At 39.8% G+C, this 72089-nt stretch overlaps 1 protein-coding gene and 1 pseudogene across 1 annotated transcript; both read right to left on the bottom strand.

Moving 5' to 3' along the window:
- Positions 1-27932: 27932 nt before the first annotated feature.
- LOC112858289 (small ribosomal subunit protein uS12 pseudogene) lies at positions 27933-28364 on the bottom strand (annotated as a pseudogene).
- Positions 28365-50592: 22228 nt separating this feature from the next.
- On the bottom strand, positions 50593-55511 carry DDIT4L (DNA damage inducible transcript 4 like). Its single transcript, XM_025922329.2, has 3 exons — positions 55150-55511; positions 54706-54845; positions 50593-52821 (listed from the first exon to the last, which is right to left on the bottom strand). The coding sequence occupies exons 2-3, from the start codon at positions 54794-54796 to the stop codon at positions 52331-52333; spliced, it is 582 nt and encodes a 193-aa protein (XP_025778114.1). The 5' UTR covers positions 54797-54845; positions 55150-55511; the 3' UTR covers positions 50593-52330.
- Positions 55512-72089: the final 16578 nt, after the last annotated feature.

Genomic DNA, 72089 nt, shown 5'->3' with positions numbered 1-72089 from the left:
ACGCTGAACCAACTGAGCCACCCGGGCGCCCCTACAATTATTTTAACAATACACCAAAATAACTTTCTTGTCCTACACACCTTACCCATGTATATTAACATGTAAACATGGCTCTTAAGCGATTTGTATAGAAAGTGATTATTTTAGCCACTCACTTTGGAAGGTGACAATTGGTTCACACAGAGTGTATTTCTAAAATAAAATTGTGAATTTGCTTTGCCTACAGGTGTGATAATGGTCTCTAAAGACAAAACAATCTTGCTTATTGGTCAATCAAAGACCATGTTTGCATCAAAGCTGGCATTACTCTGAAGAGAGAATCCACGTATATTCTTGGCCACGTCACCAAACCGTTTCATGTGCCAGGATGGTTACTAATCATATCTACTGAGAGCCAATGCTTGATTATATAGCAATGAGTTCCATTGTCTAGAGCTTATCCAGCTACTCTGTTGATTATCCTCTTCTCACCCCAAGGCCCATCTCCCTTCCCAATTTCATTGTTTGTTAACTTCCTCACCTCTGGAATTAGCCACTTTCCACAATGGAACACTATTTGACTTCTGATAGCAAGATCTGAGGGAGAAATTTGAACCTGTAATTTCGAACAAGGTTTCAAAATATGTGAATTTTATTTATTTGAGATTGTTGCCCTTAAAAGAAGCACAGTATTTTATTTTATTTTATTTTAATTTTAAATGTTTATTTATTTTTGAGAGAGAGAGAGATAGAGAGCATGTGAGGGCAGGGAAGGGGCAGAGAGAGAGGGAGACAGAATTTGAAGCAGGCTTCAGGCTCTGAGCTGTCGACACAGAACTAGATGTGGGGCTCGAACTCACAAACTGTGAGATCATGACCTGAGCTGAAGTCAGGCCCCTAACCAACTGAGCCACCCAGGCATCCCTATATTTTTAATTTTAAAACATATCCAGCTCTGCATGGCGTATGGAAAAAGAGACAAAAAAGAAAAAGTTTAGCAAATGCTAGGTTGTCAAATAGAAATGACCAGTCACGAAGAAGGAGCTGTTGGTTCAGAGGAAAGCTGACTTACACAGGAAGAGCATTCACTGCTTTGGTTCCAGGAGGACTGGGCAATTAATACACAGGCTTATACAGATTCAGGTCTTCAAGAAGTTTCAACTGCCTCCTGCTAGGTATGCAAGTGTGAGCAAGTCCCTTTTAATATCTTTGAATCTCACCGTGGCTAATTCTGAAGTGTGGTACAAATATAAACTCCATTATGTTTGTATAAATTCTTCTAATGTGAAGATATTGAGAAAATGCAGGGGTTGAAGTTCAGAACAGCGCCGTAAGTGAGCATAGTAAATTTCTTCTTTGCTTGGAGAAATTAAACATAGAGTCTGCTGGACTAGAGAAGATTTTGAGTGAAGGGGACAAAGCAGCATAACATAATGGATGAGAGCATGAGCCCTGGAGCCAGACTTCCTGGATTTGAATCCCAATTCTGCCACTTACCTGGTGTGTCACCTTAAATGGCTTATTTACCTTTCTGTTCCTCAGGTTCCTCACCTCTAAAACAGGGATGGTAATGATAGTATTTACCTTACAGTGCTGTTACAAGGATTAAATAAATTACTATGTATAAAATTGCTTAGCATCTAGCATATAATACATGCTATGGAAATACTTATTAAAATTTTTTGATGAGAGAGAAATCCATTCTTTTGATTTTTTATATTTATTTTATTATTATTTTTTTAATTTTTAGATTTATTTTTGAGACAGAGAGAGACAGAGCATGAGCAGGGGAGGGGCAGAGAGAGAGACACACACAGAATCCGAAGCAAGCTCCAGTCTCTGAGCTGTCATTACAGAGACCAACGCCGGGTTCGAGCTCACGGACTGTGAGATCATGACCTGAGCTGAAGTCAGAGGCTCAACTGATTGAGCCATCCAGGCGCCCCGAGAGAGAGAGTGTGTGTAAGCAGGGGAGAGGGGCAGAGGGAGAGAGAGAGAGAGAGAGAGAAAGAGAAAGAGAAAGAGAGAGAGAATCCCAAGCAGACTCCACACTTAGTGCAGAGCCCAACACGGGGCTCAATCCCAAGACCCTGGGATCATGATCTGAGCTGAAATCAAGAGTTGGACACTCAACTGACTGAGCCACTCAGGTGCCTCAAGAAAAATCAATTTATTTTTACATTTATTTATTTTTTTTTGGGGGGGGGAGAGAGAGAGAGCATGGGAGGGACAGAGAGAGAGAGAGAGAGAGAGAGAGAGAGAGAGAGAGAATCCCAAGCAGGCTCTGTATTGTCAGTACAGAGTCCGACATGGGCTTCCAACTCATGAACTGGGAGATTGTGACCCAAGCCAAAACCAAAAGTCAGAGGCTTAACCAAGTGAGCCACCCAGGCACCCCAGAAAAATCAAGCCTTAAACAAATGGTCTCAGTGACAGTTTTGTGTTAAGGGCTTACACTGTACACATGAGTGCTTATTATGTGAAGGTTTATTACTCTAACTGGGATATCATGTGGTTTGAAGAGGAAATTAAAATTAATGAAAATCTATGTTTCAAGTTGCATACAGAATTTTTATTTATTTATTTTTAAAAATTTTTTTAAACATTTATTTATTTTTGAGACAGAGAGAGAGCATGAACAGGGGAGGGGCAGAGAGAGAGGGAGACACAGAATCTGAAGCAGGCTCCAGGCTCTGAGCTGTCAGCACAGAGCCCGACACGGGGCTCGAACTCACGGACCGTGAGATCATGACCTGAGCTGAAGTCGGACGCTTAACCAACCGAGCCACCCAGGCGCCCCCAGAATTTTTTAAAAAATGAAATGGATTATACAGGATTGAATGTGGTACATCATTGGGTCTTGCCACTGTTGAAGTTTTGTAGCAGTCGTAGGAGATCCAGGTTGTCACAGAAATACATCTGCATTCGAATAGCACAGGCTTCCCTAACATCCCTAAGAAGGCCAATGAGAAGGATATTTGAAAGAAGAAAACCAGGTTCCCCATAGTAGGACCAAAGCACTCACAAAGCATTATAAATAGCTGCACACAATTCCCCAAGAGGAAGCTCTGGGGCAGTGTCATACCTAGCTTTTGCTGTTACAGTGTGGACAAGTGGGTAGGGAGTAGATGGGAGATTTCATTTTGCCACATGGTATCATAACAGGTGGGAAGATTCCCGCTTGTTTGCTCTTGGTCCCATGCTTTGGCCAACAAGACGCGAGGGGATACGACAGTTGTCTCATTCCATAGAAGGTTAAAGGCAATTGGGTGCTGCCCTTGACCATGAGAATAGCAGGTCTCAGACAGTGGCATCTGGGTTAGGGAATGAAAAGACATGAGGCCTCCTGAGCCCAGCTGAGTTCACAGTCTTCAAGTAACACGAGAAATAAGTAGGTGCTTGTTGGAAGCCACTGAACCCTTGGGGCTGTTTGTTCCCGTGACAAAAGCTGACACAGCACTGCTTGGTATAGTTTCCTCATCTTACCTTTCTGAGAACATGACCTAGTGGCCTAGGGACATTTGTAGGGCCCCAAAAGCACTTTGGTACATTTGTCAAAGTTAAACGTCCTTATTGCCATACTCACAATACCCGTATATTGTCAAGACAGTAAATCTAAGAGTTCATAAATAGATATTCTGAATATTTGGGGCCCTTTTTGTCTATATGCGTGAAGGATTAGTCATAGGTTTGAGGGATGAGGGTCTGTTGTCTTTCTCTACTGCTGTTCCAAGTACCACATGTATGGGTAGCAACCACTTGAGTTATAATAATTTATCTAGAGTAGGTGGAATGATAATAACAGTCTGATTTACATGTCCACAGCTTCTTTTGTCTAAAGCATTCAAAGACCTCTTGAAACACTGTCTCACTGATTCTTACACTTCTTGCCCAAGTTGTGAACTAGCTCTAATTATTCCACAAGGTTTGCAAGGTAGAAACAGGCAAAAGCAAGTGAAATGATGGCTCCGGGCAATAAAATCTCTGGGTATTTCAGGTTATGTAGGTGAACTATCAACGGCCAGCTCAATTTAAAATACTTTCTGCTGCAATTTATTATATGCAGCATACTATTTTGGGAGTCTAAATATTTTGGCTCTTTGGTGGAACAGAGCAGGGGACAAATTAAGTATATGAAATAATAAATTAAGATGCAGCCTCTGTTTTCACCCCTACTGTATATATTCTGACAAATTTCCTTATCTTTTTTTTTTTAAACTTTTTTAATGTTTATTTATTTTTGAGAGAGAGACAGAGCGTGAACAGGGGAGGGGCAGAGAGAGAGGGAGACCCAGAATCCGAAGCAGGCTCCAGGCTCTGAGCCGTCAGCACAGAGCCCGATGTGGGGCTCAAACTCACAGACCATGAGATCATGACCTGAAATGAAGTCAGATGCTCAACTGACTGAGCCACCAGGTGCCCCAATTTCCTCATCTTTTTAATAATTTCCTTACAACTATATAAAAGCATTATAATTTTAATTTTTTTCTCCTTTCATTCATTGGAATTTTTTGAAGGATTTCTTTGTGGTTAAGTACATAATTCAGTTATAAAAATTTAATAAATATAAGAGAATAATGTGTATTCTTGGCTAACATGGTACCCAGTTCTAGGTATTTCTATTAAAGTAAGTTTATTCATTGTGAATTACATTTCTTCAGAGCCTTAATTATGTTTTCTGTGCTTGATTTACCAAGTTCTGAAAGAGATATATTAAAATCTTTCACTGGGCTCATGACAGCTATGATCAAGATTACTTATCAATATTCTGTTCATTCCTTTTCATTCATTGAAGATTTTAACATTATTCACCATGACTTTTGTCTTTTCTCTTGATGATTTCAGCATTCATATAGATGAATCATTCAAAACTCTTTTCTCTTATTATTTTATTTTATCTTATTTATTGATTTAAATTTATTTTAAATCCAAGTTAGTTAACATATAGTGTAATAATGGTTTCAGGAGCAGAATTTAGTGATTCATCACTTACATGTAACACCCAGTGCTCATCCCCACAAGTGCCCTCCTTAATGCCCATCACCCATTTAGCCCACCCCCACCCACACCTCCAGCAACCCTCAGTTTGTTCTCTGTATTTAAGAGTCTCTTATGATTTGCCTACCTCTCTCTGTTTCTATCTTATTTTTCCTTCCCTTCCCCTATGTTCATCTGTTTTGTTTCTTAAATTCCACATGTGAGTGAAGTCATATGATATTTATCTTTCTCTGAATAACTTATTTCACTTAACATAATATACTCTAGTTCCATCCACATTGTTGCAAATGGCAAGATTTCATTCTTTTTGATCACCAAGTAATAATCCATTAGGTATATATATATATATACATATATATGTATATATATATATACATACCACATCTTCTTTATCCATTCATCAGTCAATAAACCCTTTTCTCTTATTATCCATTATTTTTTTTCTACCTTTCATCAGCCACTCTCTTCCATACCTATATCTTATTATTACCAATAATGAAAAAAATTTCCATTACAAATAACTAAAATGGTTTTAAGCCTTTGACATTCTGTCCACCATATTTTCCTAGCTTTCTAGCTCATTTTCCACAGTAAATGTCCTTTATTTTTTTTATTTTAAATCTTTTCTAAGAAATTTATTAATTTTTTAAAATTCACAGCCAAGTGAGTTAACATGTAGTGCAATGACTTCAGGAGTAGAACCCAGTGATTCATCACCTACATATAACAGTGCTCATCCCAACAAGTGTCCTCCTTAATGCTCCTTGCCCATTTAGCCCATCCCCCTACTCAAAACCCCTCCAGCAGCCCTCAGTTTGTTCTCCATATTTAAGAGTCTCTTAAGGTTTGTCCCCCTCCCTGTTTTTATATTATTTTTGCTTCCCTGTAATCATTCTTTAACTACCATATCCAGTCTATGGATCCCGCTGCTTTTATTAGCCACCATCCTCTCATATTTGATTTTTTCTACTTTTCAGCCTCCATTCTCTGCTGCTTTAAAACTCCAACTCTGGTTCCGTGTGACTTTCTACCTACCCCATGCGTATGAGTGAACCTTGATTGAAATGCTGCTGGAGAAAACTACAAATCAGGTTGACTGGTTTCACTTCTTATTTATGAACACAGAAAGGACACTATGTGTCACGTCGACTACATCCCCCACTCATTTAGGAAACCATGTTACGGTCTCTGTTTTGCAGGTTCCACTTTGTACAAACTTGATCTTTCTTCCCATTTCCTCGATCTCAGCTAATAGCATCACTCTTATTTCACTGAGAAAACAGGCTCCCAGAAGATAACTCCCAGCTCTTCTCACCAGCAGGCTTAGCTCCTCACAGTTATGTCTATACTCTTACCCGCCTTCTCTCATGATGATGGGTCTCTGCTGCTTCCCGGGACCAATTTTTTTTTTTTTTTTCTTATATTCAGTCTTTTAGCTGTTTCTCTACTCATGGATTGGTTTGCTCTATTCCACCAAGTATTCTTTCTCTTTCCTTCCCTCCTGCATCATAATCTTTCCCTCTCTAATAATCTAGGGGATCATTCCCATGGGCATATAAACATAATGTAAAACGCCCATTAAAAACACCAACCTTTCTCACATCTTACACTCACTCCCCAGATACGACACCATTTCTCTGTTTTCTTGAAATACTCATTGTTTCCAATTTTCGCCTTATATTCTTGCTTGAATGTACTCCGCTCGGGCTTTGTCCTTCCAGTGCACCAAAGCTATTCTTTGCAAAATTATGGATGACCTCCAAGTTGCCAAATCCTGTCATCAGTTCTCAGTCTTCATCTTCAGTTACTTATCATAGTTAATTGCTTCTTCCTTGAAATGCCTCTTTTAGTATCTGGGATACCTCGCTCTCCTGGTTTCCCTTTTACCTCCCTGCCTGCCTCTGTTCTGTCTCCTTTATAGCTAGCTCCTCTCCGCCTTCTTGTGTCTAAATGCTGGAAAGCCCCCAGGGCTTGGGACTATGCCTCATTCTCTTCTCCACATACAAGATTTTCCTGATTTTTCTCAACCAAGGCTTCTTAATGCTTTTATGTTGACAACTCTTAACTTAGCTTCTCCTGTCTTGACTTCTCCCCTGAGCTATGGGCTTGTAGACCCAACTTTCTATCTGATATCACCTCCTAGATGTCTAATAGGCATTTTGAACAGAACTCTTGATTTTTCTGTTCTCTTTGTCTTTCCCATCTTTATGACACCGTGATTCAGTTAATTGTTTATGCCCCAAATCTAGGAGATATTTTTGATTCCACTCTTTTCCTTTTACCTCACATCAATATATGATCTTTAAAATACAGCTCAGATTCATTCATTTCACAACACTTACACTGCTATCACCGTCATCCAAGCCACCATATCCCTCTTGGGTTTCTCCAAGCCTCTTCGCCCCATCCCCTGGCTTTCTTTGTGCCTCCTTTCAGTTTTTAGAACAGCAGTCAGTAATGGTGTACAAAGCAAAACTGCTTACAATCTTTTAATGATCCCAATCTACTTAAAAAATAAAAATTCCCTGCAATGGCTTGCAAGTTCAACATGAACTGGCCCTGACAACCCCTCTGACTGTATCTCCCGCTCTGCCTGGTTCCATTAGCTCCAGCCATACCAACTTGCTCACTAGTCTTTGAACACTCTAAACTTGTTCCTGCCTTAGGGTCTGTATGCTTGCCCCTCATGTCTCCTGGGATGTGCTTCCTCCATAACTCCAGATTGCTTTCTAGCTGCATTAAGTTCTTTGCTCAAATAGCACATTTTAAGAGAGACCCTCCTTGAAAATCTGCTCCTAATTAGTCTTTAATATTCTCCTATATTTCCTGATTCTGCTTTATTATATTATATATTTCTTTGTTTATTGGCTATTATCCTTCATGCTAAAAGATTGTGAGAAATGTGTCTATCATGTGAGAATCAACCTATTCACTGATATACCTCTAGTGAATAACCCTTAGCAGGCTGTAGGTGCTCAATATATGTTTGTTGAATGGCTATATGCTTGAATTATTTTTGATATTTGCTATGTCAGCATTGTTATATCCTTTTTGTGGATTGTAAGTTTTATAATTTAAAAATATTCTTTGTTCCAATTAATGTTCTGGTCTTAGACTCTAGCTTATCTGATATCAATATTGTGCTGACCATTTTCTTTTGTTTACATTAGGCTACTACATCTGCGTGTGTCTCTTTTTATTTATTAACTTTTATTCATAGTGGTGTCTCCTGTTTCATTTTGATTTGTCAACTCCAGATTGAATTGTTCCTTGGGAGTAGTGACTTTAGCAGAGGCTAACCCACATAGAAACATCAACAGTTGGAATTCTTTTTTTTTTTTAGGTTTTTTTGAAATATTTATTTCTGAAGGAGAGAGAGACAGAGCGTGAGCAGGGGAGAGGTAGAGAGAGAGGGAGACACAGAATCCGAAGCAAGCTCCAGGATCTGGGCTGTCAGCACAGAGCTCGACACGGGGCTCGAACTCACAAACTGTGAGATCATGACCTGAGCTGAAGTCAGACGCTCAACTGACTGAACCACCCAGGCGCCCCAATAGTTGGGATTCCTTAGATCAGGTAGGTTTCTTGGAGTTAATCCCTTGAATAAGAGCCTTCTCCTGGGGCGTCGCCAGCTGAAGGGTGAAGGAAAAGACTGGAATCTCTGGGCTCTCCTCATTTGCTTTTGTTGAGTTTGAATATCATTTGTGTACAAGAAGCCCGGATGGGAAGAAGCTGGGATGTCAGGTTGTTAGTAGGTGAGGATATGACACGTGCTGTGGCATGTCTGAGTGGCATGTTTTCCACCAAGTTCATTTCTGAATAGATCCTAGTGTTGAATGACACAGTACATGGTAGAAATCTGCAGGAAATTTACCTGTTCACTGTAAACCACATTACAGTTAAACTTTTCTCTGAACACCATTTTCACAACAGTTATTCTAACCTGGGACCAAGACTGTCATTTATCCCTCATTTTAATCCTTACTATTGCTGTTCCAGGCCCATCTGCCCTCACAGCTGGATGAGGAAGATAGGCAGCCGTGAACACTAAAAAGACTGAAGCGCATTTATGCTCTCTTGGTGACGCGCACAATGTGACGATCTTCTAAAACTCTGCCTCATGTGCGAAAAATCACGGAATGTCTTCTCTTGCACCAACTCTAAGCCAGTTGCTAATTCTGTAAAACTATTTCCTCCTTGTTCAAAACAAGTGTGTCACTCACCTTAATATCCTTTTTGACAGAAGCAGCTAGATAGCTAATAATCCCTGGTCATGTGAATAGAGTAGTAAAAGCAACAAAAATTGGAAGAGGCCATCTGGGGATTTTTATCCCATTTAAATGTTATTATGAACTTACTACCTTGAGAAAACTCTGTAATACACCAACAGGTAGAGGTCCAAGTGTGACCATCAGATCCAATGATGAGAGTAAGTTCTAACACATAATTACCAGTAGCACTGATTTAGCCAAGAAGTTCATGTGCACTCGTCTCCTGGACATCAAAGCTTGCTTAACTGAGATTCACAAAAATCAATACGACTTTCTTGAACTTTTATATTTCAGGGAACTTGCAGAGTGATTAGTAAGTCTCCTCTTTATTGTGAGGCTAATGAAAGCAAAGAAACAAAACCTCAAGTTAAATTGAAGACCTGGGGAGGATTTCCTGCTCCTGCTTTGACAAGTAGGTTCTCTTCCTTGTCAATTTGTCAACTTTTTTGAGAATTTCCTAAATATTTACTCATTCATTTGTCCACTTACTCATTCGTTGATCATTTACTGAGTCATTTCCATGTGTTAAGAATTGTTTTCAGATTGGGGCGCCTGGGTGGCGCAGTCGGTTAAGCGTCCGACTTCAGCCAGGTCACGATCTCGCGGTCCGTGAGTTCGAGCCCCGCGTCAGGCTCTGGGCTGATGGCTCAGAGCCTGGAGCCTGTTTCCGATTCTGTGTCTCCCTCTCTCTCTGCCCCTCCCCCGTTCATGCTCTGTCTCTCTCTGTCCCAAAAATAAAATAAAAAACGTTGAAAAAAAAAAATTAAAAAAAAAAAAAAAAAAAGAATTGTTTTCAGATCGATCAGTGAATAACAGAGACAAATTCTTGTCCTTGTGGACTGTTCATTTTATTCAGCGAAAAATAATGTGGAAATAAGTGAATAGACACACAAAATGATAGTTGGTGAAAAGGGCTGTAGGGAAAAATAAACTTGAGAACCCAGAGGGTAGTCAAACTCATTATTAAAGAATGGCAATATTTTACTCTCCAGTATATGATTATTAGATATCTTATTTAAAAGGTATTCCAGCTATCGTGTTGTTAAATTTCAAGACTTGGTTTTATTTAAGATAATTGTTCTACGAGACAGTACCCAGAATGGCTGCATTGGTATTTCCTGGAGCTCCTTATTGAAAATGCAAATTCCTGGGTCCCATCCAAGATGCAGTACACCATAATCTTCCAGGCGGGGGGTGGTGGGTAAGGCCTTAGCTTGTATGCCCTTGAGTGCATACGCTGGATATACTGGCAGGCTAGGAATCGCTGCATCTAGGTTAAGGGACATAAAGGTATTAAGCACAATCATTCTCTCAGTTATTAACAGATGGAGAAATCTGTTAGAAGCAACGTGAGACAGTCTGTGGTTTTTGTTGACCTTTCCTCATCCTAAGTCTCTCTAGGCCAGAAAAGGTCAGAACAAGCTTCATGACCTCAATATACAGCCTCAGTTACTGAGGCTCCTGTGGTACCTCAGGATCACTTTGAGGTCAGATTGGGCAGGTGTTTTGGTAGATCGGGTAAGAATTTATAGTTGGGCACGACTGTGACGTCTAACTCTTTGAACTGAATATACAGTGATTTGAGATGAGCTGTGTGCGAGCCTCGTGCAATAGAGAATTAGAGATGATCACTCACATATGGGGTATGGCTTTATTGTCGCAACCTTAGGTGACTTAATAGGCAAGAAATGGTCCAACTCTTCAAAAAGGACGAGAGATAACAACTTTTGACCGATGTTCAATTTTTAACAGGACTTTGGACAATTATCCTGCACAAAGTCACTCAGTTAACTACCTGGAACACTATTTGTAATTAGTAAGCCTCAGAAGATCTATCAGGATGTTATTGAGGTTAAAGTTTCTGTGGGGGATTTAATGACTGTGGTTATGCTCTGTGGCAGCCTTTTGCGTATCTACCTTTATATTGATAGATCACCTGAGGAGCTTAAAACAAAACCCTGCCCCCACCTCCAGATATTCTGAATTCTTTGGTCTGAGGTGGAGTCTAGGCATCTGATTATTATTATTATTATTATTTTTAATAACATTGTGTGGCCTGAGGAGAGGTTTACTGTTCTGTGGCTTACAAATTTGCACAGGAACAGACTTCATGTGCTCTTATCAGGCCCCATCTCTTCTCCCAATTTTTCTGTTTAACCAGAAACATAGAACACATTAGCCACACCCAGGTACCTGCCAGGGAATGGGGTCTTGAACTACTCAGTAGCCATCAGAAGTGAACTCAGAAAAACATTACTGAACATCTTGCCATAAAACCTTATTGAGTTTTATTTAGATACAGAAAAACAAAAGCAAAAACCAAAAACCAAACCCAAGTATTACTTACTATAAAGTGAATAATCATTAGTTCCTGCTGTTTTGAAAGTTTTTAAAATTATTTATTTATTTATTTATTTATTTATTTATTTATTTTTGAGAGAGAGAGAGAGAGAGAGACAGACAGACAGACAGACAGACAGAACAAGAGCTGGGAAGGGTCAGAGAGAGAGGGAGACACAGAATCCGAAGCAGGCTCCAGGCTCTGAGCTGTCAGCACAGAGCCTGATATGGGGTTCAAACTCACAAAGCACGAGATCATGACCCGAGCTGAAGTCAGAAGCTTAACCGACTGAGCCACCCAAGTGCCCCTGGATGACAAGCTTTTAAAAGAAAGGACTTTGTCTATTATGTTCTAATCTTTTACCTCTTTTATGTCTCCTCAGAATAAAAATGTTGTCAGGAATCTGGTAGGTGTTTGATAAATAAGTTAAAAAGGATGAATAAATTAGTGAATGAACAATTGATCCTTGTATCTCAGGTGACAGAATATTAATTGTATCTTCTTAGAATTGTAAATATCGTGGAAGATTTATTGAGAATTTTAAGTCCAACAATAAAAACAAGTATCCTAAGTTCTATTAAGAAAACCAGATAAATTCCGATAGTGACATCCTTTCTTAGGTATATTCAGGCCTTTGTCTTCTTCCTGCTGAGTATTCTGCATTCCATACTTTTAGCAAGTCCACAGCTGAGTGAGAACCTGTATGCACGCTTAGCAGGAGAGGCGATGGATGGCAATTTATCAGTTTCCTTCTATATCAGGGCCTAAAACTTATGGCTCTCAGCACTTCCTAGTTGCCGGTGATTGATGGGTTTGTTTACTAATTCTCCTTTTGGTCTGGAGGGAGATACTGAATGGGGTTTCTGCCAGCACTCTGGAAGGTTTGGCTGAGTCCCAGAGCCAAGAGCTCTGCAGCCCAAGCTGTGTTTACGCCACAGAAGCCCTTGGGTTTTGGGGGATTTTAATCACTTTCCAAACAGATGCATTGCTGTTAGGATGGACAAGGTATTGAAACTTGCACTCTGCTCAGTAGAACCTAAATTGTTTTTGGTCATCGAAGTGTTCATTTTTTGCTTCCAACAAAGAAATTAAGTGGAACATAATTGTGTCTTTCAACTCCATTCCCATTTGCATGGTTACGTTTCTGACCAAAATGAAAGACGCTACTAAATTCTAACCTCAGATTATGAGTAACACCTTTTTGGTTGAATAAGAGAGTTAAATGGAAGCATATATGTGAGATACCAGCACACTCTCTGTGCAAGCTTACACAAAGTAGTATGCTCTTTGCATCTTTGAGAAAGAAAACTATATGTGAGTGTGCATGAAGAATTATGTTTTACACATAATTACACAGGCAACATGTATTTACTTTTCATTATCTGACAAGGTCCATAGTGTGTTACCTAATTGCAAACATTGGCTTTCACACAAAAATAAAAGTTACTTTTAACTTCATAGAACTGTCCTATGAAGAGGGACAGCTCAATTCTCACCAGAATTTAAGCCAAAACTAATAAAATATTTTTTGGTGCCTTCTTGCGGCCAAGAAAACATCATATACACAATCTGATAATTGACTCGCATCGCTTTGTATGCAAGCCTCTCTCTTTCTCCCTTTTATCCTTCCTGTGCTATGTGTTGCCTTCTCTGCAAAGCCCGTAGAAACCAAATCTGGTATTTTTACTGTGTTGAAAGGATCCTGGTAAAAACAGGTTCTAAATAAACACGACAGGTGTCGAGAAAAGCAGCTGGATCTGGTTTAGAGGTCTAACAGATGGGAAAACATTAAACTGGAAATGGAGAGAACAAACCTTTGGTTCTCTCATACAGACACCATTGTGGTTGTGGGTCTGTGACCATTTCCAAGAGCCGCTAGCCACCAGCCTTCATCAAACTGTGACATTGAGTTCGAAGCGAAAACTGTCAAGAGAATGAAATTGGAGACAGATGTCCCTTAGAGGGATAGGAAGAGACAGCAGGAGGCTGTATCTATTGATTCAAAATTTTGGTTAGATTAATACACTGCTTTTCGGAATAAATCTTTGGTGAATAAAGACTCTTCATAAAAAATATTGCCGGCGCTATAGTAAGTAACAAATAGACATTTGATAACTTGTGTAAAACAATGCTGCTAGGTTTTCTACCTTTGTAACCTCTGATTCTTTAGACCATGTGAGTCAGGATCTAAACACTGAATACTGCCAACAATAACTAATTATTTCACTAGCTCTAGTCTTTGTAGACTCTCCCCTTACCCTAGTGTTTCTGGAAACATCCAAGGCATGTTTTTTTGTTTGTTTGTTTTGTTTTTTCTAAACTCACCAATGCACCCCTTTTAGCTATAACAGATCAACTGCCATTTCTTCTTCTGCTCTTAACTTCCTGAGGGGCCTGGTGCTGAGAACCTCAATTCTCAGCAAGTCCTGTCAGAGCTTTTCAATTGCTTCCACCATTTGCAGCGTATGTGTGAGTCCCTGTGTTGGGACTCTTTTGGCTGCAAGTGACAGGAGCCCAGGTTAATTGTACCTTGATTGGCTGATGAAATCCAGTGACAGGATTGCAGTGATCTCAGCGGGGGGGAATTGGGGAAGGCCTCATCTCCTCTTTTTGCCTCTGTTTTATTCTTATCTTTAGCTTCCTCTTCTCCAAGCCACATGTAGATAGTATCTAATCCTTGCGTTTCCTAATCCAGGCTCCCAAAAGTGAAGGTGAACTCTAGACTTTCTAGAATTTCCAGGCAGGGGCCTTGTTGGCTCAAGGTGGGTCCTGTGCTCTCCCCTGGATCCATCTGCTGTGGGGAAATACTATGATTGGCTGAGCTAGAGACAGCGTCCCACTCCTGAACCAATCAGTGGTGGTCAGCCAGCAAGCTGGCGTGGCTACATGGCTGCTAAGTGAAATGTGGTCAGCAGTCACATCTGTCTTCGTCACCACTGAATAGACCTTCTCATAAGCAGGCATTTCAAAAATTGCCGAAAGAATGGAGTGTGTGTGTGTGTGTGTGTGTGTGTGTGTGTGGTGTGGAGGGTTGGGGTGTAGAGAAAAAGGGTTTCTTACACATTTGTGTCACCGTCTTTTGTCGCCGATGCCTAGAGTGACAACACGGAACCAGATGGAAGGTATTCCACAGTGCTAACTTGGTGCTGATTTCTAACTGCAAAATCTCAGGGAATCTCTTCTACGCTCTATGCTTCAGTGAGGTAAAGAGAATTCCTTTCCCATGGCTGCCGTGCTGCAGTCTGCTCACATCTGCTGAGGTCAGGCCGTGCTGGAGCTGGCCTTCGGTGTCAGTCACCGGCACCTGGGGAGTAATGGTAAATGGCAGATGCCTTGCAGGCCACCCGGGATCGTCTCCTGACACGGGGAGAGCCTTCTCCTGCTCACGGGCCAAAGTCTCTACAGCAGTGTGGGGGGTCTTATGTATTCCTTCAGCATCATCGGTGGGTTCCTCTCCGTGGGATTCAATTGTGAGTTCATTGCTGGAGGGCGATCTTCGACCCCATATCGTATTCTGCTGCTGAAAGTCCCCCTTTTCTTCTGAGATTATGGCATCTGGACTGTGTGAAGTTTGTGTTCCTGAGTAACCCTTCCTTTGGGATCAGTTATTTCCCACATGTTCCTGTGGGCTTCATCCAAGTAAATGCTGCGGTGAGTCTGCTCTGTCCTCTAGAGATGCTAGACATGCTTCCATCTTTACAATGGAGTTTATCTTTATTTTTTAATGTTTATTTCTGAGAGAGAGAGAGAGAGAGAAAAAGAGAGAGCACATGCGAAGGAGGGGCAGAGAGAGAGGGGGAGACACAGAATCTGAAGAAAGCTCCAGGGTCTGAGCTGTCAGCACAGAGCTCCACACGGGTCTCGAACTCACAAACTGTGAGATCATGACCTGAGCCAAAGTCGGATGCCTAACCGACTGAGCCACCCAGGCGGCCCTAGACGTGCTTGAATCTTAAAGTGAACATAATTTAGGCTTGAGCTGGACCCCTGTGTAGGTGTCGCTGAATAGAGTTAGTCAGAATGCCGCAGCACACGACTTCCATTTGTCCATTTCAGACATCCCACACAGGAGAGTGAACAGGACCAACTTTAGGTGGAATTGGGAAAGCTGAAAAATGTGTCTTTCCAAGCTCCACCTTTCCTTTCTTGTGTTCATTTATTTCCCTTCTGGATGATGATTGCTCTTTGCCTCAGAGGCACTGATCCACCTAGGTATTCATGTTTTTAACATTTTAAATGTTCGATACCACACTGTAGTATAAATTGTTTGCTGATATAATTGTGGGGGGCGGGGGGGGGAGTTTCATTTAAGTGGCTCCAGCCAGTGGAGAGGGAGATGTTCTTTGGTGCATGGTTGAGCTGGTGGAGGCAGGTAGGACTGAAGTCAGCCCTAGCTGCTGTCCCTTTTCCTTTCCAAATGTTCCTTGTGTCCTTGGAGGGAATGAGTCAGGAGTAAGCCACACAGAGAACCCTAGAGGCTTGTTTTCAGAAGCTTCAAGGATGGAGGGGTAAGTGGTCATTGTCACCTGCTTCTTTGGGAGCTGGAGCTCACCCCAGAGATGCTGTCACCTGGGCCACCAGCCAGCGTGCTTACAGCTTCCCCTTCCTTTCTTCCCTGTATGGCAAAAATTTGGAAAACAAAAGATGAAAAAGTACAAACGTTTACCATTCTAATGAAAAAAAAAAGTCAACATCTTTTGTATATAATAATTCGTTTGTTTCTTTTCCCAGCATAGTTTTATTTTTTAATTTATTTTTATTTTTATTTTATTTTTTGACTTTTTTTATTTATTTTTGAGACAGGGAGAGACAGAGCATGAACAGGGGAGGGTCAGAGAGAGGGAGACACAGAATCTGAAACAGGCTCCAGGCTCTGAGCTGTCAGCACAGAGCCCGACACGGGCCTCGAACTCACGGACCGTGAGACCATGACCTGAGCCGAAGTCGGATGCTTAATGGACTGAGCCACCCAGGCGCCTCTATTTTTTAATGTTTTTTAACGTTTATTTATTTTTGAGACAGACAGAGACAGAATGTGAGTGGGTTAGGGGCTGAGAATCCAAAGCAGGCTCCAGGATCTGATCTGTCAGCACAGAGCCAGACGTGGGGCTCGAACCCACAAGCTGTGAGATCATGACCTGAGCCGAAGTCGGACACTCAACCGACTGAGCCACCCAGGCGCCCCTTTTCTCAGCATAGTTTTAAAAATATATACACAAATATGAAATAGTTTGATCGCTCAGAAGCAAACTTTTCTATCCCAGTTGTTTTACTTATCCTTTGATTTGCCTTTTATACATTTTTGCATGGTCTTCATAACCAGTTGGAATGTTTTTAACATAAATTAAGTTTAGTATTTAATTATATTTTCACCCCCTGATACAGAATGCTTCCTTATTTGATTTTACCTTCTGGTAATAAAGCTTCTAACAATGGAATCTGTTTTTGGAAAAATCGTCTTTAATAATAGATGCAATGCCGCAGTTTGGAGCTTAGAGCTTCCTTGATAACGGAATTGGATCATAAGACTGAACCGTTTTGCTGTTTGAGATAACCCCAAACGCCCATCCATCATAAAGTTCAGTTGGGTAGTTATGTAACCCAATGTAAGGGAAAGGGAGAGGAAACATGTTGTATTTCATTTACCATATATGGCCTTAATGATTTATAAATATAGAGAAAGGGAATTTGCTGCTTCTCAGGCTGGCCCAGGGGGCATTTTGAGGCTTCTTTTCATCTCTCACTCTGTTTTGTTTCTATCTCCTCCAAAAATCTCAAAAAAAAACTTCAGATAATTTCTTTTTCCTTGATGATCTGGGTAAAAATGACAGCGTCTTACTCTTTCAGCACGCAGAAAGTAAATTCGAGAATTAAGCCACTTTCCCGAATTTTCAAGTTATCTTCCAATCCTGGCTCCCCAAACAAACAAAACCCCAGGCCACTTCCCTACTGGCTTAATTGTCTGACTATTCAGGTCAATGTGGATTATTTTGGCGCAGATTGTTTTGAAATCGCACTTCCGGTATGTACCTCTATTTACCTAAGAGAGGAAAGTTTATGTATCATTGCAAATGTCTCAGTGATTACTTTAGAATTCTGCCTGCAGCAAAAGCTGGTTTTTCAAGTTTTCTGTTTGGAAAGAATGCCAGAAAACACCCCTGAATAATTACTGGAGTAATTCTGGAGCTCTGCTTGCTGTGGCTTTAGGTGTCACATTCATTAGCTCTGCCACACAAATGTCCATCCTCCAAAACTGGGATGAGCTGTAGGGATCAACCACCTCTGAGGGTAGTCAGTGTCCTCAGAGAGCAAGGGACAGGCTATGGAGGGGAGGTGCCATTTGCTTCCTTTCTCTTTCAATGTGGACAAAACCCCCAGTGTATCGATTGCAAGTTTATTACATGTTATTTGTATCCATAAATAATTTTAAGGAGAATTTGTGCGAAGCAAGCTAATTTGAGAGACCAAGGATTTTGGCCCTGTGGCTTTGCATTTCTCTTCTTTGTCTTCATTCTACCTCCCAGATTTATTTCTAATTCTAATTTTGCCTTGTAGAGAAGGTTGAGTTGACGCGCGTGTTTTGAAGGACCTTTATAGTCCTAATGTTTTTTTTTTTTTAATTTTTTAAAATCTTTATTATTTTTGAGAGACAGAGAGAGACATGGCATGAGTGAAGGTGGGGGCAGAGAGAGAGGGAGACATAGAATCTGAAGCAGGCTTCAGGCTCCAAACTGTCAGCACAGAGCCTGACGTGGGGCTCGAACCCATGAACCTTGAGATCGTGACCTGAGCTGAAGTTGGGTGCTTAACCAACTGAGTCACCCAGAGGCTCCCATAAGAGACTCTTAAATACAAATTGAGGGCTGCTGGAGGGGTTGTGGGTGGGGGGATGCCTAATGGGCCAGGGGCATTAAGAAGGACACTTGCTGGGATGACACTGGGTGTTATACGTAGGGGATGAATCACTGAATTTTATTCCTGAAATCATTATTACACCATATGCTAACTTGGATGTAAATTTAAAAAAAGAGAGAAAGAGAGAGATAAGGTCAAGGGACGTTTGGATTTCAAAATGGGCCCACTTGATGTATCTGGAGTGAACATTTCATTTTGTTGTATTCAAGTATTGAAATATGTAATACTGAGGTGGGTCAGTAGTCTCAGACTTTTTGGTCTCAGGGATGCTTTACACATTTAAATATCTGTGAGTCTTCCCAAAGGGTTTTCTTGATTTTTTAAAATTTGATGTTTGTTTATTTTGAGAGAGAGAGACACAGAGTGTGAGCAGGGGAGGGGCAGAGAGAGAGAGAGAGGGAGACACAGGATCCAAAGCAGGCTCCAGGCTCTGAGCTGTCTGCACAGAGCCTCACACAGGGCTCGAACTCATAAGCTGTGAGATCATGACCTGAGTCGAACTCAGATGCTCATCCGACTAAGCCACCCAGGTGCCCCATCAAAGAATTTTCACTTATATGGTTTATATTTATTAATATTTACCATTTTAGAAATAGAAACTGAGAAATTAGAAAAATATTAATTAAAAATTTTAAAATAATAAACCAAGTGCCTGTTAATGTAAATAACATTTTTAGTGAAAATACTAATCTTTTCTAAGGTAAAAAATTAATGAGAAGAATGACATTGTTTTACATTTGTGAAATTCTTATACTTAGTACAAGATAGCTGAATTTTCATATCTGCTTCTGAATTCAATCTGTTGCATTATGTTATTTTGGTTGAAATATTTACAGATATATAATTTGAAAAGGGTAATTTAGTAGCCATAAAAAGGTCATTATGAGTAATCTTTTAAAAAATTATTTATTTATTTATTTTTTAATTCACATCCATGTTAGTATATAGTGCAACAGTGATTTCAGGGGTAGATTCTTTAATATCCTTTACCCATGTAGCCCATGCCCCCTCCCACAACCCCTCCAGTAACCCTCAGTTTGTTCTCCATATTTATGAGTCTCTTCTGTTTTGTCCCCCTCCCTGTTTTGATATTATTTTTGTTTCCCTTCCCTTATATTCATCTGTTTTGTCTCTTAAAGTCCTCATATGAGTGAAGTCATATGATATTTGTCTTTCTCTGACTAATTTCGCTTAGCATAATACCCTCCAGTTCCATCCACGTAGTTGCAAATGGCAAGATTTCATTCTTTTTGATTGCCGAGTGATACTCCATTGTATATATATATATACCACTTCTTCTTTATCCATTCGTCTATCAGTGGACATTTGGGCTCTTTCCATACTTTGGCTATTGTCGATAGTGCTGCTATAAACATGGGGGTGCATGTGCCCCTTCGAAACAGCACACCTGTATCCCTTGGATAAATGCCTAGTAGTGCAATTGCTGGGTCATAGGGTAGTTCTATTTTTTAATTTTTTGAAGAACCTCCATACTGTTTTCCAGAGTGGCTGTACCAGTTTGCATTCCCACCAGCAGTGCAAAAGAGATCCTCTCTCTCCGCATCCTCGCCAACATCTGTTGTTGCCTGAATTGTTAATGTTAGCCATTCTGATGGTTGTGAGGTGGTATCTCATTGTGGTTTTGATTTGTATTTCCTTGATGATGAGTGATGTTGAACATTTTTTCATGTGTCAGTTGGCCATCTGGATGTCTTCTTTGGAGAAGTGTCTATTCATGTCTTTTGCCTATTTCTTCACTGGGTTATTTGTGGTTTTGGGTGTTGAGTTTGATAAGTTCTTTATAGATTTTGGATACTAACCCTTTATCTGATATGGCGTTTGCAAATGTCTTCTCCCATTCTGTCAGTTGCCTTTCAGTTTTGCTGATTGTTTCCTTCACTGTGCAGAAGCTTTTTATCTTGATGAGGTCCCAATAGTTCATTTTTGCTTTTGTTTCCCTTGCCTCTGGAGATGTGTTGAGTAAGAAGTTGCTGTGGCCCAGGTCAAAGAGGTCGTTACCTGTTTTCTCCTCTAGGATTTTGATGGCTTCCTGTCTTACATTGAGGTCTTTCATCCATTTTGAGTTTATTTTTGGGTATGGTGTAAGAAAGTGGTCCAGGTTCATTTTTCTGCATGTCGCTGTCCAGTTTTCCCAGCACCACTTGCTGAAGAGACTGCCTTTATTCCATTGGATATTCTTTCCTGCTTTGTCAAAAGTTAGTTGGCCATACATTTGTGGGTCTATTTCTGGGTTCTCTATTCTGGTCCATTGATCTGAGTGTCTGTTTTTGTGCCAATACCATACTGTCTCTATGATTACAGCTTTGTAATACAGCTTGACGTCCAGGATTGTGATGTCTCCAGCTTCAGTTTTCTTTTTCAAGATTGTTTTGGCTATTTGGGGTCTTTTCTGGTTCCATACAAATTTTAGGATTGTTTTTTCTTCTAGCTCTGTGAAGAATGCTGGTGTTATTTTGATAAGGATTCATTGAATTGTAGATTGCTTTGGGTAGTATTGACATTTTAACAATGTTAGTTCTTCTTATCCAGGAGCATGGAATCTTTTTCCATTTTTTGTGTCTTCTTCAATTTCTTTCATAAGCTTTCTATAGTTTTTTAGTGTATAGATTTTTCACCTCTTTGGTTAGGTTTATTCCTAGGTATTTTATGGTTTTTGGTGCAATTGTAAATGGGATCAATTCCTTGATTTCCCTTTCTGTTTCTTCATTATTGGTGTGTAGAAATGCAACCAATTTCTGTGCATTGATTTTATATCCTTCAACTTTGCTGAATTCATGGATCGGTTCTAGCAGTTTTTTTGGTGCAACCTTTTGGGTTTTCCATATAGAGTATCTTGTTATCTTTGAAGAGTGAAAGTTTTAATTCCTCCTGGATGATTTGGAATGAGTAATCTTTTTTGATATTACCTCCAAACTAGGGAAGGGTTAGTTTTTTAAAGGTGCAATGTGAAATCTGAAGCCATATCTTCGAGCTATCTGTGTACTGTTACATTCAAATCTTTTTGTGACTTAGTTTTGTAACATCATGCATTGGAAATTTGGAAAATACTGGTTTACTGAGTTATGCATAGTTTCTAAACGTTAACACATTTTGTTATACAATATGATGAAACCACATTCATTTATATCACCACAGATCCTGTCAGAAAAGCCTGTATTACAAAGTTGTCAACCTCAATGTTGGGTATGAGGTTTTCAAACTTGTAATTTTTGTTGAAAGCTCAAATTTGGTCATTGGCCACAAACACTACCTGTTGTTTTCCTTAAAGTAACAGGCTTTCGTTGTTCATTTTGGAGAAAATATCTGCCAAATAAGCAAGTTGAATAACCCTAATCAAGACTGTCGGTGGAATCTTTCAGACAAAATGATGTTCCATGAAAAGAACAATTTTCACAACTCAAATGGTATGGTACATGTGTTTTTCCTCAAGACCAACATTATACTTTGATATGCACCAAAAGAGCTTTAAAAGTTGCTGAAAGAATAGATGTTAAAAGTTCTCATCGTGAGAAAAAAAATTGAAATCGTTGTGTGTTGATGATGTCAAGACTCATTGTGATCATCTCACTATTTATGCAAAGTATTCATGTTGTGCACCTGAAAGTATTATAATGTTTTATGTCAATTATATCTTAATAAAAATTAAAAAAAAAAAACTTTAAATGAAGAAGTGGTATGTGTGTATGTACCGTTTTTTTTTTTTCACACAATTAAAAACACATGTACTTATGGCCTACATTTTAATATAATGAACATTTCTACTGCTTTGTAAAGAACATCAGTAAGTGAAACTGCTATTCAGGGAGCACCTGGGTGGCTAAGTCAGTTAAGCGCTGACTCTTGATTTTGGCTCAGGTCATGATCTCACAGTTCGTGGGTTCAAGCGTCACGTCAGGCTCTAAGCTGGCAGTGTGGATGGAGCCTGCTTGGGATTCTCTCTCCCTCCCTCTCTGTCCCTCCCCCTGCTTGTGCTCTCTTTCTTTCTCTTTCAAAAATAAATAAAGTAAGAAACGCTTGCTCTTCAAATGTTCATCATTAGTATTATTTTATTGTCTTTTTTGAAGTACAGTTGACTAACAATGTTACGTTAGTTTCAGGTGTCCAACATAGTGATTCAGCTTCTTTATACATTATGCTATCTATGTTCATCACAAGTGTAGCTGCCATCTGTCACCATATAACACTATTCCAATACCATTGACCATATTCCCTATGCAGTACCTTTTATTCCTGTGATTTATTCATTCCATAACTGGAGGCCTGTATCTTTCTCTCTCCTTCAGCCATTTTGCTCATCCCTCCAACCCCCTTTCCTCTGGCAACCACCGTTTGTTCTATGTATTTATAGGTCCGATTGTGCTATTTGTTTGTTTTGTTTTGATTCTACATATGAGTGAAATTATATGGTATTTGTTTTTCTCTAACTTATTTCACTTACCGTTATACCCTGTATGTCTATCCATGTTGTTGCAAATGGCAAGATCTCACTCTTTTATGGCTGAATGATACATATCACATATCTTTTATCCATTCATTTATTGATGGACACTTGGGTTGCTTCCATAGCTTGGCTATGGTAAATAATGCTGCAGCAAGCGTGAGGGTGCACATATCTTTTTGAATTAATCTTTATTCATCTTTACTGTTTTTATTGAACATGCACTATAAGCACATTGGGTACCATTGCCTTGAGTTGTGCTTACGCACTAGCCATTTCTCCCACTATTGCTTTGTAATATCAGTGCAAATGCCAACACTCTGCAAAAGTCCCTAACATCATAGCATTGTTACGTAGATGGTTCTGACTTTCTGACTTCATAGACTTCCTGAAAGTTGCTCATGGATCACCAGGGGTCCGTGTACTACTCTTTTAGAACCACTGATCTAGATCCTCAACTGGTCCTTTCTTTTTTTTTTTTTGGTCTACATTTTTGGCATTTTTATAGAAGCAGACCCAGTGAAAAAATTCTAGGACATGAAATTTTAATGCTTTTATAGATTACAGGTTTTAGCCTAAAAGAAACAGTGATGTTTCCCCCTGTACAAAAAGAATTTCCAGAGGCCAAAAGCACACAGTTCTCAAATTTATCTTAGAATATGGGGATGAAAAACGATTCAAGCCTTCTAGTATTTACTCATCCAACAAATATCTTTAAATGTTTACCATTATAAAGTTACATAGAAATGAGAAATAGAAAATTTATAAGTTGTAGATATATATTCATATACTTTTATTAAAATGTTTTTAAAAATTAATTTAAAATCATTTTTTTTCTGTGTATGCTCCATACAGTAAATTTCATTTATTTATTTAAGTGAATATCTACTTCGGTTAGAAGAATCCTGGTATCAAATCAATTCTGTAACTAATGCCAGTCACTACAAAGTAAAAATGACACCTGAAATTTAGAGTCTTTGCTATGCAAAGTTCTCTTTCCTGTTTTTCCTCTTCCTTGCCTGCACCATCCCTCTGCCCCCCCCTTTTCCTTCTTTCCTTCCTTCCTTCCTTCCTCCCTCCCCCTCTCTCTCTTTCCCTTTATTTTTTTCTTGCCTTCCATTAGTGGAGAAAACTTTGGTTTTAAAAAATTACCCCTAGTGAACTACTTTCAATCTGATAAAGGTTTTTTTTTTTTGTCTGTTGTTTTTATTTTTATTTTTGTTTTTTAATTAAAAAAAATCGTAATCTTTCCTTTTAAAGGTTTATTTATTTTCGGGAAAGTACAAGGGGGGGAGGGGCAAAGAGAGGAGGACAGAGGATCTGAAGCTGCACTGACAAGGTGACAACAGTGAGCCGGGTGTGGGGGCTCGAACTCACAAACTGAACCGTGAGTCGTGACCTGAGCTGAAGTCGAACGCTCAACTGACTGAGCCACCCAGGTACCCCTTATTCTTTTTATTTTTTAAAGAAAGAGTCTATTTTTGCTAAAATGTATCCCTTGGAATGGATCTGAAATAATTTTTACATATCACTTCTATCTTCCTTTTTATTTTTATTTTCCATCTGCAAGTACCTCTGTGAATTCCTTTCCACATTCATGAGGTTATCCTTAGAGTTCTTCTATGTAACAGTTCTAGCACCAATATGCAGGTCAGAGGCTGGGTTCTGATAGTCTAAGGGCTGTGTAGCAGTTAAGAGCTCTGGAGTCAAGGGGTCTTATATTCTAATTGTGTATCTAATGACCTTGGTGAAGTTACTTAACCTCAAAAGCATTGGTTTCTTTATCTATAAAAAGGGACTATTATTAGTACCTACTATTATTAGAGGTTTAATGAAGATAATATAATGCAGTGACTGGCATATAGTTAACATTTAATGTATGTTATTATTACTTCTGAGTCTCAGTGTTCTCAGAATTCATGTTAGATGGTATATAAATTAATTCCTTTCGGTATGGTTGACTTTTGTGCTAATAAAATTTCTGGAAACTATCGGCTACTGTTCAAAAAGAAAATCTATTAGTATAAGGCGGATCACAAATCGACATATACCCTGTACACAGATGTCAAAAGAAAATGAAGTTTATGTTCTCTCTGACTTATTTAATCTTTCTTGTAAGTACCTAATCTATACTGAGTAGGAAAGTGGAACAATTTATTCTTATCCAATAATTTTAGTTTAATCCATTAGTTTAAGTCTTTACGCAACCTGGAATTTTTTTTGGTCTAAATTTTGGTATTTTGGTTTCCTTCTTTTCAACCTGCTTTTCTCCCACATGGTGTCTGGGACTATTGGAGAGGGGTATCCTGTGGTGAAGGGAAAGAGACAGTCTTTAAGATTTATTTCCAAGGCTATATACTGACTTCCAGTCCCTGTTGTTTATCTATGACCACTCTCGCCCTGTTATCCTTAGAGATTGAGGTTGCTGCCTACTCTACAAATCAACATGAGGGCCAAGTAGCTCTTTGGTTATTGGCCATAAGCTCTCCGTGACCTCCATTCAATCCTGGAACAATTGGCCATGGCCATGCTGATTCCCAAGGGACCCAAAGGAGCTGACTTTTGTGCGCCACTTTGTCATCAGGTGGGAACATCTAAGGACAACTCAGCTAAGATCCTTTTACTGCATGATCTCACTGTGCTACAACTTTTACTCCGAAGCCATTCCTTCCCTCCTGTGAGGTAGGGCTCAAGTCTTTGTGATTTAGGCATTCTCTTAAATCAAATATGCTTCCCCTGTCTGGAGCTTTGCTTCTGAGATAGGAGAGCAGGACACACACGTCTCACCTACTTTTGCTTGCTTTTCCTCACCCAGGGTAGAAGGATGGGCTTTCTACCTCCTTTACGTCATTTCCCTGGATTTTGTGATCAGGGACACCTGCCCCACCTCTCCATATGCTTCAAGTGGTGCTTTGTGATTTAGACATCTTTCCTGACAGTCTGCTTTTCAAGTCCAGTCTTTCCCTTCTAGAGGTCAAGAAAGTCAGCTCTGAGATTCAAAGCTGATCAATAGTGTCTTTGTTTGAGGCTCTTTCCTCTCCTAGAGCAATAACTCAAGGCTCAAATTGGTGAAAAAAAGCTGAAAGCACTTAAAGGGGACATGAAGAACATTGTTTCAATATTTACAAAATAATGTCCATTGTTATGGTAATTTACCAAATGTTCCTCCAACTACAAGACCCATACTTTTTCCCCTGCTTGGCAGTGGACAAACTTGTGGTCTTTCAGGGCAAGACAAAAGAAAATCAGAAATGAGAGGATTAAAGGGATTTGAAGTAGCTGGAATTTAGACACAAGGAGTGAGGAAGGAGAGAGACGTACTTAAGATTCTCTGAGCTCACTGGTGTCAAGCGTTACTGCTTGTAGAAATGGAAGTATTCCGGAACATTTTCTGATATTGCTTCAAGACTTAAATATCTCCATTTTAAAGGATTATTAGTGAAATGACAACTCGCAGTCCAACACATATAAGTCTCACCCAGTGGTATATCCAGAATAATTAGGGTATAATTGAAAATATTGCCAGGGAGAATTTCTTCAAAGTTTCAGCATTTGCCTTGAGACCACCCTAAATGAATTAGGATGCTGGAGTCAGCCTGTCTGGAGATCAGTCCCAGACCACACTCAAGTGGCACATGAAAAGTTCTGTTTTCCGAACTATAAAATGAGGATTATAATAGCATTTGTGGAGTGTTTTTGTATGCTGGATACATGCACGTTAACTCAGGTAATCAGGAAATAACCTCAGGATGCATTATTTAGAATCTCTGTTTACAGATGACAAAGCTGAGTCTCTGAGAGATTAAATTACTTGTTCACCATCATATAGTTAGCTAGAGGTGAAGGTGGGGTTAGAGTCCAGGCAGTGTGACTCACGACCTGAATAGTGACAGCTAACACTTTTGGACATACTCTGTGCCAGGCGCTAATCTAAGAACTCCTTATCCTATGAGATAGGAGCTGTTTTTATCCCATTTTACCGATTAGAAAACTGAGCACAGACAGGTTAAGTATTTTGCGCAAGCTGACATACTGATTAAGTATGGATTCAGATCCACCCAGTCTGGCTTCAGCTTGTGCTATCAATCTTCATGCAACACAGGAAGATGTCAAAGGGTTTTTGTGGGCAATAACTGAGAAAATCCGCGTGAAATACTTAGCACAGCACCTGGCATAGAGGAAATGCTCAGTAAAAATGAACTAATTATTATTAACCAGGAGTTCCTATAAATTGGCAAGGGTGATTGAGATCATTGAAGCACGGAGTGTTCTGTGCAGGTAAACCTTTTGTTGTGCGTGCTATTCTCGTAATTGTCCTCATGATTTGGGTTTATATAATTTCATTCATTAATTCATGAGTTCATTCAATCAGCCAATCTTGCCTCATATGTCACTTTTAGTATGCCAACGCTGTGCCAAGTGCTTGGTAAGTGACGTGGAGAGACCTTTTTGGGAAAAGGCTCATGGATTCATTTCTCAGGCTAAGTTTTTGCCCTGGTCTTGTAACAGTTTCCCACTCCTGAGATGTTTTATCTCTTAATCTGGAAACTGTGTGCTAAAACTTTATAGCTTTTCACCTAATGTCTGCCTCACTTTTATTTCCTTGAGTATTTTTATTTTTAAATTTAATTTGGGAGGGAGGCAAACCATAAGAGACTCTTAAATACAGAGAACAAGCTGAGGGTTGATGCAGGGGGTGGGGGAGAGGGGGAAATGGAGGCTGGGCATTGAGGAGGGCACTTGTTGGGATGAGCACCGCGTGTTGTGTGTGAGTGATGAACTACGGGAATCTACCGCAAAAACCAAGAGCACTCTTTACACACTGTATGTTAGCCAATTTGCCAATAAATTATGTTTTTAAAAAAGAGCTAACAAACATATTATTTACTTTTAAAAAAAGCAAAAACAATGTATTTTTTATTTTTTTAGCATTTGAAAATTTATTATTGTCATTTTTCACCATCAAAACTTATGATCTTGGTCTTTCCTTCTTGCCCTTGTATAAAGTCACAAGAGAGACCCTGGCTGTTCTGACAATGTTAGAGCCAAATCCAGGAATGTCACTGATCGCATGACCTTTGTGACCAAATCCACCAACAGGAACATCATCATTTTCCTCCGTAAAATTCAAACAACTATCATTGGGCACAAAGGCTGTGATTTTTTGGCCATTCTCAACCAGCTGGACCCTGTCACACTTCCTGATGGCAGAATTTGGCTGTTTGGCTTCAGCCCCTATTTTTTCCAGCACAATTTCCTTTGCGTGGGAAGCACCTCCAAAAGCATTGGCCTTCAGGGCTGTGCCCAGATGGGCTTCCCTGTACTGTTTACCATGCCGCTTCTGATCTCCTAGGTGGCTACGGCACTTCCTGGCAGTATGGAGACCGAGATACTTGCCCATCTGGCGGGTTCCAGGGGCCTGAGCCAAAGAGAGAAACAGCGCAGGAAGGAGCCACCTATTTCCTTAAACGTTTTGAAAACAGGGCTTTTGTTCTGAATGCCATTTTGCTTCTGCTAAGGGGAAGGAGGGAATATGCATAACCTGAAAAGCACTGGTCTCAGAATCAGAACACAAGTTCAAAGCCAGTTCTCTTGGCTCTTTGACCACTAGCAAGTTGCTTAACTGCGTTAAACCTCAGTTCCCTCCTTTGAAGGGAGATAGCAATTTCTACCCCATAAGACTGCTGGGTGATTGAACGAAGCAGCCAAAGGCAAAAGCTCCAAAACGGCACTTGCTCCTGTAAGGCACCCTGCTTGCCTTATGTATTTCTTTTCTTTTCTTTCTTCCTTCCTTTCTTTCTTTATTTTCATATATATATATATATATATATATTCTATATAAATTCTCTTATGGTTTGTTTCCCTCTCTGTTTTTTTATATTATTTTTGCTCCCCTTCCCCTATGTTTGTCTGTTTTCTTTCTTTCTTTCTTTCTTTCTTTCTTTCTTTCTTTCTTTTTTTTTATGCTTATTTTTGAGACAGAGAGAAACAGAGCATGAACAGCAAGAGGGGCAGAGAGCGAGGGAGGCACAGAATCTGAAGCAGGCTCCAGGATCTGAGCTGTCAGCAAGGAGCCCATTGTGGGGCTTGAACTCATGGACCATGACATCATGACCTAAGCTGAAGTCGGACGCTCAACCGACTGAGCCACCCAGGCGCTCCAATCTGTTTTATTTCTTAAATTCCACATATGAGTGAAATCATATGATATTTGTCTTTCTCTGACTGACCATGTATATGTCTTTTTTGGAAAAGAGTCTGTTCATGTCTATTGCCCATTTCTTCACTGGATTATATGTTGCCTATTTTCTCCTTTAGGATTTTGATGGCTTCCTGTCTTATGTTTAGGTCTTTCATCTGTTTTGAGCTTATTTTGTATGTTGTGTAAGAAAGCTATCCAGGTTCATTCTTCTGCATGTCGCTGTCCAGTTTTCCCAACACCATTTGCTGAAGAGATGGTCTTTTCTCCATTGGCTACTTTTTCCTGCTTTGTCAAAGATCAGGTGGTCATATGTTTGTGGGTCCATTTCTGGGTCCTCGATTCTGATCCATTGATCTGAGTGTCTGTTTTTGTGCCAGTACCAAACTGTTTTGATGATTACAGCTTTGTAAAATATTTTGAAGTTTGAGACTGTGATGCCTCCAGTTTTGGTTTTCTTTTTCAGGATTGGCTTTGGCCATTTGGGATCTTTTCTGGTTCCACACAAATTTTAGGATTATTTTTTCTAACTCTGTGAAGAACGCTGGTGCTATTTTGATAGGGATTTCTTAGAGTTTGAGAGGATCTTAAAAGCCAAAGGGAGTCCAGTGCCTGCTACAGGCATTCCATTCACAGCCTCTATGCTAAGCAGTACCCCAGCCTGTCCTCCTAGAGAGAAAAGGCTCATGTGTTTGAAAAGCATTCTCAGGCAGATCCAGTGGCTACATGGTGCTCTGTTGGTCCAAAGGAGATGTCCTTTCATAAAATCTACCATTCTCAGAAAGATCACGTAATTGTTCTTATTTTTTGTATGAAAGTCCTTCAAATATTCAAAGATAGTCCTTTCTTCAAATTAAACAACTTTTCTCTTAATCTCTAGGGGTTGCCAATGTTTCCCTCAGAATGCAGAGCACAGAACAGACATGATTACCAAGTACTTTTTCCGGCAAATTTTTGTTAAGTCAGATCAGTCCCCTACTGCCATGAGGAATTTTTTTTTTAACCTAAAAGAAGATTTTATTTTTATTTTATTATTTTTTTTAACGTTTATTTATTTTTTTTGGGACAGAGAGAGACAGAGCATGAACGGGGGAGGGGCAGAGAGAGAGGGAGACACAGAATCAGAAACAGGCTCCAGGCTCTGAGCCATCAGCCCAGAGCCCGACGCGGGGCTCAAACTCACGGACCGCGAGATCGTGACCTGGCTGAAGTCGGATGCTTAACTGACTGCGCCACCCAGGAGCCCCAAAAGAAGATTTTATTAATACCTGAATCAGGATTTAAACTGAGACCTGTATGGTTTCAAAGATATGCTTTTCCTAGCACTGTATTATTCAGTTATAACCTACATTCCAGGCACAAAAACTCTGATTTTCTCCAAATACCCAGTGTCCATCATAATTCTCCACAAACTGTCACTTCTGCCTGCAACACGTTTATTCATTTTTGTCCTGGTAAATTTTAACTCAGTTGTCTATATGCAAGACTCTACCTTTTGCTCCCTAGGCCCTACCCTGTCACCCAACAGACAGTTCTTACTTCATGAGCCCATATGATAGACCTCACACACATCTATAGAGGAGAAAGTGGAGACAACGGTCCAGGTTGTTGTCATTTTTAAGTTTGCTCAATTTTCCTTAAAATAGTTAAAAAGAATTTTTTTAATGTTTATTTATTTTTGACAGAGAGAGAGAGAGAGAGAGAGCATGAGCAGGGGAGGGGCAGAGAGAGAGGGAGGCACAGAATCCAAAGCAGGCTCCAGGCTCTGAGCTGTCAGTATAGAGCCTGATGTGGGGCTCAAACTCACAGAGTGTGAGATCATGACCTGAGCCGAAGTCAGACGCTCAACCTACTGAGCCACCCAGGAGCCCCTCAATTTTACTTAAAATAGTTTAAACTCACAGAGGACTAACCATGTCAGCAATGCCTTTGAATCAAAGATAGTTGGATAAAATATTTTTGCAGAATTTATCCATTTGAAATGGAGTTGGATAGGGCACATGGGAGGCTCAGACGGTTATAAGCACCTGACTTTGGCTCAGGTAATGATCTTATAGTCATGGGTTTGAGCCCTGCTTCCGGCTCTATGCTGACAGCTCAGAGCCTGGAGCCTGCTTCGGATTCTGTGTCTCCCTCTTTCTCTACCCCTCCCCCACTCATGCTCTGTCTCTCTCTTTCTCTCTCTCAAAACTAAATAAACATAAAAAAAAAAAATAAATGGAGTTGGGGGGCACCTGAGTGGCTCAGTCAATTAAATGTTCAACTCTCGATTTCGGCTCAGGTGGATGATCTCACAGTTTGTGAGATCAAACCTTGCGTCAGGCTCTGCACTGACAGTGTGGAGCCAGTTTGGGATTCTCTCTCTTCCTCTCTCTCTGCCCCTCCCCTGCTCATGTGTGCTCTCTGTGTCTCTCTCAAAAATAAATCAATGAACAAAATAAAGAGAAATTTAAAAAAATGGAGTTGGAAATATTTCAGGAACAGGTAGTCAGAGGTCTTTAAGTATTCTTTTTCCTACTCAGGAAATCCTATAAATCTCCCCAAATATTCCATTTTCTAAAGGTTTTCAGTAGTATTCAAGTTTATTTTTTAAATAATAGAAACAAAAATACGTTACCTTTGGTGTTAGATGCTTCTGGACATTTTTAAGCAAGAAAACATTTTAGAAGTTTTTTCGTTTTTAAAAACATTAGGTACTTGCTTTCCATTAAGGCATATTTTATTATATACATTCTTATTGTATATTAATCACAGAAATGAGTATTTTACTTAATGTTATCAGACACACTAACATTTCTGCTGACAATTTCCCTGAGGATTTTCTCATTTCTGAGTTTTGAGGACGGTAAGACTGCATGATACCTAATGACCAAGAGGATTAATTTATATTATATTTAGAAACATAACTGCCCACATGTTACTACAACCAAGTGCTAGCCAACAGTTTTAGCTTTTGCAAAACCAGCTTTATTTTCTTTATGTAATGTCCGGAAACACTATTAAGGTTGCTTTTTTTGGTTTTGTTTTTGGTTATTCTCATTATTTTTAAAATCAACACTTAATTTTGAGCAGTGCTACCCGGATTCTATTTTTTTCTCATTTATGATAATAGCAGACTGCCTTAACGCATTAACTGAACTCTGTTCTTTTCATGATTTTTATCTTCTCAGGAATATAAATCAATAAAATTTGCAAAGCACAAGGAACATGTCTTGATGTAGTCTGAATATCAGAAAACTCAATATATTTACTCAGAGCCTGTACTGAAGTAATGTGACACAGGTCACATAAAAATAGACAGTTGTAGCAATTTACCCTTCAGCATGCATTTATCAGTCACAGGAGAGCATCCAAAAGTTCTGTGAATTACTTGAATTTCCTGTCCTTTTTCTTTAGTTGCTTTGAAATTTGAGAAAGAACAGCCTTGCAGCTGCTGGCCAAAGAGCTACCAAGTAAGACGTATGTTTAAAGCAAAGAATGGTGTTAGATTCTTATTGAAAAGGACACACAGGGCCTGTTAACCTCATAAACAGCTAAGAACAACAAAGCATGGAGATTGTTGGGTGACTTTTAGACTCAGGATATCAGAGAATCAGAGAAATGGGACCTCTTTCTGCATTTATTAAGAACATTTAAGATCGTAACTGAAATGCCCTCCAGGCAGGTGATAGGGTCAGGTGAAACCAGTGACGGGTCAGGTGGGGACAGTGGCCCACTGTGATGCATATACTCATCTGCAGGAAGAAGCTTCCTTGCAGCAACGGTATGTTATTATTACTCTAAGGGAATGCAGTCCTTGCGGCACGTTGTGGGATTTCTCGGAAAGACGGAAACCTGGATTTTAATGGGAAAGTTTCGGGGCTACTTTGCACAACTTCACAAATGGTGAAAATACAGCATACACAGCAGCACATACTATGCCTATATGCGAACCAAACAAAAGATTGCACAAGCGTTAAATTTGACCCGTTGGTGGGCAGTCTGCTGTTTCTGGTTTACACTGTTAGAAAGTTTTTTGTTGTTATTGAAACAAGGCCCGTTTTCCAGTAGCTTTAATTCCTTGGATCTTAGGGTCGTGTCAAACAAATGGAATTTTTACGCACACACATATGCACACACGCGAACAGTGTGTCAAATATTTGAAGTCAGTTATCATATTTCTTTATTTAAATTTAGGCTCTGGGGAGTCAGTCGTGGAAATACATTGTTAGTGTGTTACGACTGAACAGTAATGAATGTAGGCTAGTCCTATCGTGCACGCTTTTTCCCCATCTGAATGATAACAGTTACTTTAATAATGCATTCTAGAATCTTGCCTTAAATCAAGGTCAAGACAACTGGTCTGTTGCTTGGAGAATCTGCCAATCTGTGGTCTACTCAGTAGAGAGCTCTAAAGGTCTGCCACCTGTGGGCTTCTTCCTGCCAAGTCCTTGAACCCTTGAGAGTATGGCTGGCGGGGTACTTGGTGAGTGGGATCCTAAAATAGTCTGTTGTGTTTGCACCTGGTGGTGAGGGAACTTGGAGGGAATTTAGCCCCTTGGTGACTCTATGAACTTTAGACTCTCTCACGAATTCCCTCTGTATGTGTGGCCCATATCAGACTGCAAGGACACGCTTAAAAGCAAGTAGTAAAGATTGCTAAATTTGTGCTGTGCACAGTTCCAAGTTCTCTCTCTCTCTCTTTCTATTTTAAGTCATTAAATCCTCATGATAGCCCTATGAGGTGTTAGTGTTACATTTACTGACCAGGAGACTATTCACAAGAAACCCATCCAAGGCCACGCAGTTGATCAGTGATAAAGCGTGGATTTAGACCAGGTTCCAGGATGTGTACATCTTCCTTCCCATAGTTCTGCCTATGTCCCTGGGTCTTCAATATCAATTCAAATCCTTTCACAGACTGGAACTGGGCTATATAAAATACCTACTTTGGGAGAACTGGGATCTACTCGCTGCCCTGTGTCTGGCTCTCAGCCAGCCTGACCTCCCATGTGCCCCACACCACCTCTGTACCAGCCCACACACCGTGGCAAACCTCCAGGGTGTCCATGCATGGCCATGGAAGTCTTGTGGCTTGTTGCTGACCTGCCTTGACGCTTCCGTCTTCATCCAATATTGAACTCCAGGCTCTGCAGTCACTGTGTTCCCTGACTGCAGAACCTGGGGTTTGTCATTGGTCCCCTCTATGTTTGAACCTTGGTCTAACTGGACTTTCTAGTGTTTAATGGCTGTTGCTGTCCTGTCCCTGCTGAACCCCAAACTGACATGGGTTTGCATTTGGGTTCGACAACTTAATGGCTGTGAGACCTTGAACAAGTTAAATATCTTTTCAAGGTTTACCCGTTAGCAAAAGGGAGCAATTATTTTTTGGATTGAGAAGTAACAAGTAACATACATAATATGGTCTAGTACAGCATCTAACACAAAAGTGTTCAAATGATACTTCTTACTATATGATAAGTTTTACTGGAAGTAGGAATGGAGTAACTCCCAACCAGACCTTGAAAATCTCAGCTTTTACCTTAAGCCTGACATGGCTGCCCAGGAAAAGACAAAAGCACTTGTAATCTTTGAATAGTCAACAACTCCCAGTTTAAAAAACTGGGCCCTAATAAGCCCTTACCCATGAGAACAATTGATTAGATGTGAGTTTATCAGGAATGATCAATCAGAACGATCATTTACAGTATACACGCAATGAAAGAAACATAAAAATTTTGTTATGTATTAATTTATTTAAGCTACCATTTTATAAAGAAATTCTGATAGGATGGATTATGCTTATGTTTACTTGATTCTTCTTCTTCTTTTTTTTTTTAAAGCTGTGTGTTACAATCCATTCTCTGTTGGTGGGTTCAAATGAACTTCACTTTAGAAAACACACACTTACTGGAATATTTGGAAAACGTAGAAAAATATAAAAAAGAAAGAAAAAATTACCTATAATTGCATAAATCAGAGATAAATGCAGATAACATTTTGGTGTGTATCCTTCTAATCTTTTTTCTTTGTAATTATAAAGTAAATAAGGATATAATAATAGGAAATACAGATAAGAATTTCCCAAATCATTAAATTGTTTATGAAAAATAAATTTTAAATGATGATATAGGGTAATCATCAAGACAGAATGGTATTGGCACAAAAAACAGACACATAGACCAATGGAATAGAGTAGAGACTCCAGAATTAGACCCACAAAAGTATGGCCAGCTAATCTTTGACAAAGCAGGAAAGAAGATCCAATGGAAAAAAGACAGTCTCTTTAACAAATGGTGCTGGGAGAACTGGACAGCAACATGCAGAAGAATGAAACTAGACCACTTTCTTACACCATTCACAAAAATAAACTCAAAATGTATAAAGGACCTGAATGTGAGACGGGAGACCATCAAAACCCTAGGGGAGAAAGCAGGAAAAAAACCTCTCTGACCTCAGCTGCAGCAATTTCTTACTTGACACATCTCCAAAGGCAAGGGAATTAAAAGCAAAAATGAACTTTTGGGACCTCATGAAGATAAAAAACTTCTGCACTACAAAGGAAACAATCAACAAAACTAAAAAGCAACCAACAAAATGGGAAAAGATATTTGCAAATGACATATCAGACAAAAAGCTAGTATCCAAAATCTATAAAGAACTCACCAAACTCCACACCCGAAAAACAAATAATTCAGTGAAGAAATGGGCAGAAGACATGAATAGACAGTTCTCTAAAGAAGACATAGATGGCCAACAGGCACATGAAAAGATGCTCAACATCACTCCTCATCAGGGAAATACAAATGAAAGCCACACCGAGATACCACCTCACGCCAGTCAGAGTGGCTAAAATGAACAAATCAGGAGACTATAGATGCTGGAGAGGATGTGGAGAAATGGGAACCCTCTTGCACTGTTGGTGGGAATGCAAACTGGTGCAGCCACTCTGGAAAACAATGTGGAGGTTCCTCAAAAAACTTAAAAATAGATCTAGCCTATGACCCAGCAGTAGCACTGCTAGGAATTTACCCAAGGAATACAGGAGTGCTGATGCATAGGGGTACTTGTACTCCAATGTTTATAGCAGCACTTTCAACAATAGCCAAATTATGGAAAGAGCCTAAATGTCCATTAACTGATGAATGGATAAAGAAATTGTGGTTTATATACACAATGGAGTACTAGGCAATGAGAAAGAATGAAATATAGCCTTTTGTAGCAACGTGGATGGAACTGGAGAGTGTTATGCTAAGTGAAATAAGTCATACAGAGAAAGACAGATACCATATGTTTTCATTCTTATGTGGATCCTGAGAAACTTAACAGAAGACCGTGGGGGAGGGGAAGAAAAAAAAAAAAAAAGAGAGAGGGAGAGAGCCAAAGCATAAGAGACTCTTAAAAACTGAGAACAAACTGAGGGTTGATGGGGGGTGGGAGGGTGGGGAGGGTGGCTGATGGGTATTGAGGAGGGCACCTTTTGGGATGAGCACTGGGTGTTGTATGCAAACCAATTTGACAATAAATTTCATATTAAAAAGTAAAGTTCTGAAAAAAACAAACAAAAAAAATGATGTAGGAATCCCATCCTGTGAGTATATGGCCATATCATATTTAATTAACAAGTTACTTGATAGCATTCCAATTTTTACTTCTATAAAATGAATATCTTAAAAAAAATTTTTTTTAATGTTTATTTATTTTTGAGACAGAGAGAGACAGAGCATGAACGGGGTAGGGTCAGAGAGAGGGAGACACAGAATCCGAAACAGGCTCCAGGCTCTGAGCTGTCAGCACAGAGCCCGACGCGGGACTCGAACTCACAGACCCCTGAGATCATGACCTGAGCGGAAGTCGGCCGCTTAACCGACTGAGCCACCCAGGCGCCCCTAAAATGAATATCTTTAAAGATATGGCTTCTTCTTTTTTCTTCAGCTCTTTAATCCCTTTTCTGTGGCTAAGGCCGCCCCCCCCCCCCCCCCGAAGCCAAAAGATACGCCAGATATTTGATTTCCCGGCCTCCTTTGCAGCTAGCCTGGGGTCTCTTAGAACTTGAATGGAAGGATAGCACACTGAAGAAGCAGGGCTGTGCAAAATTTATGTGCTGAGAAGGGTGGCAGCCCGTTCCCTTCATGGACAGTGGCAGTGCTGTCCTTGGGGATGGCACGGAGTTAGAAAATGTGAATATTTCAAATCTCTTTATCCTTATTTAAATATGCCTTCGGAAAGGCTAATTTAACTTACATTCCCGTAGCCCTGAGCACACCCCATCTAATCCCTTTACTTGTAAAACATGTGTTTCCATAAGACACAGCGCTTCAAAAGCTATTGTTAAATAGGGGGAAGATGTCAGTACAATGTGGAATTTGTTCTGGGCATGAGCAATTTCACCACAGTGGTCAACAAATAACAAAAACGGAGGGCAGGTTCGTTACATGAGCACATGAGAGGCAGCAAGCCATAGAAGAATACAGTACTATGTATGGGGCCCATTCACCTCCTCGGCTCCCTCTGGCATCAGTTTGGCCACACGCTCTGTCTTAGAAGTACATACGAATTTATTTTCCCATGTTGTTTTGTGATTTTTCTCCTGTGACCGGACAGTCTAATCCTTCCTCACACACCCTTGCGTTAAGCTAGCTTTCACTTTTTTGAAGGTAGAATCATGTATTTACTGTAGTATTTTTGTTTTATTTCTTTTATTTTTTTTTGCTTTTGCAGCTTTTTGTTTATTTGTTTAATTAGAATTGTTACTGGCGTTGTGAGTGCTGTGCTTACATCACACATGTTTTGCATGCCCTCCTCTAATCCTGTTTTTTTCTACGAACTCTTGTTATTTTTGGAGTACAGTTCAGCAGGAAAGATGGTTTCTGATAAATGCTACACTGGGCTGCAGGAGAAACATGGGTAGTGTCCTCACTTGCCCAGTCACATCAAATCCCAGAGAGACTTGTTAACCCCAGATTTCAGAACCTACTCCGATCTGATTAGGAATCTCCGGGGATGGTTCTGGCCCTCTGTTAACATGCTACCAGGCGATTCTTATGTTATACCAGATAGGGAAGCTGCCCTACTCTGCCAGGGAATAGTAAGAATGGTTTCTTGTTTTTGTTTTTCACATGAACATGGTATTACCCTCGGTTAAAGACCCCCTGTTAAAAGTAGTTAATTACAACTCTACTACCTTTGTGATTAAAGTCGTCCAGGTCCATAGGGTCCTCCAGGCTGTCTGATTTTATTTGCAGTCTTCCTTTTAAGGCAAATATTCTCAGACTTCATTTCATTCCCTCGCACCAATGATGAACCCAAGCAGTCTGCATAAGGGGCCTGCTCATATCTTCATTGTATAATATATTAGTTATCAACTATGACACAATAAAAGCTTTCTCTTTAAATGATACACACAGGATAAGTGAATTTTAAGCTGCTTTATAAATAGTAAGTGCAAATCTTGTGAAGATGGGGTTCTGAGATGAAGGGTAGGATAAACAAAGGTCCTGGCAGTGGGGCGGGGGGGATGTCTTGTCAATAGAAGCTTTAAATGCGATTAAATAGACATCTTATGTTTAGAGGTCATTTCTGCTCATTTGTTTCTTTGTTTTAATACTTTTTGTTTGCTTGCTCGGCCTAGTTCTGAATTTTTAAAAGAGGGAACTTGATTTTGTTTATTTTCCCTGCTTGAGCTAAAGTATAGAAAAGACACATTGTAAGTCTGTCATAAAAGGTTTATTATAAACTGTGTAATTTGTTGTAACACTCAGTAAACTCAGCATAATAAATATAAACCGACTCATAATGGCAATCTTTGAATTCCAGAAACGCTTTTCTTCCAAAACGACCTTGTTCATTGCTCTTCTATTTACACCTCTGAGGCTGGAAATCCCTAGTTTATATCAACATTCACCTGGATTTACTGTCACTTTCTCTACTTGTTAAAGGGAAACACAACATATACCAGTCTGGGAGCAATGAGAATTAGTTGTTTTAAACTACAACACACTCTAGTCTTTCCAATGATTCAAATGTTGATAGATGGAATCATTTGCATGCCCAGCAGTTTGGGTTGATCGTCATGAAGAAGTAAAGCAATACTTCTCAGAGCTCTAAATCAAGAGCAGCCTTGAAATTGAGCTCCTAGGGGCGCCTGGGTGGCGCAGTCGGTTAAGCGTCCACCTTCAGCCGGGTCACGATCTCGCGGTCCGTGAGTTAGAGCCCCGCTCAGGCTCTGGGCTGATGGCTCAGAGCCTGGAACCTGTTTCCGACTCTGTGTCTCGCTCTCTCTCTGCCCCTCCCCCGTTCATGCTCTGTCTCTCTCTGTCCCAAAAATAAATAAATGTTGAAAAAAAAATTAAAAAAAAAAAAAAAAGAAAGAAAGAAATTGAGCTCCTATAGTTCACACTAGTATTTCTGTAACTCCAGAGGCAAAGCACTCTTCGCCCCCATAGGAACCGGAAGAGGCCATCTGGTTTGGTTCTGTACACAATAGCATGTTATTCTGGTCCTTGTCTTCAACTGGGCCCTTTCACATTTGGAGAAAGGATTATAAAAAAAGAGTTTTCTCATGGTCTGGTTGTTTTTCATCATACCCAGGATCACATGTGAAGAAGTCTAGGGCACGCAAAAGTTTAGAGAGCTGCTCCTGCCATTTGGGGAGTTATTCTTATGCCAATTTCAAGTGAGTCAGGTCAGAATTTTCCAGCTGTGCTCTCCACCTACAGCAAATACATGAGACCCTAGCAAAAACCCTTCGCTGGTACACACCTCCTTTGCTTAATTATGGATACATGATATATTAGTTAGATTTGTGGCTGTATCCGAGTTATTCCACATGAGCCTAAGGACACTATATTGTAGGTTACCCTTTGAGACTGAGGCACAGTTGAGGCCAACAGGGATTCTGATCATTTAGAATTTAAAGCATTCTTAGATTTTTCTCTTTTTCAGCATTTCAATAAACCTTTTTTCTCAGTTCTGTCTTCCCATATTCCCCTGAAGAGTACTGGTTGTTATAAAGGATACCATACCTCGGTGCACCATCCAGGTCTGGGGCGCTCATTCCCCAGCGGCTGGCAGTGTTGGTGTCGACAGCTGTCAACCGACCCCCTTCTCCAGGCATTGCTTGCACCCAAGCCCATGGTTCTTGGTGGCAGAACTCCAGTAAAAAGTCACATTCCTCCACTCAATTTTCAGAACTAAGCCAATGTCTAACCTAGAACCCATTTACTGAAGGAGAGATCGAAACCCGCGGAGATAAAACTCCAGCAATCCCATGACAAACACGTACAAGAAGGATACCCCCGGTTCTTTCCCAGAGTGACTTACAACCATCTACTTGGATAGCTGGACCACAGAAAGTGAGAGACACATAATTTCAAGATGTGTCAGACATGGGGTCTGAGTGAACACTGAGGATCTAGCACCTGAGTGTCATTGCGACCTCCAAATAATAGACGGAGCCCTGGCCCAGGTCCTCCTCAGAGCACAGCCACTGGGCTCACGTTTGCACCTGCTGGTCACTTCCTCAGTCCCCAAAGGTATAATTCCAATGGACATATCTGGTAGTTGGTACAAGATATTGGTGCTTTGGCCTATGGAGTAGGAACTACTATTGTGGGAACGGCCGGAAGTAAGTGGACAAGTGTGGCAACCATGGCCTAGCGATGTGGTGACCAGGTGCTCAGACCTCTCAGCAGTGAGGGTCTGGGTCACTCCACTAGGAAGTCACCTGACGAGGAGAGGTGATCACAGAGGAAGCGGGGAATCTAGAATGGTAGTAAGGAAGGAATAATGCTCAGGTGTGGCTGTGACACCACCCACACTAGCATGGTTGGAGTTTGTCCCATCAACTTTCCTCTGTCAGTCTCCCCAGGAAAAGAGATCAATCAGAATCCTGTAAGGGCTGGACCCAGAATCTATGACATGACACAGGGGACCCGAGCGGCACACGCACAAGGGGCTGGGGTGGATACTGCGATGTGTTCACTCAGATTCCTCTTCATGTCTGAGGCTGGCATCACCCAAGCTGTTGGAGATGTTGGTGGCTGACTGCTCACAGCTGAGGCAACACCCCAGGAATCACCTTCAGCTAAAGGGTGCAGCCTTGACCAGAGTCACACACCCCTGTCCTAGGCATCCCACCTTGAATGCCTGCTCAGTAGGCGAGAGGATAAAGGTCAAACCCTATTCCTTCAGAGAGCACAATTCTGAAGGACATCCAAACTCTGGAGCTTCCTGAGGGACCAGGTAAGGCCTCTGGTCTTTTGAGAATGTACTTTTGAGAAAGCACTTTTGAGAATGTACTTGAGAATGAACTTTCTGTTCAAGTTTTTCCTTTGCTCAGTTCTATTTCCTTCTTTTTTCCAGAGGTGTTGATCAAAAAACATTAAGTTCCTGCTGGCAAATCTCTACCTCAGAGTCTACTTTAGGGAACCCCACCTCAGGCAGTTATTAAGACAGAACTGATGCCAAATGTAAGATCTGTGGTAATCTTGTTTTATGGAAGCTTCAATAAGTTCTCTCATTACCCATTCTGGGTAATGTTATTACCTTCTACATTAAACGAGCAGCAGGAAAACCTGAATACCAGAAGTTCATTGGTGTCCTTTTTTTCTTCCTTATATCCAGCCCCCAAAGCCAGTTCATTTTCTCTTGTAACGGCTCTTGAGCTAATTATCATCATCGTCATTATTATATTTAACATAAATGGTTTCTTCTCTAGTTTCGATTTTTTTCCCTTCTCACTTGGGCTATTTCAATTTGTTCTTCACTGACCTCTTGCCTTCTGTCTATTGCTTCTTTATCATTATATTCAACATTGTCTGATTGACTTCCCCCAAATCTGTATTGTAATAGCACCTCACCAATTACAAACATGAAATAGCTCAACTATGTAGAAACTGTATTTCTCGGGATTGCTTCCCAAAGAAGCATTCTGGGCCCATTCTGGGCCATATTGACCTCTAATAAATAGTTGTTGAATAATGACAAAGACAAAAATCTAAGTCTCTGCCTTCAAGTTTCTCAGAATGATTTCAATTTTTTTTCTGCTGCCTCATTCTATGTGAAACACTCTCCCTTGAATAAACCTCACGAATATCAATCCTTTTCAAAAAAATATAAAATATTCAAGCACACAGAAAAATAAAGCAAATCAGAAAATACCTATCTGTGTACTGGATTTTAAGTGTGCAAACGTATTTATCTTTAGTTTTTGATTAATAACTCATTAGAGATTCTCATACTGCATTCTCAGATCTCATCCTATGCTCTCTCTAGGGGTAACTATTATACTGAATTAGTTTTTATTTTTTACCTGTATGTTACATCCTGTTACTACATATGTATGGATCCACAAACAATATGTATTATACTATACTATTTTTTCTTTTTTTTTTAATGTTTATTTTTGAGAGAGAGAGAGAGAGAGAGACAGAGAGACAGAGCATGAGTGGGGGAGGGGCAGAGAGAGAGTGAGACAGAGAATCTGAAGCAGGCTCCAGGCTCTGAGCTGTCAGCACAGATCCTTATGCCGGGCTCAAACTTACAGACTGTGAGATCATGACCTGAGCCAAAGCCGGACGCTTAACCAACTGTGCCACTCAGCCACCCCTTCTTCTTTTTTTTTTTTATTTCAGTAAACACAATATTGACATGTAGTTATGCTAAAATATGTTCCCTTATTTTTCTTACATCTGTATTTAGGTTCCAATTTTCATGCCTATGACTCCCGTCTTTTCCAAAAAATCAGATTTTGAGTTTTTCAGCATCCTGTTTTTTATGTTTCTTAATTCTTTAATTACTACTTCTATATTTATCATCTCCCCCCTTTTAGTTTTTGGGATTTCAAAACTTCATCTTCTAACGTCTTGGAGATGTCACACATTGATTTTCAAGTTTTTTTCCCCTCATATAAATATTTAAGGCTATACATTTCTTTTTATAGGTTGTCCTTTTTTTTTTTTTTAAGTTTACTTATTTATTTTGAGAGAGAGGGAGAGTGAGTGAGCTGGGGAAGGATAGAGAGAGAGGGAGAGAAGGAGAATCCCAAGCATGCTCTACACTGTCACTGCGGAACCTGATTTGTGGCTCAAACTCATGAATTGTGAGATCATGACCTGAGCTGAAATCAAGAATCAGAGACTTAACCCACTGAGCCATCCAGGTGCCCCATCTTTCTATGGATTGTCTTAACTGCATCCTAGATGTCTTTGATATGTAACAGTTTCATTATCATTAAACTCTAAGGTTTTTCTTATTATTTGACCTATGAATTATGTAGAAGTATGTGTATTTGTGTTTAAATCCCCAAATTTATGGCTGTTTTGTGGTTATTTTTATGTTTTTCCTATTTCGCAGAACAATCTGCATTAATTTCAGGTTTTCTTTGTGTTATATGTAAATTGTGGTAAATTTTTGAGAATATATGAAAGTAATGTGTATTTACTAAGTTGGAGGTTTATAGTTCATTGCATGGTTTACTAAACACAATATGTAGTTGTCATTTGAATCTTCCACTTCTTTAATTCTTATTTATTTGTTTATGTATTTAATTAATTACTTTGATTAATTTATTTATTAAGTAGGCTTCACGCCCAGCACGTAGCCCAACACTGGGCTTGAACTCACGGCCCTGAGATCAAAACCTGAACTGAGATCAAGAGTTGATGCTTAACTGACTGAGCCACTGAAGTGCCCCTGAATAATTAATTCTCTTTTATGTTCATCTTTCAATTATTGAGAGAAGTGTATTAATACCATTCACTAGGCTTCTGAATTATTCAATTAGAATTTTATGAATTTGCACTTAACATTTTGAGACTGTTTTGTTGGGTACACATGTATTAATCAGGATAGAAAAGTCACTTGTTTACTGTGCTTGCTTTGCAACAACAAATGGCAGGCTCAGGTCTTAATACTGGCTTCTGGGAAGCAAACCTCTGTAAGTGGTCATGTTTCTGCATGTCTTCCAAGTGAGGCATGTCTGGACTATTTTTTCAAGAAAGTTTATATAGTGAACAACAGTGGAAGAGAGTGTCTCCCTCTGGAGCAAAGGGCAGGCATGCCCGTTATAAAAGGCTTGGGTTCCCTCGGTTCAGAGTTCCTTTCCTTTAGGTATCTGGGCCCAACATCACTGCTCCTTGGGGACAGGAGGAATGAGGTGACTGATGCAGATATGCTGATGCCGTGCTGCTTCTGGGGTGTGAGTGATAAAATCCTTTGTCTCTCACCCAAGAGTCTTGAGTCTTATACAGGAACCCATGAAACGGTGGCAGGCTAACACATGACCTCTAAAGCAGGAGAAATCTTAGGCCATCTAGAATTCTCGACACCAGACTCGCTTCCCTTCCTGTTAAAGCTTGTTTGTGCTGCTGCTAATACTTCCTTTATACTCCACAGTGCCTGTTATAGAAAGTTCTATTTATGTGGTAGCTACCTGGACAATTCTCTGAAACACAATAACAGTTGACTCAATATCTTTATGCTATTGCTGATAGGACATTGCAAAATGCTCTTTTATACTCGCTCCAAAGGGCTATAGTCTGGAGTTTTGCCTCGAAACACACTTAGAAAACCACCCTCATCTTTCCCAGCAAAATCATACTTGAGGTATAATTTGATTTTTGATTTGAGATTTGACTTGTTTGCCTTTGCATTTTCTTCGGCATGTTCTGAGTATATTGAAGAAGTTTTTTTTTCTATATTTGCAAGTTATTAACTAATAGGTTTATGTAAATAACTTGACCTAATTATCAGTTCTGGAAATAAGATCAATCCTTAATTATCCAGCTGACTAAGTTCCTAGGCAGCCTCTTTCAAATAGTCTGCACTTCTTAGCATGCTCTGTCATAATTTCTCATATATTGTGTGATCAGGCAATAAAAATCATTTTATATTATCTTCTGCAAAGGTAAATGTGTCAAAAGATTAATAATATGTAGCCCATGGCCGAATGGTAATGATTTTTGCATTGCATGTTGTTTTTCATTATTTATTCTGTGGGTTCCTTCCATGGTGAGAATAATTGAAAGCTGGTTATAATTATTGTTGAAGTGTGTTCAAGATATTTATACTAGGAAAAATTCGCGACCCAAATAAATGATTAGATCTTCTGATTTCTTAGAGCTAGTCTAGTGAAAATACACTTTCTGTAAGTACAGAAAATTCTTAGGTAGAGGTATAGTTTGAATTTCATTTAACTTTTTAAATTGCCCATAGTCTTTTAAAACTTTAAAATATTGTATTAACTATTGAGAAGGTACAAAAAAAGATTTATAAAATACATGTAAAGCATAAGGAGTCAGGATTCAACAATATATGTGTGCCCACCTCCTGCATACTTTCTTATCCTTTCAGATATCCCCCCACCATCTTACAAATCTGTGCTTCCTAAATCCCTGGATTTTTTAAAATAGATAAACCGCATTTTTGGCATCCCTAAACATTTTAGTTTTTCATGTTTTTAATCATTACATAAACAGAAAAATAGCCTCTTAATTCTTTTGTGATTTCTCTTGCATTCAATATTATATCTTAAAGTTTCCTCCAGGTCATTCGTGGTTTCAATTCCATTCATTTTTATTGTTGTTTAGCATTCCAGTTACGACTATAGCACAATTCACTTATCACAATTCATTACATTTGTGGGCATTTGTGTTGTTTCCACGCTGTTCTTCCAGTCTGATGCTGAATTGTCAGTCTCCTGGCATGCAGATGTGAGTAGTCACCATTGAGAAATGAGTGCAGGAATACATAAATGTTTTCCCTGAGGGATGTGAGGCGTGCATAATTTTTAGGGAACCAATTTCCAAGCCCTTTCCTCTATAAGCGCTCTTCCTAAAAATTGATCTTCCTGAGAAGTTACTTGAGATGCAGGTCTTGATTGCTCGCTTCCTGTGTAAAGGCCCTCTTTCTCCATTTCACAAAAGACGTGCGTCTCTCTGTTGGCCAATCTTAATACAATGCTATATTTTGGGGTGTAATGACCTAGCTTGTAAGGTACCAAACAAAGGGACAGTTTGAAATATTGCTGTAGGATAGTATTGAGAATGCGAACTATTTGAATGTCTGGTTGTATGGGCTGACTTGTATACCCCTGATATTTGTATGTGGAAGTCCTAACCCGCAGTACCTCAGCATGTGACTGTACCTGTAGGCAGGGTCTTTAAAGAGATGATTAAATTAAACAAGGTCATTAGGGTGACTCCTAATGCAATACGACTGACGTCCTTATAAGAAGAGGAGATTTGGACGTAAACAGTGCAGAGGGAAGACAATGTGAAGATTGAGAAAGAGGACAGGCACGCACTAGCCCGGGAGAGTGCCTTCAGAGAAAACACCTTGATTCTGCCAACACCTTGATCTCACATGTTAGCTTCCAGGATTGCAAGGAAATATATTTCTCTTTAAGCCACCCCTTCTGTGGTATTTGTTCTGGCAGTGTAAGCAAACTAGGTAATCCATCTCGGTAACAAGTCTTTTTGCAAGTCGGGTGTTTTTTAATCCTTTGATTGCAATAATATTGAAAGAAAATCTTAATTGAATTATCTGCTTATTGATCATTGAAAATATTTTTTGGTGATTCATATTTGTGTGATTTTGGCATCTTGAAAGTAGCTCAAAGATTGATTACAATTTGATATTGTAATAACTACATCTCCTCAATTCCCATGTACTTATTGATATAAATATGTTTTTTCAGAGCTTACATCTGTAGAAACATAAGAAATGATGCCTAATCCTCTAATTCTAGCAAAACCCAGTTATTTATCTATAAATTAATTCACTACTTTAAAAGAATCATCTGAGAGATGATAGTATTTTTGTGTTTAGTAGTATTTATAAAATTCAAAAACATACTTAATGTTGTTTTGATAATTGTATATGATTATTATTCGTAAAGTTAACTCGATCAAAACATTAACATTTAAAGTCTAATGATTACAGGAAATTTTTAAAAATGTAATTTTAATTTATAATCTTGATTTTATTGTAGAGAAGAAATATTAATAAAAGACTTTCAAGCTTAAAATATATTATATGAAGGTGGAGTGCCTCGGTGGCCCAGTTGGTTAAGTGTCTGACTCTTGATTTCAGCTTAGGTCATGTTCTCACCGTATGTGAGTTGGAGCCCCTCGTCGGGCTCTGTACTGACAGTGCAGAGCCTGCTTGGGATCCTCTCTGACTCCCTCTGCCCCTCTCCCTCGCTCTCACTCTCTCTCTTTGAAAAATAAATAAACATTAACAATTATATTATATGAAGGTAAAATTCGATGTAAAAAGTAGACTTTAAGAAAGCACCGAAAAAAGTAAAAAGTAACACTGAAAAATTGTACTCTGTTGAAGATCTTACTTTAGTGTTTTCTAAGTAGATGTTACTGTGTATTAAATTATCATACTATTTACAGCCCACTGGAAACATTTCCCAATGTAGTCATTTCATTAAAAAAATTGGTATTTGTTGCATATTGGAAGATACATCATTTGCAACTTTTTAGACTTAGGATGAAATTTTTGGATGGCAATTTAATAATATGGCAGGGGGCGTGTTTTCATAGAAATTTAAAGATGTGCAGCAAGCAAAAAAGTTTGAAGAACACTGGTCTAGTTATGATAACTAAAAAGGGAATTGATGAAACATAAAATATGTTAAACTTCAACTCTACAAACTAATGCCAGAGGGCAGAGATACATGTAGCGATCAGCATGTTGAAGTAAGGTTTTGTTTTTTTTTTCCATATCCTCATCAACATTTGGAATTTTCAGATTTTAAACTTTTTACATTTTTTTTTAAATAAAATGATGTCTGTACATTGGTGTCTTGTGTTTTTAATTTGCATTTCTCTTATTACTAGTTAAATTGAGCCTCTTTTCATATACTTCTCAGCCGTATGGGCTTCCTTCTCTGTAGAGTGCCTATTCAAGCTTTTGCCTATATTTTTGGGTTGTTTGTGTTATTCTAATTGCTTTGAAAGGATTCTTAATATGTTCTCGTTACTCTTTTTCAGTTATATGTATATAAGATACTTTGTTCCAGCACATGACTTGTGTTTTCCTTCTATCTGTAGTGTGATGTGATAAATAGAAGTTTCAGTGATTTCTGTGCATCTTATTGAGATATCTTTCCCTACATCAAAATCATAAAATTTATATTGTCTTCTAAAAATTTCCCTTTTACATTGAATTCTTTTATCAATCTGGAATTTATTTTTGTACTTGATATATATGCATCTAATTCCATTTTTTCACGTAGATAAATGGTTACTATAGCGTCAATTACTGAAAAACACCATCATTTACCCATTGATCTCAAGTGCCAACTGTACTGTAAATCAACTTTCCTTATATGTCTAGGGATGGTTCTGGTCTCTTTATTGTTTCATAGACTAACTCATTTCTTCCTGTGTGGCAGAAACAGTTTGTCAAGCCCACTTCTTTCTGGGCACACTGTGCCACTACATTTCCCAGCCCTTCTTGGAATTGATAGGGCCATGTGACTGAGTTCTGTATGAGAGGTTGGCAGATCGTGTACGTAACTTCCACACCTGGCCCCCGAATTTCCCATGAAACCCTTCACAGTTTCTTCTCTTGTCTGTGGCAGATGCAGAGGATCCGATGGAGTAGGGGGAGTCTATATTCAATGGCAGGCATCTGGGGTTCTGAATATCTGCTCCTCCTCGCACATCACCATGTACCTTTCCCTCTTCATCTGCTGCCAACCTGCCTTGGACTTTTGTTATTATCATCACTTATTTAAACCAATGTAGTTAATTGAGAACTGAGTGTAATAGACCGCTAAGATTTTTTACACTTGTACATCCTTCCACTGTGCAAATGGAAAACTGTCAATAGGGCAGCATGAAGCTGACTCCGTAAGGATATAAATTATTATTGGTGAAACAGATTCCGGAGACTGAATCCATTACTATAATACTATCTTCCTATTAATAAGAGGAAAATACGACATCTCATTCTCTCAAGAGGCCATCACACATTGTAGCTAACAGTTTATTCTCTACTGGGAGAGAGAGGGGACAGATTACACCTTTTTTTGAAGGTACATGAGAAAATAACCAGGCCAATTGTACAAGACAGGCATGAAGGTGCCAGGACTGAAATGCACGTATTTTAAACATTTGGATTTTTTTTTTTTTTTTTTTTTTTAAGCATAGCTCAGCTCCAGTGAATGGTGAATACTGACAGTAGTTTCCTCGTTTTTCCTACCTGAAAAGAAACTACATTAATAACTCTTCAAATTTAGCAGCAGATGTTTCTGGCATTGTTTTTACAGGCTTTTCGTGATGTGGATAAGGTCTCCGTGCTACCTTGTGCACTTGGTAGCAGCATGGTGAACTTGGCCCATGAGTCGGCTTGGTTTTATATAGTACTCTAGCTCTCCTGCATAACTTGCTGACTTTGGACAGGTTACTAAACCTGTGTCTGGACAGTTAGCTACAAGATAGAGATTACCGTAATCTCATTTCATAGGGCTCTGGGAGAAGTGAGATCATGGGTGTGAAGCACCTAGAACAGAGCCCAATAGTTACTGTTATTAAATGTGGGCTGAACGGTTTGAGAGATCTGAGCTAATGACCATAAATAAGGAGACAGAAAAAAATAGGTGAAAAGATTAAAAAGTCAACTTGACAGTAGTAGAATTAGAAAGATACGGGGCGCCTAGGTGGCTTAGTCGGTTAAGTGACCGACTTCAGCTCAGATCTTGATCTCATGGTTCGTGGGTTTGAGCCCCACACAGGGCTCTGTGCTGTCCAGCTGAGAGCCTGGAGCCTGCTTCAGATTCTGTCTCTCTCTCTCTCTCTCTCTGCCCCTCCCCTGCTCACACTCTATCTCTCTCTCAAAAAATAAACATTGAGGGGCGCCTGGGTGGCGCAGTCGGTTAAGCGTCTGACTTCAGCCAGGTCACGATCTTGCGGTCCGTGAGTTCGAGCCCCGCGTCAGGCTCTGGGCTGATGGCTCGGAGACTGGAGCCTGCTTCAGATTCTGTGTCTCCCTCTCTCTGACCCTCCCCCGTTCATGCTCTGTCTCTCTCTGTTCCAAAAATAAATAAACGTTGAAAAAAAAAAAATTTAAAAAAAAAAAATAAACATTGAAAAGAAAGATATGTTCAAATGGAATAAACTAGTGAAAATGAAAATATACACTGATCTTACAATTTGATATAGACACAGTTGATACAGTTTTGGCTTGTAAAAATGTGGTTGCCAAAGGAACTCAAATTATTAGTGTTTTTCTATAAAAATGATCGTCATTGAAAAATCATGAAGCAAATCACTATTGATACATAAGCACATGTGATAAATATAATTGGACTATTACAATGAAGGGTACAAAGAGCCTTTGCCAAAAAGGAGTAATTGTTTGGTCATCCTCCCTTAAATATTGTCAGATATATTTTCAAGCGATTATTGCTATCAACTCATTAAAGACAACAGGATTAAAAATATATGAAGCTTTATTGTCAAAAATAGACAAACTTTAATTTCCTTGAACAGGAATATTAATTTCAGACTCTCCATAAGCCATCAACCATTTTATGAGCACAAAAGACACGAGTCAATGACAAATGACAACTGTTAGTGGAAGAAGGACAGCGGTTCTACATCCACACCCGAGAAGCCATGCGCAAGGAATCACAGTGACCTTTGCAGCCCTAAACAATAACAGACATGCAAACAAGGTTGACTTATCTTGGCCCAGTCCTATAAAGATCAGCTTTGCGGTATCTTTCCAAACAGGAAGAGTTTGATTTGTTAGACCGCTTGCTGATTTGAATAGTTAAGTTTTAGGTCACTTATGGGATCAGCCGCGCCTGCTTTTGAGTAACGCCAGGATGAAGACATTTGTCCCTAGGAGCCTGGCCTCAGTTATGTAAAGCAGCACTAATAATTTGGGCGGGAGACCTGAATAAACTCCTTATAGGTGACTTCGGGCAAAAATGTGAGGGTCTTGCTGAATTGAATACCACAGTGGGGAGGCTACACTCTACGATTGATTAAACAAGGATGGCTAGTGATCTAGCACGTTGGAATAAGAAAAAAACCAGGTCTTTCTTGTTCTCCAGGGACGGGTATCCAAGGCTGAAGAAACCTGGTTAGCTAGACCATGATTTTCATTCTCTACCGTACTATAAAGCAGATATCCAAAGACAAAGCGGACTTAATAGGCTCATCTCGATAATGAAAAGTGGTAGCATGTACGTATCTCCTTTGAAGATTCAGGTTAAGGAGAGACACTTCGGTTCCCAGGAGAAGCCAGGGCCAGATAACACCGACACAGTGAGAGGCTTCGTCTGAGGTTAAGCATACGTAATAACGAAAAGAAGCTACATTATCAAGCAAATGATAAAGGAAGTGGATCTGGGAACTCACTTCCCGGCCCCATACACATTCACCAGTGGAGGAGTAATCAACTAGATGCCAAAAAAATCAGTTCAACACTTTCCACTTTTCGAGTTGAAAAATAACGGTCAATACTTGAGCACTAGAAAAAGGGAGCCTGTCGCGTACCGTATCTAAAACACCACCGTGGTGACTGAAATGACGATACGCACTGCACTTTCGCTGCCTCTTAGAAAAAGAAGCACAGGCAGGATGCAAAGAAACGGAAGGAGCTCTGTTCTTGATGTGACACTGCCTATCACTCCTGCACGGGGTTAACTTTTAATTAAGTTCGCCCACTACATTCTACCCTCCAGTCTAGGCACCCTTCATATTTGAGTCGGGGCAGGAAACTGGTGTGGGCCGCTGGAAGTTTTGACAGGCTAAGCATCATTAGGTTTCTGTGACTGAAAGGATCGCTGTGGAAACATATAGAAAAAAAAGCCATATGAAAATCAAACTAGGCACAGTTGGTTTACAGTCTCTTTAGCAAGACTACCTGGAAAAAGCGAGGTCACACGGAAAACTAAAGTGGATTGCTTCTTTTATTCCATGCCATTTTGTGAAAACATGTGATACAGGCAGAGAATGTACGCTTTCTCGGGTCCTTTCTCAAAGGCCATGAAATCAATCAGCTTTTTAGTTGGGTTGCTGTCAACGTGGAGGCATGGAAGGGAGATGACTCAGTGTGGGGTTTCTCGTTGAGAGCAGGCAGGGTGACTACAAATGACTCTCGGGGGCAGCTGCGCAGTTTTATTATCCAATTGTAAGAAGGGCCTTTAAAATGTTTCCTCCTCAGCACTCCTCAATGACTGTTGTTCCAATCAAGGAGTAAAGCTTTTTCTTAACGAGGCGGAATCCTGAACTCAGGATCAGAGTCCGCCTGAGGCCAGATGAGAAGCGACCTCGGCTGAAGAAAAAGTCCCTGAAGCTAGTCCATGAGCAGTTCTCCTGCTTAAAGACAAGTGTGAGCTCAAAAGTGGGCACCACGCTCGAATCACACACAATCTTATCCAGCTTTTTACATACGTTTTCAATTTCCAAGTTCACGTGCATAACACAGCCTCGCAGGCCACAGGGCTCAGTGGAGGAAAGCCGCAGGACATCTTGAGCGATTCTCTGGGTCAGTTTCTCAGGGACAAGGACTCTTGAGCAACCAAGTTTGGTTTGCTTTGATTTGGACAGACAGTTTTCCAGCATTTTAACCAAACTCTGGCAAGTCGTCTCCTCAAATATCACCTCATTGAGGTTGGGTTCAGGAACAGCATAATCCCAGTAGTCAAAATCTGCAGAAAACGTTAAGTTCAAGGTGAAAGAAAGAAACACACCAGGATAACAACATTGGTGACTTCTATCTATCTATTATGTCTACCTGTTGCTAGTGTTTGTTTGGGAGTCTGGAGACTTCACTTTGCTATTAACTAGCTGGGTAACCCAGCAAGTCACTAAACGTGACTTGAGATTGGAACTTGACTGAGACTGGAAATTCATCTATGGGATAAAGGTTTTGATAAATAGGGCATAACCTTTTTTTTTTTTTTTTTTTTTTAACACTTACATGCGTATACACACACAAGCTTACACATTGTCTCAAAAATCCATATATGGTTATCTGAGAACACCAGTGATTTTTTCTTTCTTGCTCCCTCACTTGCTCTGAGGGTTTTCTAATTTTGTTTTACAGAGAACACACATTACCTCTGGAATAAAAATGGTTATAATTTTTTTTTTTGTTTTGATGGACTGTTACTTTCTAAGATTATATGTGTTTGTTCTTGTAAAACACAGAAGTTTTGCTCCTGTTCCTTAGTGATGAACTTGAGATGAACTTACTGAGTTACATTAAATATTGAATTTGTGTCTTTCTTTCAAAGTCTCTACTGGAATGGTCTGCAGATCCCAATTTTAGCTTCAACCACTCTGATTAAAAATTGCTCAAAGGAAGACCTTTGAGGTTCACGAGGATATTTATAACTGGCTGGGTAGTTTTCGCAGCCAAGCAAAACAAAACAGTCCTAGGAAAATAAAATTAGATTTGCTCAAAGGAAAAGAGATACTCTGCATTTGGTCACCTACTACCTTCCAAATTAATCCTACCACTTGGCAGGTTGCCACACCACACACACACATACACACACACACACACACACACACACACACACACACACAGAGTCAAGTGAGCATGGCTCCTCTCCCTAGGCATACTTCACCTTCTTTGACTCCTGCCTTTTCCTCTCTCCACATCATGCATTCAGTTAGATCATTTTTTTTTATAACTAAATGAAACAAATACGCTCCTAATTAGAAGGCTCCGTATTTTACCTATATTGAAGACAGAGAATTTTAGAGCTTTGGCCTATAAAATTAGGTCATCAACCACTTTGCCTTCTAAATGAGGAAAACCCAAAGATCTTAGGCAATTTGTCTATGCCTCACAGTTCCTTAGTGCCAGAGCAGTATGTTAACCTAGAAACTGCTGCTTAAAACTGCAAATGAAAACGTGTCCTGCACCACCGCTGTTTTAAAATTTCTTTTCGGCATTAAAAACAGAAGACTGGGTGTATGTACAAATAGAATACTACTCGGCAATCAAAAGGAACGCATACTGATCTAAGCCACAACATTGAAGGATCTCCACATCACTAGACTGCCGGGAAGGAATCAGTTGTAAAAGTGTATATTACATGATTCCATTTGCATGAAACTGTAGAGGCGAAACTAATTTATGGAGACAAAAAGCAGATCATTGTTTCCCTGGGGACAAGGGAGGGCGAGAGTGGAGAACTGATGGCAAATGGGTACATGAGAATTTGAGGGGAGGGGTGATGGCAGGGGTTCTAAGGGTGAACATATTTGTTAAAACACAAAACTGTACACTTAAAATTCGCCGTAACTTCACAACCCCATAAGGAATCTAGATAACTTTTAATCCCAAACAGCCTGTTGGCCGCAAACTAGACCATGCAGCCTTCGGTTATTTTATTTTTTGCTGCTTTTGTTTCTCACTACCATGAACAGAATGTGCTAGAAAGTTTGGGAAGGAGTCTTTTCAGATGGATTTTGTAGTGCTCCGACATCAAGGAAAGGGGCGCCACCGCCCGCCCACCCATCTCTTCTATCCAGGGGCTTCGACTCTGGAGTAGAGAGAGGCGGGCAGCTGGGAAACTCACCGTTCAGCAGGCTCCCCGGGTGGAAGCCATGGTCCAGCAACTCTGAAATGCTGCCCGGGTTCTTACTGCTCAAACTGCCAGTTGCAACCATGGTCAACGGCTCCGTTTCCCTCGCGGGGCGGAACGGCCTTTCCGGGGCGCTGGAAAAAGAAGGCAACAAGGGCAGATTTGCAAAAGGAGGCAAGACGTGCAGAGGCTTCTAAAATGCCCTGCGTCCCCGAAGCAAACTAGCCGAGCCAGTCATTTTCCAAAGGGGAGGGACCGGCCTCCGCAACTCCAGTTTACAAAGTCCCGGGAGTGGAGAGGCCGGCTACAGCCGCAACCTAAAACGAATTCAAAGTTGCAAAACTTGGAGCCAACCTGCCCCGCGGGGCTCACCCCTGCGCCCGGAACTGTAGAGCCCTCCGGCCCTGCTCCCTCCCCCAAGGCCTCAGCCTCGCTCACCTGCCTGGGGTTCCTTGGGGCGGGCGCGCTCGCCGGCTGAGCTGCGGGGTAAACGGAGGCAGGCACTCTCCTCCTCTCTCGGAGGCTCAGGGACCTGCAGACCCGAGCAGCGATCAGCCCCAAGCCCACGTAGCACCCGCTCCGACGAGCAGCATAGCCCCTTGGGCCGCGAGCACTTTATAGGCCCAGCCTTCTCACCCAGGCGCGGCCCGCCCACCTGCACCACCCCTCTGCGGCCCTGCGCCCCGCCCTTCCCGGGGTCGGTTCGCAATTCAACCCTGACTCTTGCAGCAGCCCAAGAGGAGCCGCTAGGAAGTTGAGGATAAGCTCGCAGCAGGGTAGACACCTGCTGTTTCCTGGGTGGGCCGCAGGTCACCGAGTCCGCAATTCCCGGTGCACGACTCTCCAAAAACTGACCACTCCCCTTCCACCACTAACTCGGATTCTTTGGCGCGACCCCACCCCCAGCGCGCGCGCACACTCTCGTGCTGCCTGTGCCCTGTTCAGATTCTGTCCCGGGCGGCTGGAGGCTTTCCGCCCTTTCCGTCCATTGCCGTGGCTCGAGGCTTTGCTGTGTCATACTGAACACTTTGCTTATGTCTTCTAGGATGTTCAGGGAGCGTCATTTATGCACTTAGCTGAGGCCTCCAACCAAGTCAACTGTACTCGGTGTAGGTCCCAGGTTTCTACCTCCTCCCCTTCGAGCCGCGGTCAGATCTAGTTTGCCTCTTCCGCTTCGGAGGCTCTCCAGCATTTTCGGAAGGGCTTCATCTTCCACTGAGCTCCCGGCACCCTTCCTGCGGTTTCATCCATGACTAATGCGTTTTCTCCGCGAGAAGGGTGAACCTGGGACTCTTCTAATTAGACCTGGCTCCAGAGCGCCGGGAGCTTGAATGAAGGGGAGTTTGGCAACAGCACTAAAAGCAAAACCATTAGTGGGACTTTAGCGGCTTCTTCCACCCTCCTGATCGTCAGGAGCGATTGTCATTCCCCGAGGCAGACATATCTGGCGAGCCCTGTTAGGGGGAGAAGCCCGGTCTCGGGCAGCCTTAAAGGGGCTTGGGCGATGGAGATAACGGAAGTTTTAGAACGTGCTAGGTAGGAATAATCCGTGTGTGGCTTGCTGCTCATTTCCCGAACCGAGCGCACCGAGAGACACAGGAGTCGCGCAGAGTCAACCTGCTCGCACAACCCATGAGCAGGAGGCCAAACATTATGTTTTCTTTCAAAGTCACTAAGCCACCCTTTCCCTGCTTTGATGTGCAGCAGGAGGTGATCTGTTCCGAGTGGTCACTCCCAAAGAGGGTGGTGGGTCAGGAGAGGCGAGGGAGGGGATGCCTAGAGGGAAGACTTTCTACCAGTAGGAGGTTCTAGTGTTGGCTCCAGGTCTGGGATTATGTGTACGAGGATCTGTAGGTTAGGGCCTTGAAAAGCAGATTCAGCTGTCCAGGCTAAAAACTCTCAGTAAGAAAAACAACAACAGAAGGGGTAAGGAGGGTGTGATAAACAGATCAGTGGGAGGACACTGGGAGGCAGAGCAGCAGAAATTAAAGCCAGCTTGACAGTCCATTTTTAACTCGACTCCGGCAGCTGCACTGCCTGAAGGTCAGGCCAGCCAAGGAAGGAGATGCTGATAGGCTGGTCTTTGAAAGCAGATTTCCACATCTATTTCAATAACAGAAAAGTGGGAAACAAACAAACCCATTTAAGCCCATTAAAAAGCAGTTTCAGTGGCTAGTATGTTCAGGACCAATAGATGGGTTCCTGCTCGGGTCCCCCGCCCCCCCGCAGGTGCCCAGCTATCTGCGGGGTGGAGGAGAGGACAAAAGGCAGAACCTCCTTTCCTTATCTCGGTGGCAATATTAATGAAGCTGCCTCCAAGGAGAGTTATTCGGATTAATATAATGAGTGGTCTGAACCTACACCAATGAAATAAAGAAATCACCCATTTCATTTCCCTTAGGGTATTTAGGCAAAACTCATAAATTAGGTACTCCCAAAGGCCAGAAAGATTATTGGGCTTTCTAGAACATCACGGTTACTCTTGGCTCACCCCACCAACTGAAATTTTGCAAAGCCATTCAGGATTTTACTGCAAAAAATAATTTACCTATGTACAAAAGATTGAATGATATTCTTTCTGGCTGAATGGGCCTAGCTTTTGGGAATTACAGGGCATAAGGAATGACTGATGTGAGATACATACTTGGGAGAATTAGTGGAGATTGTCCCTTTTCATTGACTTAAAGGGTAAAACATTAATTCTGTCACCAGTTTGCATCTTTGTAGGGTTATATAAAAGACTTGATTTTTAAAAATGAATCATAGAACAGAATTTGGAAAAACTAAGGGCCATTATAGTCTTGTCAAGAGATGACACACTTAGTCTATTAATTTTTAAGTTTTGTGGATATAGTTAATGCTAACTGAAGGTTCATCACATGGATGTACCTCAGGTGTATGAGGTAGTGATGAAGTACATTTCATTGCTATTTTGTTATAGCCTCTTTAAACTGTAAAAATAGTTTATGAGGGTGCTTACTGGAAATAATAGTTGAATATGAAGAGGAAATCTAATTGGTTAAATAATTTGATTGCCTTTTGTAAACCAGTGTAATATAACAAACTACCAAAATCGTAAGTAAGGCTTTCAAAAAAAAATTTTTTAACTTTTTTTTTTTTAACATTTATTTATTTTTGAGACAGAGAGAGACAGAGCATGAACGGGGGAGGGTCAGAGAGAGGGAGACACAGAATCTGAAGCAGGCTCCAGGCTCCAAGCTGTCATCACACAGCCCGACGCAGGGCTCGAACTCACGGACCGCGAGATCATGACCTGAGCCAAAGTCGGCCGCTTAACTGACTGAGTCACCCAGGCGCCCCTCAAAAAAAATTTTTTTTTTAATTTTTTTTTTTCAACGTTTATTTATTTTTGGGACAGAGAGACAGAGCATGAACGGGGGAGGAGCAGAGAGAGAGGGAGACACAGAATCGGAAACAGGCTCCAGGCTCTGAGCCATCAGCCCAGAGCCTGATGCGGGGCTCGAACTCACGGACCGCGAGATCGTGACCTGGCTGAAGTCAGACGCTTAACTGACTGCGCCACCCAGGCGCCCCTCAAAAATTTCTTTTTTAAGTTTGCTTATTTATTTCTTGCTGAGAGAGAGCACAAGCTGGGGAGAGGAAGAGAGAGAGAGAGAGAGAGAGAGAGAGAATCTGAAGCAGGCTCCAGTACAGAGCTGGATGTACAGCTGAGCTGTCAGTACAGAGCCCGATGTGGGGCATGAACCCAGACCATGAGATAATGACCTGAGCTGAAGTCAGGTGCTTAACCGACTGAGCCACCCAGGTGCCCCCCCCTCCCCCCCCCCGCCCCATAAGTAAGGCCTTTAACTGAAGCATGCTTTTTTATTACTATGATCTACCTTCTTACAAAAAAACAAAAATAGTGGTCACATGTGGCAACAGTATATTCATCTGATGTATGTACAAATATTGAAGTTCCATGCCCCTCTCCTGTCTAAATATAGTATTCATAATATTATTGCTTACATCAAGTATAAATTCAGATTATCAGGGATACTGCAAAAGAAAAACAAATATGGTGCTTTAATATAGTATTCTAGGGAACACTGGTGTCTTGTGCATTCATGATGTGGAGTGTTGAATATTTATTACATGTTTTACCGGCCATTTTTTTCTCTTTATCCAGTATGAGCCATTTTTCTTGAGCTCTTATTAATATATTTACATCCAATACACTGCTTATATCATTTCATAAACTATGACATCAGAGGAAAAATGACTGGGTTTCTTAAACTGTATGATGGATTCAGGGAGGATTTATAGGACATAGAAGTCCCTTAGCAAGCTCTTAAGACTTTGTTGTGAGATTAAAAGAGAAACTCTTATCATCAATGCTAAATATTATCTCATTTTTATGAAGAAATCTGAGATCTTTAAGTGCACACTATCTCTGGCTTTCCTTGGTTGTGCCAAAATTGTGAATCTAGTACTCATAAGAAGTTTTAGAACAGGGTCTGGTACATAGCAAGTGCTTAATGAGTGATAGCTATTATTATTGCAATTATTGTTCTGAAATTGTAGTTCTCTGTTTAATGCAGCAAGCACTAATGGGGCTAAATGGGATTGGAGAAGTATTGTTAAAACAGAACAAAATTTATTGTCTTTCCTGTTTGCAGGAAATATGGAAAATACTTGCCACTGATTGGGAAAGACTTTAAAAAATATATTTTTATTCATTTTTGAGAGACACAGAGAGACAGAGCATGAGCTGGGGAGGGACAGAGAGAGCGGAAGACACAGAATCCGAAGCAGGCTGCAGGCTCTGAGCTGTCAGTACAGAGCCTGAAGCCGGGCTCAAACTCACAAACCATGAGATCATGACCTGAGCTAAAGTCAGATGCTTAACCTACTGAGCCACCCAGGAACCCTGGGAAAGACTTTTTTAAAATTATGGTACATGCATAACTATATGGGGGAGCAGGAAGGAGATCTCTCAATGATATTTAAGAAAATAATACAGGTACAAAGTTGTCTTGGTGCAAAATACAGAGTTATTATGTACTAACTTTCTTATCTAGGAAATGGTTTTCTGGAAAAAAAAATAGGGATTTGAAATCATTGATTTTCAAGTTTTCAAGATACGTATGATCCTCTGTTAACATTGTGGATGAGATATTTCATTGTCTTTGAGGGTGCTCCAGCCAATAAAATTTCAGCTTAATGATGAAATATACAATGAGATAGTCTATAGAATAACAAGAGATTTTCCATTAAGTAAGGTAATGTGAAGACTTATTTAGTATAAGACAAAAAAAGGCCCAATAGAAAATAATACATAATATCTGCTGCTAAAAGCCGAGAGAATCTTCCAGTAGCAGAAGGCATTGCCTTTCTAAATTCAAGCAGAGAAATGGTTACCATAGTGACTTATCTCTTAAAATAGTTGTATGATTTTTTTCCTTTTCATAAACAATGTTATGTATTATCTCTCTTTAAATAGAAAAAGCTGATATGTTTAAATACACACAGTCCCTGCTTTTCCTTAATCACACAAAGATTTGTAATTCGGGAGCCCATGTAAGAGAATGTCAGGTAGGAACATGGAGAAGGTCCTTGACACTTTTCTAGGAATACCCCTTAAAACCTTTTCAAGTTCCAGATCTGGGAATACCACCATGGCATACCATTCCTCTGGAATTCTTATGTGCACAACGATAAGAAAGGAAAATAAAGTTATGTTTTTGTGTAAATGCTGGTCCTTCATTGGTCCCCCTCCCCGACCAGCCAAGTGTCTTAGTCTGGTGGCAAAGCTTTGCACAGCTTTTGTCATTCACATTTGTGTCCCAGAAAAGTTACACATTGCTTCATGACATAAACCTGTGGGGTTGCACAAGAATTAAATCCAAGAATGCCCACATGTGGACTAGATAGAGAAATATGCAGAGTAGTCTTTAGAATGGGTCTGACCGCCATTCTGCAGATATAAAGAACATTGGTGTTAAAAAGCTTGACAGGCAGAGATTCTGTTTTTTTATCTTCATGGTGTAGTGGTTAGACATATGGACCGTGGGGCCTGACTGCCTACCTTCATATCCCAACAATGACACTAATTAGTGTATAAACTTTGATAAGGTACTTAACATTTCTGTGTCTCCATTTCTACCTTTAAAATGGGAATGATAATAACTGTACTATATGCAGGGTCATCAGGGGAGATTAAATTAGTATATGTGTTCAAGGGTGTTTTTAAAAGTGTATCTTTTGTACATATTCATTCATTGGCCAATTCACATTCAGTAGGTTTTTATTGAGTGTTAATTTTCTGTTAGGCACTGAGAATACAACAGAGTCCCTGTTCCCCAGAGAGATTATAGTTTAGAAAGGAATGTAGGCAAATCAATATGAGGTCACAATTATTGTGATGACTTAGGGGGCGCTACAGGCAGCTATGGTGGCATAATGGTATAAGCACTATCATATTTTGAAGAAAGGTTTATGGCCTTGCTTCTCAGTGTGTTTCATGGACCAGTAGCACGAACATCTTTCAGGAGCTTGTAAGAAATGCAGAACATCAGTCAGTGCTTAACCCAACTGAAACAGAATCGGCGTTTTGAAAAGATCCCTAGGTGATTCATATTGTATGCAATTAAAATTTGAGAAGCATGCATTAAAAAAGGGAGAAAACCAGTAAGAGCATCTAAGCATTTGTAAAAGTTATTCTAGGCCAATTCATTTAAAAAAATGTATTGAGTTCCTACTTTATGCAAAGCATGGCCTTGACGAAAGGTGGATTTCTAGCTGGGCAAGTGTTTGCTGATTGTCCATAGCTGCAGTCAGACATAATGGCCCTAAGGAATCTAGTCAGTCCTGTGTGGTTTTTAGCCCTTGGGCCTGGCTCAAAAAATCATGCACAGCTATGTGAAAACAGTCCGATTTTCCAAGTAGACGGTATTACCTAAAAATAAAATCCTGTTTAATAAACTTGAGACACTATCAAACTGTAAATTGTTTCAACCTTGTTGAAATGGAAGCCAATTATGTAACATATGGAATGGGCTTACTTTGTGAAATGTATTTAAAATGATCACTCTGTGGAATGTTGTGTTTGGAAACAACAAATTTGGAAGGAAGGGCATAATACAGAAAGATACATGTCTTATTACTTCCGAATTTACTGGAGAGGGTAAATATAGTTATGCAAGTATTCATCTCTTCTGCTATGATTATATCATAAAATATACTTTAAAACATTGACTTGGCTTTTTGAAATATTGTGCGGGCAATTGAGAACTATTTTTATGGATGATATATATGTTATGGTGGAGGCTGTAAATCATAAATTGCTGAAGCAGTCTTTCGGGAGATGTCAGCAGGGCTGTAAGCACGCTGAAGTGCATTCAGTTGTGTGATATTATTGATGCATCATATCTAAGCTGAGCAATAAGTGGTACTTAAAAATTAATGTATAGTGATGCATAATTACCTTTGCAGTGGGTCTAGATGTCCATATACTAAACAGAAAAAGAAGTACCCGCCTCTGTGTGCGTAGCAGAGCAGGAACCTTAATGATTCGACTTTAGGCTCCTACGCAACCAGCTTCAGATTCTGGCTTTGACAAGTAGACATTGTGCAATTCACTTAAATCCTTTGAATTTCAGCTTCCTCACTTAGAATATGGAAGGTTCAATGGAACAATGAATGTGAAGTGTCTGGCAACATGAGTCCTACACGTGAAGAGCTCAGTTGAACGTGGCCGTCCTAAAAACACACAGCTTGTGAGTTTGCTCATGCGAATGCACATTCTACTGCATATTGTAAGCATTCATCAAGTTCCATGTTGGGTTCTTTAGGGTGGTAGTAGGTGTTATATTGCTCACAATGAATAATAAGGGTTGTACTAGCTAGAGAATTAGGAGGCTTGGCTCCACATACAGCTTTTATACTGGCTTGATCTCTGGCTTCAGACTGGAGTTATCTACTATGGATTTAAGAGCAGTAGAGCGTAGGCCCTAACTTTTTGTCAATGTCTGGGAGATAGCAAGACACTAGAGAGGAAGTGCACAGGGTTCCCACACTTGAGAACGATATCTGCTGTGCCCTGAGGATCACGTAGAGCAGAAGGAAACAACCCAGATCTGATGCTATACTGAGGGCATGAGTGATGAGCATCTTGGTTTTAACCTGTGGGTGACCAAGGACTAGAAGGTGACCAATGACTAGAGATGACTGTCTCATCTCTACCCCTACTCCCAAAGTCTCAACCTTGCATAGGATTTCAAATCCTTGACATGAGCATTGGGTCTATGGAGTAGGAGTAGTAGTAGCTATTTCTTGGTGGAATAAAGGAGAAATATTAGATATGAAGTGAAACTAGCAAACAGCAAAGTAGTAGTTGTGCTTTATTGCACAACCAGTATCTTAACTTACACTGATATTGTTTCCATCTATCTAGCAACAATGGCTATAGTTCTAATTCTAAAAAATATACTTATTTTTTTCTTTTTGTTCAATTTACACATCTTGAAGCAGTTTTCTTGGAAGCCCTACTTTTAGCATTTATATCCAACTTAAGAGTCCCATATCTAGTGCATTTTTTAGCTTCACTATTATTGAAATATTGCTGCCTACCAAGAAATCTATATATGAAGTACTTCTAAAAAAGTATTTTTAATGTGTTCTGTTTTTAAACAGCTACTATGAAAGCTCTATATATCAGGAGTATTTTTGTATTTTCTAAATCAGGGAGCTGTTTATAGATTGCCATAATAAAGGTGTAGCCCTGTTAGGCAATTACGTAAGCGGAATCCAACAAATTTAACTATAAAAATTAGTTTTAGGGCTGCCTGGGTGGCTCAGTCAGTTAAGCATCTGACTTCAACTCAGGTCATGATCTCAGGCTTTGAGTTCGAGCCCCGTGTCGAGCAGGCTCAGAGCCTAGAGCCTGCTTTGGATTCTGTGTCTCCCTCTCTCTCTGCCCCTCCCCTGTCCACTCTCTCTCACTCTCTCTCTCTTCCTCAAAAATAAATAAACATTAAAAAAACTGAAAAAAAAATTAGTTTTAAAATAGCGATCCTTACACTTTTATCTTACTCTTAAGTAATCTAAAGGGAAATGTTACTGAAGCAAGTCCAAGAAACTTAAAATGAAATAAAATGATAAAGTTAATAAAGTAGAATTGACTTTGAGTTTACAAATAGCCAATTTAAAAAATTACAAAGTAAGGGGCGCCTGGGTGGCTCAGTCGGTTAAGCACCAGACTTCTGCTCAGGTCATGATCTCATGGTTTGTGAATTTGAGCCCCGCATCCGGCTCTGTGCTGACAGCTCAGAGCCTGTAGCCTATTTCAGATTCTGTCTCCCTCTCTCTCTGCCCTTCCCCGCTCATGTTCTCTCTCTCTCTCTCTCTAAAATGAATAAACATCAAAAAAATTACAAAGTGAAAAATAAAATTCCTACTGTTGACTCTCACTCATTCCATTCTTTGCCCCCCACCCACAAGAAGTAACCACTTTATTAGTTTTTAAGTATTTTTCTAGAATTTCTTTATGAAGCTGAAAGCACATACTAACATATACTTCTGTTTTCTTTCTCTTTTTTTTACCCTGAAGGGAAATATTATGTTTATGTTCTGCACATTGCCTTTTTGCACTGACAACATGGCTTAGAGATTTTTCCATATGAATACATTTCTCTCTCTGTCTCTCTCTTTGCTGTTATGTAGTGTTCTGCTTTCATTTAACCAGTACCTCACAGAGGGACGTTTTGATTATTTACAAATTTTTGCAATTACATGCAGTGCTGTAATTGGTCAAGGTGTGGTCAAGTTTACCTATAAGATAAATTGTCAGAAGAGGGACTCATGAAACAAAGGATAAATGTGCAAAATATAGTTTGAAAGATCTTCATAAAATATCCCCATAGAGATTGTACAGTTTGGGGCACCCATCAGTAAAGTATAAGAACTCCTGTTTTCTACTAGTCTCTCCAACATGTATTTGCTTATTCATCAATACTTAAACATATACTATGCCTTTTTATATGGTTTTAACCTACTCTAGAATCCCATTGTTTAGGAGTTATAATTTCTCTTACTCTAGGCAAGAAAGATATTATTATCCTAATTTTAAAAAGGAAGAAGCCATAAATGGAAAGTACTAATGATAATTCTCAGGAAAAACTAGAGGTATATGCTTCCTGATTGCTGATTTTTGAGGGATAGCACTGGGGCTGTAGCTGCAATCACCATTATGACTTCACTGAAGGGCCATCTCAGGAAAAAAATATAGTTATATACATATATTAAAATATATACATATATATATTTTAATTTCGTCACTATTTATACTACATTGTCAATCAGATTTGTTTGGTTATATGGGGCCATTGCTATGTTTATTGAAGCCAAAAACCCTTATGTTTTTGGGGTATTAAAGAGAGAATATCCATCAGAGCAGAGAACAATATCCTTTAATATAAAACTTACAAGTTGCCTATAACTTGATTTCAATGTTCAGATAGTTAAATAGCATTTCTGTCTTTTCACTGCAAAATCATGACTCTGGGGGCGCCTAGGTGGCGCAGTCGGTTAAGCGTCCGACTTCAGCCAGGTCACGATCTCGCGGTCCGTGAGTTCGAGCCCCGCGTCGGGCTCTGGGCTGATGGCTCGGAGCCTGGAGCCTGTTTCCGATTCTGTGTCTCCCTCTCTCTCTGCCCCTCCCCCGTTCATGCTCTGTCTCTCTCTGTCCCAAAAATAAATAAACGTTGAAAAAAAAAATTTTTTTTTTAAAAATAAAAAAACTCATGACTCTGTTATAGCTCTCAGCAGAATATTCAGTTAGATGTCAGGCAAATACATCATATTATTGAGTACAGATGAGAGCATGGATTCAAATGCAATTTTAGGGAAGTTCTTGGTCTGCTCTGTTCAATTCCAGAGCCCCTACACATGTGTGACGAGTGTTAAAATGTGACTAGTCCAAAGTGAGATTGTATAAAATACACACCAGATTTCAAAGATTTAATTGAATTTAAAGACTATAAAATGTCTCATTAGTAACTACTATATTAGTTACATGTTGAAATGGTAAGATTTTTATACATTGGGTTAAATAATACATATTAGTAAAATTAATTATATCTGCTTCTTTTTATGATTTTTTTTTTTAACATGGCTCCTAGAAAATTTAAAAGGTTCTACGTGGCTTGCAGTATGGCTCACCTTAAGAAATACAGGACAACACGATTCCTTTTTAAAAACTTTTTATTTTTTTATTTATTTTTTTTTTTTTTAAATTTTTTTTCAACGTTTATTTATTTTTGGGACAGAGAGAGACAGAGCATGAATGGGGGAGGGGCAGAGAGAGAGGGAGACACAGAATCGGAAACAGGCTCCAGGCTCTGAGCCATCAGCCCAGAGCCCGACGCGGGGCTCGAACTCACAGACCGTGAGATCGTGACCTGGCTGAAGTCGGACGCTTAACCGACTGCGCCACCCAGGCGCCCCTAAAAACTTTTTAAAAATTATTTATTTATTTTTTTACATCCAAGTTAGCATATAGTGATGCTAATCAACAATGCTAATCAATGCTAATCAATAATGATTTCAGGAATAGAATCCAGTGATTCATCCCCTATGTATAACACCCAGTGCTCATCCCAACAAGTGTCCTCCTTAATGCCCCTTACCCATTTAGCCCCTCCCTCCACCCACAACCCCTCCAGCAACCCTCAGTTTGTTCTCTGTATTTAAGAGTCTCTTATGTTTTGTTCCCCTCCCTGTTTTTATATTATTTTTGCTTCCCTTCCCTTATGTTCATCTGTTTTGTATCTTAAATTCAACATATGAGTGAAGTCATATGATACTTGTCTTTCTCTGACTGGCTTCGCTCAGCATAATACACTCTAGTTCCATCCACGTTGTTGCAAATGGCAAAATTTCATTCTTTTTGATTGCCGAGGAATACTCCATTGTATATATATAGCACATCTTTATCCATTCATCCATCGAGAGACATTTGGGCTCTTTCCATACTTCGGCTATTGTTGAGAGTGCAGGACAACATGATTCTTGATCTCTGTCACTTCATCTTAAAAAAGGAAAAATAATAGATCTTTTGCATATGTATGAGGATTTGAAAGTTCTTAAAAGTGTACATAGTAAGTAGTAACTATCAATTTTGGGGTCAGGTTTATTGAAGTATACTCTAAATATATTAATATCTAGTCTTTTCAGTGTAGAGGTCTACGAATTTTGAATGATTCCTACAGTCATGTAACTACCACCACCACAATCTATATATACAGCAGTTCAACCACCACAAAATATTACATTGTGTGTATTTGTAATCAGCCTCTTGCCTCAGCCCCAGCTCTTGGCAATCAATGATCTCTTCCAGAGTGTTATACAAATTGGATCACACTATATAGACTTTGAGTCTCATTTCTTTAACTTAGCAAAATGCATTTAAGATTTATCTCAAGTTGTTGGGGGCATTCTTTCCTTTTTACTTCTGAGTCCTATTCCATTGTACAGATGTAAGGTTTGTTTATTTACTTGCTAGTTGAAGGATATTTGGATTGTGTCCAGTGTTTGATGATTATTAATAAACCTAGTATACATATTTGCTCACATATGGTGAATCATATGATAAGTGTATGTTTAATTTTACAGGAAATGGCCAAACTGTTTCCTCCCAAAATGGTTTCATTCTGCATTCCCACTATCAATATATGAGTGTTTCAGATGTGCCATATCCTTGTTAGAACTTGGTACTGTCATCCTCATCCACTTTTTTTTTAATTTTGCCCTTCTAATAGGAATGTAATGATATCCCATTGTGGTTTTGATTTTTATTTCCCCAATGACCCATGATGTTCAACATCTTTCTGTGAGCTTCTTTACTACTTGTATCTCTTCTTTGGTGAAATGTATATAGAAACCTTTGCCTATGTATTTTTATTGGATTATTTGAGGCTTGAGTGTTCTTTATAAGTTCTGGATACAAGTTATGTATCACATATGTGTTTTGCCAATATTTTTTCCCCTGCTGTGATTTTGTTCTTATTCTTTTAACAGTGTCTTTTGAAGAAAAAATTTTAATTATGATATTGTCCAATTTATCAGTATTTTTATGGGCCACATTTTTGATGTCATACCTAAGAAATTTCTGCCTAAACCAAGATCACAAAGGCTTTTCTCATGTTTTTTTCTAGAAGTTTTATAGTTTTATGTGCTCATATATGATCTATTTTGAGCTCCTTTTTGTATATGGTATAAGGTGTGGGTTGAAGCTTTTTTTTCATACAGATTGGAAAATCATACTTTCTCCATTGAAATGCCTTTGCATCTTTATGGAAAATCAATTGGCCATACACAAACCACTCTACTTCTGGTATTTATTGTATTCTATGAATCTATATATGTACCTTTTCATCAGTTTCACAAGCCTTAAAATCAGGTTGTGTGAGTCTTCTAAATTTGTTCTCTTGCTAAATTATTTTGGGTTTCTAGTTCCTTTGCATTTTCATATGGATTTGCAATCTCCTTATTTATTTTGAAAGAAAATGTCTTGAGATTTTATTGGAAATGCATCAAATTTGGAGAAATTTGTATCACAACTTTCTTGAGTTTTCCAACAATAAACATGACTCTTTCATTCAGGTCTTCTTTGATTTCTTTCAATATGGGTTTATAGTTTTCAACACCCAGAAACTGGGTACACTTTTTTTTTTTTTTTTTTTTTTACTGTTTATTCATTTTTTTGATAGAGACAGTTGGGGAGGGGCAGAGAGAGGGAGACAGAGTCCGAAGCAAGCTCCAGGCTCTGAACTAACAGCACAGAGCCCAATGTGGGCTCGATCTCACGGACCACAGGATCATGACCTGAGCTGAAGTCAAACGCTTAACCGACTGAGCCATCCAGGAGCCCCAGAAATTGCGTAAATTTTGTTAGACTTATAGCTGAGTATTTCACTCTTTCAATGTTATTTCAAAACTTCAGTTTCCAAGTGTTCATTGCTAACATACAGAAATGCAACAGAACTACAGAAATACTATATAGAAATACAGAAATATAATTTATCAAAAAATATATTGACCAGTTCCCTTCACTCTTGCTAAACTCACTTATTAGTTTGACTAGATTTTAATAAATTCTTTGAGATTTTCTCCACAGTTTGTAAATATAAAGACAGGTTTATTTCATTCATTCCAATTTGTGTGTCTTTTTTTTTTTTCCCAATCTGTATGTCGTTATATTATTATTATTTTTTCCTTTATTGCACTGACAAGATTCTCAAGTGATGCTGAATGTGAGTGTGCCTTGGCAGGATGGGAAAGCATTCAGCCTGGCAGGGAGAAAGCATTCAGCCTTTCATCATTAACTGTGAGGTTAGCTGTAGGTGTTTTAGAGATGCTCTCTATCACACCGAACAAATTCTTTACTGTTCCCTGTTTGCTAAAAGGATGTTAAATTTGGTCAAATATTTATTTCAACATCTTTTGAGATGGTGACACAGTTTTCTGCTTTATTCTGTTGACGTGGTGAATTGCATCTTTTATTATAGAATGTTGAATGAGGCTTACATTTTCTTATGATGTATTACTGTTTTTATATCGTTGGATTGAGTTTGCTAATATTTTGCTGAGGGCTTTTGCTTCTATTTTATGAGGGACACTCTCTGGTGTTTTCTTTCCTTCTTCTAATAGTTTTGTCTGATTTGGGTATCAGGGTAATGGCCTTGTTAAATGATTAATGTAGTGCTTGTATTTTCTGGAAGAGTTTGTGTACAATTGATGTTTAATTTATTTTACTTTCATTTTAGATATTACATTCTTGGAGGATACTTTCCTAACACCCTAATCTAAATTAGATTCCTTCTGTTATTAACACTTTTAGTGTATTTATTGTCTTTATAGATTTTATCAAATTTATCACTATGCATTTCTTTGAGGTTTATTTCTTTAATGTCTGCATTCTGTTCCAAGAGGCATTCCCATTCCCAAATAGTCTGCTCTGTTTACCATTATATGTCCACGCTTAGCACCGTGTCTACCACCTAATAGGTATTTAATAAATAATTGGCTGAACAGACAAATGAATCCTTAGGACTTGATGAATGTCCTTATTCATCATTCATCATTCTAATTATGAGCATTAGACCTATAATTGCTTGCTCTGTATTCATGTAAACTTCCTACAATGAACAGGAAAACACTTCAGATACAATCTTAATGGGTATTTAAAAACATAATATTGTAACAGAAGTAGATAATTGCCAACATAATGATTTATAACATGGAGTTAGAATTTCCATAAATTAATTTGATCATGATAACAACGCTTTTGTGTTTTCTAACGTGAACTGACAAACTAAAATTTTGTGAACTGTTAGAACGCATAGTTAGTCTCAGCATAAGAAAAAGAGAATTTAGTAGAATTTATATTTAAGTTATTTAGCTTTTAAAGATTAAGTATATAATACATTTAGGTAAAGAACTCAAAGTTATATATGTTTTATAATACTTTAAATACTGGCTAATTTTTCTTTTCTTATTTTTCTTTTCTTTTTTTTTTTTTTTTTTTTTTTAAGTAAGACCAACTGAATATATTTTGGTGAAACAAACAGCAAGGTGGTCAGATCAGGAGGCCACAGGGCATGCAGTCCACTTTCTGGGGCACAGAAGCAGCCTTACCTGTTGAGGCTTACAAAGAGAAACGTTCGGAGAGGCATTTACAATTCTAGTGGCTTCCATTTTACTTTTTATGTTTTAACAATGTTTATTTTATTTATTTTTATTTTTTAACGTTTATTTATTTTTGAGACAGAGAGAGACAGAGCACGAACGGGGGAGGGTCAGAGAGAGAGGGAGACACAGAATCTGAAACAGGTTCCAGGCTCTGAGCAGTCAGCACAGAGCCCGATGCGGGGCTCGAACTCACAGACTGTGAGATCATGACCTGAGCCAAAGTCGGGCGTTCAACCGACTGAGCCACCCAGGCGCCCCTGTTTATTTTTATTTTTAGAGAGAGAGAGAGAGAGAGAGACAGAGGGACTGTGAGTGGGGGAGGGGCAGAGAGAGAGGGAGAGAGAGAATCCCAAATAAGCTCTATGTTGTCAGCACAGAACCCAGTGTGGGGCTCGATCCCATGAACCATGAAATCATGACCCGAGCCGAAATCAAGAGTTGAAGGTTTAACTCACTGTGCTACCCAGGTGCCCCTCCAGTGGCCTCCATTTTAAATAAACTTTCACCTTGTTCCCAGTGAAACAACAGCTCTAATTCTCTCTCTGCCGGCAGCAGCAGTGGTTTAGGAGTATAGAAGAGTAGTGAAGCGTATGGTTAGCTAATTAGACATGTTATAAAAGAATCCACAAACGTGTTCAAAAATGAAATCTGAATTCAAGCAGAAGTGATTTTTCCCTGGCTAGTCAACTTTCATTTAGTAATTCTTTCTTTCCACAGATCTATTTTGAGTGTCTAATATGTACCAAGTGTTTGGTAGGGTTGGGAATAAAGTGGAGAACGGCATGAGGTAGAAGTTGTCTTCATGGAGCTTATGGTTCAGTGGGAGAACACAGGCAGTATACAGGAAACAACAGGAGGTAATGTTAAGTCCTTTAACGAGAGATGCTAATACAAATGAGAGGAGTATTGACCTCGTCAAGGAAGGGGGTATGCTAGGAAGATACCCTGTTTACATTGACATTTGAAAGATACCTAGGGACTGGGTATATGAAACAAGGCGAGGAGTGGAATGAGCATTTTAGGCAGCGGAATTAATGCTGTTAATAACAACCAGTACTTACTGGGCACTTCCTAAGTTGTTCCATAGGAACAGTTTCACCTGGTTTTTACGAAACCTTACGAATTGGGTGTTATCGTTTCCAATTTAGGAAGAAGGATGAGGTTTCTGGGATATGGACGGTTTAGGAACTTGCCTCAGGTAACACAGGTAGTAAGTGGGACAGCCAGGATTGGAAGAGATTTACTCTGTGTATGACTATTTGCAGAAAAGAAGTTCAGAGTAACTGGAGTGTGTAATGCCAATAGAGGGAGGTTGTTGGTGGGGGAAGTGAGAGAAGGAGCCGTGCCAAGGAATGACAGAGGAAAAGGTGAAGGTAAGGATGAGGTTCTGAGGGGTTTTGCAAACCATGTAAAGGAACAAACTGAAGGTCACGTAAATGTAGACATTTTCTCCCACAATTTAAATTCCTACCTCGAAGTATTTTTTGAGCTCTTTTATCTTACTTGGTGTAGTGGAGAATATTGTCCTGACTCAGCTGATATGGCTTAAATATGATAAAGACTACATACTAGTGGAAACTTGTTTTGCTTGAGGAGAGTTTTTCTACCCCAGAGTAAAATAATGAAAGAAAGCTTTCTTACGTGAATTTACAGCTTCCTGACAAACT

This window comes from Puma concolor, chromosome B1 (assembly GCF_028749965.1).
Source record: "Puma concolor isolate L17-30 chromosome B1, mPumCon1.1.hap2, whole genome shotgun sequence".
In the NCBI taxonomy this organism is placed as follows: domain Eukaryota; kingdom Metazoa; phylum Chordata; class Mammalia; order Carnivora; family Felidae; genus Puma; species Puma concolor.
The sequence above is the reverse complement of the archived record's forward strand: the minus strand, read 5'-3'. Positions and strand labels throughout refer to the sequence as shown.

Excerpts from the sequence above, each read along its gene's own strand:
- DDIT4L (XM_025922329.2), bottom strand. The coding sequence starts at position 54,796 with ATGGTTGCAACTGGCAGTTTGAGCAGTAAGAACCCGGGCAGCATTTCA. Across the intron at positions 52,822-54,705 it reads CCCGGGGAGCCTGCTGAACG|ATTTTGACTACTGGGATTAT; the intron begins GTGAGTTTCCCA and ends CGTTTTCTGCAG.